The sequence below is a fragment of the Crinia signifera genome, chromosome 5, assembly GCF_055691185.1.
Source record: "Crinia signifera chromosome 5, ASM5569118v1, whole genome shotgun sequence".
Taxonomy (NCBI): Eukaryota; Metazoa; Chordata; class Amphibia; order Anura; family Myobatrachidae; genus Crinia; species Crinia signifera.
The window spans coordinates 89,984,881-90,056,969 of NC_139221.1; the positions used below are offsets into that span (position 1 = coordinate 89,984,881).

The 72,089-nt window shown below is 44.1% G+C and overlaps 1 protein-coding gene across 1 annotated transcript; it reads left to right on the forward strand.

Moving 5' to 3' along the window:
• Nucleotides 1–24,389: 24,389 nt before the first annotated feature.
• On the forward strand, nt 24,390–26,992 carry LOC146080402 (uncharacterized). Its single transcript, XM_083187663.1, has 3 exons — nt 24,390–25,357; nt 25,856–25,924; nt 26,220–26,992. The coding sequence occupies exons 1-3, from the start codon at nt 24,526–24,528 to the stop codon at nt 26,909–26,911; spliced, it is 1,593 nt and encodes a 530-aa protein (XP_083043789.1). The 5' UTR covers nt 24,390–24,525; the 3' UTR covers nt 26,912–26,992.
• Nucleotides 26,993–72,089: the final 45,097 nt, after the last annotated feature.

The window sequence follows — 72,089 nt, forward strand, 5'->3', positions numbered from 1 at the left end:
CTACACCCCTCAGGGAATTCATCTAGTGGTATAGTGTACATTTCAAACCCCCAGGGGTTTCACCAATTGTGATACAACTGGGCTGTGCAAATGAAAAATTACATTTTTTTACACAAAAATGCAGTTCTGGCTCAAAATTTTTCATTTTCAGAAGGTATGAAGGAGAAAAAGCACCCCAAAATCTGTGCCCCAATTTCTCCCGAGTATGGCAATGCCTCATATGTGACCAAAAAATACCAGTTGGGTGCATGGCAGGACTCAGAAGGGAAGGAGTGATTTTTGGATTTTGCAGCTCAGATTCTGGTGGAATGTTGGTGGGTGCTATGTGGCATTAGCAAGACCCCCGAAGCACGGTGAAATGATGAACCTAATAATCCATAGATGTGTGGTATATTTTAAAACACTCCTTTATACATAGGCCGGGTTTGTCGGGGCAAGTTTCACAGTGGAAAATAGTTTCCTTTCTTATTCCCTTTTTATAGCAAACTTTGCACCTTTTTTGTGTCCTGCCCTTTCTTGCAGTGGAGGGGATTTCGTTCGGAAAATGCTGCCCTGGTACAATACGGGGGCCAGTACTAGAAGTACTGGGGCCCTCTGCCTGCTGGTTCCCAAATACTAGGCCCTTTATGACTTCCTCTTGAAAGTGCATAAATGTCCCCCTCTGGCCGGTAGAACGGAATAGCACGTAAGCGTTATACAGTGCCATCTGGATGATATACACGGCCAGCTTCTTGTACCAGATTTTTGTTTTCCGCATGACACTGTATGGCTTCAGTACCTGATCTGAAAGATCCACTCCGCCCATGTACCTATTGTAATCCAGGATACAATTAGGTTTTGAGGTGTGGGTACTGGTACCTCGTACAGGGACGGAGGTGGTACTGTCTCCGTGAATTGTTGTCAGTATAAGGACATCCCTCTTGTCCTTATATTTGACCAACAACATATTTTCGGTGCATATTCCCCTGCTTTCACCCCTTCTCATTACTTGGGCAATGTGCGTTTTTGGGAGGCCTCTTTGGTTCTTGCGCACAGTACCGCAAGCTGCTGTACCTCTTGAACCAAGGGCCTTAAACAGGGGGATGCTAGTGTAAAAGTTATCCACATAGAGGTGATAACCTTTATCCAGGAAGGGGTGCACTAAATCCCAGACAATTTTTCCACTAACACCTACGAGGGAGGGGGGGCATTCTGGTGGTTCAATTCTTGAATCCTTCCCTTCATATACCCTAAACCTGTGAGTGTACCCTGAGGTGCTTTCACACAGCTTATACATTTTTATGCCATACCTTGCCCTCTTACTGGGAAGGTACTAGCGGAATTTAACCCTTCCTTTAAAATGTATAAGGGACTCGTCTATGCAAATGAATTTATCTGGGATGTACATCTCTTCAAATTTGGCACTGAAATGATCAATGACCGGCCTGACTTTGAATAGCCGGTCAAATGTGGGATCATCTCTGGGTGGGCACTGTGCATTATCGTTGTAATGCAAAAATTTAAGGATCGTCTCAAATCGAGCCCGGGGCATGGCCATACGGTAAAATGGGGTGCTGTACAGAACATCTGTACTCCAATATTGCCTAATTTCTGGCTTTTTTACTATGCCCATATGAAACACCAGACCCCAAAACGTCATCATCTCTACTGCATCTACAGGGGTCCACCTAGCAAATGATGACGTGGGGTTTTGAGCAATAAACTGCTGGGCATATAAATTAGTTTGGTCCACCATTAAATTTATAAAATCATCAGAGAAAAATAATTTGAAAAAGTCAATTTCTCTGAGACCTGTGGAATCAAATTGGATTCCTGGCATGGCCAAAAACTCAGGAACCTGGGGCTCAAAATTGTCTGGTGGTGGGGTCCATACGAGATCAATTATTGGGGTAGGGGTCTCAGCTGCTCTACGGGGGCGTCTTTGAGGGGGTCCCTCATCACCAGAGGAGGAAGAGGAGCTTAAGACGAATCCTTCAAATTCCCCGCTTGCCTCACTGGCTGTGTCAGAGTCAGAGGCAAGCATGGCATATGCCTCCTCCACTGAATACATTCTTCTGGATGACTGGGATGACATTTGGGATGACATTTGGGATGACATTTGGGATGCCATTTTTATTTTTGTGTTACTGGTAGTGAAATGTTTCAACACGTGTATAGTGTAGGGGGGGGTACAAACTTTATTTCAACCCGGGGGGTATGTAGTGTGTAGTGTGTATGTAGTGCAGAAAAAAAAAATACTTTATACAAAAAAAAAAAATTGAAGGGGTTAAAAAAAAAAAAAATTGAAGGGGTTAAAAAAAATAATTGAAGGGGTTAAAAAAAAAAAAAAAGGTCCTGCGCCAAAAATTGAGCACAGATGTTGGTCAGTAACGTCCGTCACTGATCAGTGCTCAAAGGCAACAGGAATTTGATCAAAAAAATAAATAAATAGATCAACCCTGTGCCGAAAAAGATGATCAGTGATGTACGTCACTGATCAGCGCACAGTGGCCACAGGACACCCACAAAATCACAGTGTGTGTAAAAAAAAAAATTAAAAAAAGACCCCACAGCACCCACAAAAAAAAAAAGGTGATCAGTGATGCGACACTGATTACCAGTGAGGGGCAGCAGGTGCACAACCTTTGGTGCAACTGACAGTGCAACTGGCAGGTATATATAAAAAAAAAAAAACCTCTGCACCCCCAAAAAGTTGCTGATCACCTCAGATATAGTGATCAGCACAAAAGGCGGGGGCAGCAGACACAAAATTTAGCACTCTCTATCACTCTCTGTCACTATCTCTCTCTATCTCTCTATCTCTCACTATCACTCTATGACACTGCAGCAGCAGCACTGACAGTTATATATATGAAAAATAACCCCTGCACCCCCAAAAAGTTGCTGGGGGTGCACAAAATGGGGGCAGCAGACACAAAATATAGCAGTCTCTATCACTCTCTGTCACTATCTCTCTCTATCTCTCTATCTCTCTATCTCTCACTATCTATCACTCTATAACACTGCAGCAGCAGCACTGACAGGTATATATATATATATATATATATATATATATATAAAAAAAACCCTGCGCCCCCAAAAAGTTGCTGATCAGTTAATTTATACTGATCAGCACAAAAGGGGGGGGGCAGCAGTCAGTTATATAAAAAATATATAGCACAATCTGTCACTATCTCTCTATCTCTCTCTATCTCTCTCTCTCTATCTCTCTCTATCTCTCTATCTATAACTCTATTACACTGCAGCAGCACAAAATATAGCACTCTCTGTCACTAGGCCTCTCTATCTCTCTCTCTCTAACTCGATGACACTGCAGCAGCACAACACAGCACAACACAGCACAGGATGTCACAAGATGAAGCAAGATCCAGGCAGTGATCAGGTAAGTATTTAGCAAGGTTCTGGTCAGTAAATGGCGGCAGCTGGGCACGGTGACCGCACTGCACGCTATTCCAGACCGGAATGGCGTCTGCAGTGCAGTCACCGTTAGTTTAAACCCCCCTCCATGGCTGTGATTGGTCCGTCGGTCCGACGAACCAATCACGGCCTTTGGGGGCGGGCGGGGTGAGGTTGGGTGACACCAGTGTCACCCTTACACCCCGCGGTGATTGGTGCTGTACTTTACAGCACCAATCACCTCCGATCGCGTGTCACCGGCGAACGTTATTCGCCGGTGACACAGAAAACGCTGTGAATGGCTGTTCACACTGAACAGCCAATCACAGCGATCGCCGACGGGGGGGCGGCATCGCAGCCCCCCCAGGGCATGCAGGGACATGTCTGCTGTCAGGGACAGCAGACATCGTCCCTCTGTCACTGCGTCTCTAGACGCAGTGACAGTTTGAAGTCATGACGTATATATACGTCATGTGTCGGGAAGTACTTCCCGGCCATGACGTATATATACGTCAAATGTCGGGAAGGGGTTAAAAGTAAATTTTTATTAAAACCACCTCTCTTTACCAGTGCGCCACACTAATGACAGCCTTCTCTTTCTCAAAAATTGGACAAACTCATGTGCACTGCAAAGGGGCAGATGTAAAAGGTGCAGATAGAATTAGATTGTCGAGGATTAGAGAGAAAAAAGAAGGATATTGTCTGAGAATGCCACAATCTTTAGTTCCCTAGAGCCTATGGATATACCTTTGAGTTGAGGTGATGAGGAAATATAGCAAAGAAGTGGTTCTAGTGCTAAATTAAAAAGCAATGGGGAGAGAGGGCATCCTTGACGGGTGCCTCTTTCAAGGTAAAAAGAGGGAGAGGTAACATTATTTACAAGCACTTGAGCCATAGGGTCAGTATAGAGGGATCTAATAAGAGCGCCAAAAGGCCCTCCAAAGAGCTGGTGTTTAATGACTCTACGCAGATGAGGCCAAGAAATTTGGTCAAAAGCCTTTTTGGCATCTAAATTGAGAAGGATATTGTCATGGGTTTGATTAAGACGAGTGAAAGTGATTGCCGCTATAGCTGCACGAATGTCCACTATGGTTTCCCTGCCCTTAACAAAACCCAGCTGGCGGGTGAGATCAAGTGAGGTAAACAAGTTTGTAGGCGATTGGCCATCAATTTAGTTAAGATTTTGAAATTCTGATTTAGGAGGGAAATAGGATGGTAGGAGCCAACCAGGGAAGGGTCCTTACCAGGTTTTTGGAAAACTATAATCTTAGCTTCGTTAAAACCAGGGGGTAATGTCTGAGAGGTCAAAATGTGGTTAAAAAGGCTGGTTAAAGTTGGAGAGAGTTCAGTGCGAAGCAGTTTATAAAATTCGGCTCCGAAGCCATCGGGACCTGGGCTTTTGCCACTAGGGATTTAATAGTGTTGCATATTTCTTCCTCAGTGATGGGACTATTGAGCATGTCGCTCTCCTCCTGTCGAAGATTAGGTAAGTTAGAGGCTTGCAAGAAAGATTCATTATCAGCTAAATGATCAGGGCCTGCAAAGTAAAGAGATTTATAAAAGGACATAAATTCAGTACAGATGGCATTGGGGTCGGTAATAAATGTTCCAGAATTATTAATCATAGCAACCCAGGTGCGAGAGTGGGGCCCTTTAATCAGGTTAGCCAGAAGTTTGCTAGACTTATTGCCAAAGCGATGTAATTTGTTACGAAAGTAATTGTGTTGAGTCTAGGCATGTTCGGTAAGGAAGGTGTCGTATATTAATTTGGAGGAAAGATATGCCTCTTTAGTGGCCGGCAAGTCGGATTGCTTGTAAAGTCTATATGTGTCTGTGAGAGTTGTGCTAAGATCTTTATGGCGTAGGATGAAATGTTTACGAGTGGAGTGGACATACGACATAATATGGCCTCTAAGAACCGCTTCAGAAGCAGTCCAAAACAGTGGAGGGTCGTCAGTATGAATTGAGTTGTCTGTTGTATAATTTTGCCAGGAATGTTTTAAGTGTAATAAAAAATCATTGGAATGAAATAGGTGAGATGGGAAGCGCCAACATTTAGAGAAAGATTGGGGGAGAGAGAGTTGTATAGATAACTGAATGGGGGAATGATCAGAAATAATAATGTTGTGGATTGAAGTATGAGTCACTTTAGAAAGGCGATGGTCTGATATGAATAAATAGTCAATGCGGGAATGTGTCGAATAAGGATGAGAATAGAAGGAATAGTCTCTTTGCAAAGGGTGAAAGATATGCCAAGGTGAGTTGAGAGCATAGAGTAGAACATAGATTAGAGAGGCCCGGAGACTTGGAAGTTCTTACCCCAGACCGGTCCACGGATGGGTCAACAATGGTGTTGAGGTCACCACCAAATATGAGGTTGGTACCTCAAAATAAGTGGATTAGTTGGAGAATAGACATTAAACATAGTGTAGGTAACATCATCAATAAGCACATCCAGTAAGATAAACCTGCCATCAGGGTCTAAAAATTTCCGAAGTATGGTGTAGTGTAAATTTTTGTTAAAGAGAACAGCTACTCCCCTAGTTTTAGTGGAAAAAGAAGGGGAAATATAATCCCCAAGACAAGGAGATCTGAACAATGGTTGTGAGCCTTTAAGCCAATGGGTTTCTTGTAGAAAAACTATGTGTGGGGACATACGGTGTAAATGTGAAAGAACATTCTGTATTTTGACAGGGGGTTTAGACCTTCCACACTCCACTATAGAATGTTAAACGAGAGAAGAGGGACATCTCTCCTAGAGGGTGTAGATAAAGGAGAATGGTCGGTCATATCAACCAACTCCTGTGGGCGGGATCAGTAAGTAATAGATGACATGGAATAAAGGGAGCCCCCCTTCGTCCCGGCGAGCAAAGGGGGGGAATCCCACAACGTAGCCAACATTAGAAAAGGGTATAGAAAGCAGTGCAAATAATGTTTATGGTAAACATAATGGCTCTAGCTAAGTGTCAAGCTAGAGGGAAAAAAAATCCCAGCAACAAACAAACAGAGATTAAGGAGAAAAATTAGGTTTCAAGTGTCCGGGATAGAAAAGTGTTTTTTTGCTTACTCCAAGTTGTAAGAAGAGCAGTTTTCCATCCATGAAAACACGAAGATGAGCCAGATATACTGCAGTAGGGAGAATTTGATGTTAGAGTCAATAAGGTGCTTACAAACAGGTGAGAATTCCTTACGTTTAGCAGCCACCAAGTTGGAAAAGTCTTGGAAGATAAGTAAACATTCACTGTTGTAAGAGAGGGATGCTGTTTTGCGATAATGATCTAAGACTCTGATTTTGTCCGCGTAGTTGAGAATTCTCATGATGACTGGATGTGGGCGTTCTGCACGATTTGGATGGTCAGGGCCAATACGATGCACCCTTTTTATGTTTAGTGGGACTCCTTTAAGGTCAAGAGCCAGCTGTTCTGAAAGCCAGGTGGATAGGAGGTGGAGTAACTCATGGTCCTTCACTGTCTCGGGGATGTCCACCACCTGTAGATTATTTCTAAGGCTCCTGTTCTCCAGGTCATCGTTTTCTCCTGGAGGGCCGCAATATCTTTGGATTGATTAGTTCTTGTGTGTTGGGCCGTATGAAGGTCATCTTCCAACGAGGAAACCCTTTGCTCCACCATGTCCAAACGTTGGGAGTGTTGAGTCAATTGGGTGAAGGTGGAATCAATGGACTCCTTGAGCCCTGCTAGTTTATCATCCAGCAGGGGGCCAAGGACAGCAGCAATATCTGCCGGCTTCATTTTGGATTTTGTAGGTTTAGGGGTAGACTTGCGTTTAATTCTAGAGGAAGATCTAATGGAGGAGTGGTCAGAGTCAGTGGAATGGCCACAGGTGGTGTCGTCAGGAGGATCAACAGCCAGGTCCGTGCAGGACATTTAAAGAGGGACTAGAAACTTTTTAATAGACTATAGTCCGTATTATTTTCTTAATTTTGATTCTAACAATAAACTTGTGAAAAAAATGCAGTAGCCTTGATTTCAATGTAGGGTACACACCAGAACAATCATGATCGTGAGATGATCGTACGATGGTCACACGATCTGTTGGAGCACACAATCTGCACAAGATCTGCATACGATCCGATAACGATCTGTACCCAGTTGAAGGAATCTTTTACAAATCCTGACTGCAGCAGGTAGGATCTTCAAAACGACCAAACAACCAATGGGGACACGCATTGGATCGGAATCAGATCTAAAACATGCCAAAACGTGCCCAATTTACATACTGTACAATTGGTCAAAATTGCATCGAAATTGACGGGATTGAGGCCACATTGTTCTGGTGTGTACCCAGCATAAGTTTGGTCTTAATTGAAGGTTTTGGTTGAAGAAGGTTGAAACTTGGAATTGATTTTGTATACATTTTTTTGCTTCAGTATAACCTCTTCTACAATGCCCTAACATACTTTAGTTTGTAGTCCATTTGAGAGTAAAAATCATCAGTTACAATTACGCCGTAATCGTAATTTTTTGTTTTTGCCCATATTATGAATTCATGGTCTATAGTGACCACTGGAAAATTGTAGATAATTATTAGCCACTACCAGTTTAATGTGATCAGATAAAATCTGCACATTGCTTGACACCAAGAATGTAATATCCAAGAAACTGATAGTTTCAAATTGAAATATGTGCAACTGAGTCTCTGAATCTGCATAGCAAATGCTACAATATGAAGGCTGTGGCCTTTTTCTATACCAAGTTCAGTAGTGCTCCATATATGGACTCAGTTGCACACAGATATACAAAGTCCACATATCAAATTAATCTGCACAGGCTCTCATGCATCCTAGTCTCATTGCATTGCAGTTATGGCAAAAGAAGATACCCAATGCTAACAGAGTTGCCCGTGACTTCTAATGGGCAGTCCAAAATAAGCCCTACCTGGAAATTAAGCCCTAGCTAAATCCCCATTTTACCCGGCCCCTGCACTACACTACAATGCTCCCAGCTCCGACCCCCGCGCATGAAATGGATATCGCTGTTTTAACAGTGGCATCCAATCACAGCTGCAGTGTCTCACTGTCTCACAGTAAGCATGCACCCCAGCCTCATTTTCTGTGAATGACTCTGGCGTGTGTGCCAGCGTCATTTACAGTAGCGCCGCAGAGGAGAGTATACAACAAGATAAAAGCAAAGACAAAAAACGGTAAGTAAATTAATGTGTTGCAAAGCATGACTGAGGGGCATGATATGATGAGAATAAAAACAGGACTGAGGGGCATGATGGGGATAAATGCAGGACTGAGGGGCATAATTGGATAAAAGCAGGACTGAGGGGCATGATGGGGATAAACGCAGGACTTAGGGGCATGATGGGGATAAATGCAGGACTGGGGGGCAAGATGGGGATAAAAGCAGGACTGAGGGAGCATTTTATTTATTATCCTGTCTGTTTTGACACCCAGGCATGAGTGCAAAAAGGAAGAGCTACTGTACACCGTTGAGTACAATAAAAAGCAAATGTGGAGGACTCACAGGGCAAGAATCTTCCAGCTTTCTGTAAATAAGAGATGATGGATCTCCAAATGGTCCAAAAATGGTGAGCAGAGTACAATAACCTCAGTCAACAGGTGGATGAGGGAAAAGCTAAGAAGCACATGTCTGGATCAGGTCGGCAACCCTTATATCCTGAATGGTGAATGGATTGCTGACAGGAGAGCAAAGGTGTTGGTTGTGAGCAGGGCTAATATTCAAGCATTTGCCCTTGCAATGGCAGCACAATTTGAAATGGTCCCAGAAGGATTCAAAGCATCTCAACACTGGTTGGAAAGTTTCCTTCAGCGATTTGAACTGTCTCAAAGAAGATCAACAATACTGTTTAAGCTGGAAGATGCTGAAGTTATAAAATGTGCACTTGTATTTAAGTCCTTTGTTGATGGGATCGACTTTTCTAAATACCAAACCTGCAATATGGATGAAACTGCAGTGTTTATGGGTCAAGCGTCTCAAACAGGGGTGCCACGTCAATCTACATTCCCACCACTGGCTACGAAAGTGCGCAAGTTACCTGTGTTTTGGCAATTCATCTGGATGGAAAGAAAGCCACATCTCTAATCATCAGAAAGGGCAAGAAAGATAGGATTGAACGTTTTTCAGGCATTTATGTTCTTGAAACAGAAAAAGCCTGGTGCACACAAGCAGTCATAAGGAAGTGGCTGGATTTAATGCTGCCACTTGTTTTGCGTGGAGACCAAAGAGGTCTGCTAGTATGGGATTTAGCCAGCACTAACCATGCTAAAGACATGAAGAACTTCCTTGCAGAGAGAAGCATAGATCAACTAATGATTCCCGCACTATCTCCAGACTCTTGATTGCAATAATCAAGCCATTCAAGAACCATTTGCACATGGAAGTCAATGACTACATTAAAGATAGAATGGAAATAAATCAGCGTGGAAATTTGTGATGCCCTGTCTGCAAGAGGTCGTGACTTGGGTGAAGAAGTCATGGGATAAAATTACTGACAGCTGTGCCACCAATGAACTACGAGTAGGCTACCTGGTCAAGACATGCTCATTTAAGGAGAGCTATATTGCTGGACATGACAGATTGGATCCACTTCTTCTGCAGGAAATGGAGGCACAAGAAATCCAGGCCGGAATTCGGGGTATGGACACTTATGATGATGTTGTTGAAGAAGATGACATGACCATTTTTGAATAAAGGTAAAAAAAAATTGTTCACACTTATCTGTTTATTGAAACTGCTGGCAATGTTAATTAAAATAAATTAAAATAAGACCTACCCCGAAAATAAGTCCTATGGTCTTTTTTGGCCCCAAAAAAACCCGTAATTTTCCATAGTTACAGCAAGCGCTGCAGCAATTAAGATTTTGAAGCCTATATAACTATTAGAAAGAGTTATTACCCATTATCCATGTACAAGTGTTGGAAACAGCTCCCTTATACAGAATGTGTTATATTTTATTTGTGTCAAATTGTATGTAATTTGTATGGCGATCATTATTTTCTACATGTCACAACCTGCCCTGAACTCATGTGCTGTTACATTGCCTTAATAATTCTATTTGATTATTCACATTATAGTATGTCATATTACTGTATGTAGCAGTATGGGCTAGCCTCATTGCTACATCCAAGGGCCAGGTACACATCTGCACAACCAGCAATTGTGATGATGGATGGGGGATTGCCGCTACAAATCACCTGATGTAATGAATGACAGAATGATCTCTCCTCTGTCCTTAATAACAAAGTACCGGGTAGCACAATATATCTTCTGATTGGCCATGCAGCAAGGCCAATCAAAAGATATCTCTGAGGGAGAGTGCAATTTACCCTTGTGATATGCACAATTAGTTGTTTTCATGCCAATATCAAGCTAGGGGTGTTGCTACCAGAAAAGAATAAAGATCTCTTGGAACTACTATTTCAACTGTAAGGTGTCTCTATGTAAATCTAGCCTCCTTTCATGTTAAACAGCTCATCTAGTCCTGCAACGCTATGGCACGACTCTGTAGTGCCAAGCATCTAATTCGCAATATTTTATAAATAACATGCAGAATCAACTTCTGCTGATTAAAATAATATGCGGCATGCTTATATTCTGTGTATGACGGCGGCTGTAAATGTTGGCTACAGTAATGATCTAGCTGCTTGTGCATTCTATTTGCCTTTGCCAAAAAAGATGCTAACTAATGGAAAAAGTTTTTTAAAAAGACACAAGCTTTACAGAGTCACATGGAGCTCAACATGAATTTTATATCATGGAAGATAGATGTACGGTATGTAGATACAGCTATACCATTTAATCCTAATTTATCTATGTTGACACCTACACACACACACATAAAATGTATTTTGGATTATAATTATTTGTTATAACCTCCCACTCTTTTTGCTTGTGTTGTTTGTTATCTGTCTACACAAATTGAATAAGGAAGTTGTGGTATTCCTCTACATTTAGGAAATTCTTTATTCCTCAGCATCACAGAATCCTGTCACGTACATTTTGCAAATTCATTTTTTTTAAAATAAGGCAAAAGACCCTGGGAATTAAAAGCTGAAGGTTTAAAAATATAACAAACAATGTTTTAAGGCAGTGGTTCCCAACCCTGGTCCTCAAGTACCCCCAACAGTGCACGCTTTCCAGCTCTCCACACAGAATCACAAGAAACATAATTAGCACCACCTGTGAGTCTTTTAAAATGTGTCTGAATAATGAGTGCACCTGCTGGATGACCTGGAAAACTGGCTGTTATATACTCACTGTAGCTGAAAATTTTAAAATGTTGTTTTATAGGGCTATAATGATAAAAAAATCTCACATATATACCCCTCACTTGTATCGCTGCACCATCTCTATCTAAAGAACTGTGTGATAGAGGGCAGAGATACCTTTTCAGCACTCATTGGGGGAAATTTACTTAGAATACGAATACAAATTAACGTATTTTCAGGATAGTAAATCCTGAAAATACAAATACACCTAAAAAATTTCATATTTTGCAATACAAATACAATTTTAGTTGTATTTGGCCTAGTAAATTTCCCCCATTATCTGCAATAAAGCTATCCCTAGAGATCAATGTGTAATCAAGTTGTAAACAAGTACAGACCCTTGCATTGCCTCAAAATATATTTAAAATATACCATAGCCTAATGCTGCCCATACATATGTGAGATATTGCATGCAATCATTCGATTTCAGCCACATCTGGCCAATAAATTGAATGATTACATGCATTTTGAAGGGGACATTTGACGCGATGCGCAGGCATGCCGTCGAATGTCGCATCGATAGATATTATGTGCTGCACATAATATTTATCGAATTGCATGAGCAATCGCATGTGGTTTTTAACCACATGTGATTGCTCAAATGCAATCAGTGTGGGGACTGGAGCGGGGACCGGAGCTGGCAGCGGGGACCGGAGTTGGCGGTGGCGGCGGAGAAGCGGGACAGGAGCGCTGGCGGGGACTGGAGCTGGCGGTGGCGGAGGAGCTGGACAGGAGCGCTGGTAGGGAGCGGGGTACATACCTGGCTGGGGACCGGAGCTGTCAGGTGGCAGGACTCAGCAGTGGCAGCATATGACTTTGAAACACTGGATGGCCCTCTGGCTGAGGCTCTGTCTCAGTGGCCTCGGCCAATTAGAGGGCCGTCCAGTGTTTCAAAGTCCTGCTGAGTCCCGTCGCCTGCCTGACAGCTCCACCGCACTTGTCCCCAGCCAGGTACATACCCCGCTCCCCGCCAGCGCTCCACACAGCCACTTCCAGCACCCGATGTCTGGCATGCGTCATCGGGTGCTGCACCGGGCACCACTTGATGCGATGTCCCATCGCATCTGATCACATAAGTGTATGGCCAGCAAAGAACCCGTATTCCTGTGAAGTATTTCTTCAGATTTATATCAGCAGCACTGACATCTCACATAGTTGCTTCATCCTTGAAGCAGTATGTCACAGTTGTTGCTATACCAGAGTTTAAGGATTGCCTATTGCATTTATGTTTAGAAACAGTCCACACTAAGCCACTTAATTTTCAATGACCTCCTGCCCTTATTTTACACCAATGCAAGAGCTGCCCAGTGAAGTATCAAGGTTATTCATTATTTTTTAGGCATTTCACATATTGCACTACTTATATTGTATAATTAATTCAAAGTAAGGCCTAAGAGTGTTGCCTTTAGCCAAGACTGAGGTATTGTGGCAATTGTGGCCTATACAATTGTTTCATTTAATCCGTTATTGATGACTTTGCACTTGAACTATTTACAGTGATGAAGCATTGCAGATTAATACATTCAAACTTCAAATTACTTTGTTGACTGCCTTGTATTGGGGATATAGGGGTTCATTGTTCCTCTGCCATGATGTGAAAGGAAGAAGATGAAGAACATCTCTCTCAGCCAGCGCCAGGGATTGCCAGAATATCCCCGCGATTGCCTGGCGGAGAGGTGCTCCATCTGACTGGGACGTGCTAGCATCTCATATGCACCTGCGTCCCAGTTTTTTGGCGGTAGGGGACTGAAACCTTGCCTGTCTTTGCTTCAGGGAGATAGGCAGGGTTAGGGGGGGGGGGTGCGGGGAGGCGGTGGTGACCGGTGGATAGCGACAGGGAGGTGGCGGGGACCGATGGGGAGCTCCATAGGAAGCGGATGCATGAGCATCTCCTGTGCACATCCCCTTCCGGCAGCTGACCCCCGCTAAACGAGAGGCGCTCCATCTGTAGAAACAGGTAAGATCCACACTGACCCACACCCACCACTAAGGGTATCACGCTGGGCGTTCCCATGGGCGCAACCCCTCACCGCCACCCCATGCAACCCACACTGCTAGGTGAAACGGGCGGGCGAATAAGCAGCTGCACATGCGCATAAATTTTATGCACAAGCGCTGTCGCTAAACATCGTTCCCCTGTGCAAACGTGCAAGAGGAGCGAAGGGACCTGAATCATGGCCAATATCTCATGACTCTGTACTGTGTACAGAAGCAAACACAGGAGTCTTGCTAGGGGGTTTCCACACACACTCACACACACTCCCAGAAAACGATCAGATACCACCCGTAAATGGTGGCTTCCTGTCAATCAACTTGTGTATGGGCAGCAATAAAAAAAATAGGACGGCGTAGCGTATGCATACTATGGGCTATACGCACGTGTAGTTTATCGATTATAGCCCGGCTTGCGAATTCACAGTAGTACTATTAAGTCTGAATTAGGCCCATTGTGTGTACATAATGACATACAGACACTGATACACAAGATGCCGACACATGGACAGTTGCTGACGCCTGGATACAATGAGGCTGACACACAGGCAGACAGATGCTGATACATAGACAGATGCTGAAACATGGATAGACGCTGATACAGTAATGCGACACAGACAGGTCTTGACACACTGATGCTGACACATGGACTGATGCTGACACTTACTATATTGTCTCCCCACACAGCCGGGTGCTGGAGATACAGCTGCCAGGTGTGAAGAGAGCAGGGGACCCCAAGACAGAAATGCTGATGAGGGATCAGGGGTGTAGTCAGCCAAAAGTGGAGTTAGGGGAGCCAGAGACACTCACAGGTTGTGCTGTCCCTGCTTATATTGTTACCTACCTGGCTGCTGCAATGACCAATGGCACCGCTGCTGGCTGCCTAGGCGCTGTGCAGCTCAGCGGGTATGTGCCCCCTGCATCTATATCCCCCAGGGTACTTCTAGCATATATTTGTTTGTGTTTGTATGTCTGTCACTGTTTAACTGTACCAAACTGGCTGTTACACAGCAATCCAAGCCAAATTCCTAATTTACGCAAGTATACACAGAGCCGGCCCTAGCCTAAATGACGCCCTAGGCAAGATTTTGGCTGGTGGCCCTAGCACCACCACTAGTTCGGCCTCTGACCCTGCTCCCCTTTCTCAGCACCATCAACCCTCATCATAGCAGTCATCATTTTGGTGCTCCTACCCACAATATTTTAAATAGAAACAGTGCACACATTTGGTGCGCAGCCCAAGCAGGGGTGTGTTCTTGCTGGGAAGGGGCATGGCCACACAATTTTACCCCCAATTCAAATTATGCCACACAGTAGTGCAACTTTATTCACATTATATCATGCGATGGTGTCCCTTATTCACGTTACAACACACAGTAGTTACCACTTTACCTTATATATATTACTCCTCACATTATTCACATTATACCCTTAGAAAAAAATCCTGAGAAAATATTGTATTTTAACCACCTCCATGGCCACACTGCAACCCAGCACAAATCAGTGTGTGCTGGGCAGAGGAGAAGAGCTGCAGCTGCTGCTGTCACTTAAGGGGAGGGGGCCTGGGCCCCCACTGGGCCCTCCCATCAGACTTTGGCCTGGGTAATTTGTACACCTACCCCTTTCTCTCGGCACCCCTGATAATACCACACAGTAATGCCCCTTACACATGACACACATTTTTAATGTCCTTATAACCATAATGCCCTTTATACATTATGCCAACCTTTATTAATGCCCTTCATACACATAATGACACACATAATGCCCCTTACACATATGTTGCACATTATTAATGCCCTTATACACATGACACACATAATGCCCATTACACATATGTTGCACATTATTAATGCCCTTATGCACATGACATACATAATGCCTGTTACACATATGTTGCACATTATTAATGCATTTATACATGACACACATAATGCCCCTTACACATATGCCGAATATGTCCTTATAACCATAATGCCCTTTATACATTATGCCAACCTTTATTAATGCCCTTCATACACATAATGACACACATAATGCCCCTTACGCATATGTTGCACATTATTAATGCCCTTATACACATGACACACATAATGCCCATTACACATATGTTGCACATTATTAATGCCCTTATGCACATGACACACATAATGCCTGTTACACATATATTACACATTGTTAATGCATTTATACATGACACACATAATGCCCCTTACACATATGCCGAACACTATTGCACAACCAACCCACCCGCAGACAGCACTCGCACAGCCGCTATTACTGTGACCTCTGCCTCTGCTTGGATACAGATGTTTCCTCATACATCTTGCCTCAATAGGCCATGCAGCTCCTAGCCAGTTCTGCTAACGTTGGGTGCCTTTTTTGCTGAAAATTCGTCTTATTTGCATTGTTATGACCAGGACACACAAGGAGCTTCCGATGATTAAAATGATATGCGGCATGCCTATATTTTGTGTGCGACTGTGGCTGTACCTGCATACGGAATGCTACGTTACAGTGATTTCAATGAATACACTATTTCATATGCAGATACAGCCTCACTCACACACAGAATATAGGCATGCTGCATATCATTTTAATCAGCAGAAGCTGCTGATGCCCATAGGCATTCCAAATGCCCTAGGCAATTGCCTAGTTTGCCTATGCCTAAGGCCGGCCCTGAGTATACATGGCCAATAAAGTTGATTCTGATTCTGATAAGTATATACAGTATATAAGGAATCCTTATCTTTCTATCAGAATATCTGAAACTTAAAAAAGGAAAATGAAGCATCTGCATGGGTACAGAGGCATGCTGCAGCAGCATTGCTGTCATCAGCTCTACATCTACTGGGGGTGGAGCTTTTCTCTCAGGACTGAGTGGTCTGCGTGAGGGCAGGGTAGGAGTCTGATGCCCCTTTCAGACTGCACTTTGCCGTTTTTTTACCGTTTTAAAATGGTAATCTGTGCGGTCTGAAAGGTGCAGGACCACTTAACCGGTTAGAAAATACCGTTTTTTCTAACCGGTTAAAATGCAGGGTCCTACCCGTTTCAGACCCGGTATTTTGTGATCAAAATCGGGTCTGAAACGGTATTTAGGACCCAGCCAATAAGCTGGGTCCTAAATTCAGTGCAGTGAATATTTAATGCGCTCATTAAATATTCATTGCGCAGGAGGCCGCCGCCGCCCCTCCCCCCCGCACGCGGGTTAACACATACAAACCCGTTAACCCCTCCGCACCCCCACCCCCGTTAACACCCCCCGCATTGTGTTTAAGAACACACCCCCCCCCCCCTGAAGCCGGTACCTCCTCACATTGACATTGCAGTTGATCGGCAGCCGCAGTACTGTACCACGGCTGGCTTCGCGTATGAAAAAAATAAGGAACTTTCTGAAAATGGCTGCCCCATAGGAAAACTCATTTAAAAAAACTGTCTTTTGTATGAAGGCAGCCATTTTCCGAAAGTCACTTTTCTTATAAGAAAAGTGACTTTCGGAAAATGGCTGCCCCCATACGAAAGACAGTTTTTTTAAATTGGGTTTCCTATGGGGCAGCCATTTTCAGAAAGTACCTTATTTTTTTCATACGCGAAGCCAGCCGTGGTACAGTACTGCGGCTGCCGATCAACTGCAACGTGAGGAGGTACCGACTTCACGGGGGGGGGGGGGGTGTTCTTAAACACAATGCGGGGAGGGGTTAACGGGGTTGGGGGTGCGGAGGGGTTAACGGGATTGTATGTGTTAACCCGCGCGGGGGGGGGGGGGGGTTCGCTGAAGACTGGCTTTGACCCTGTATTTGGAAGGTTTCCAAAAACGGGTCTGCCAGTGCAAAAAAAACGCACTTAAACGGTAATATACCGTTTAAGAGATGCGGTGTGAAAGGGGTTTTACCTGGCAGACCCGTTTTTGGAAACGTTTCCAAATACAGGGTCAAAGCCAGTTTTGCGGTCTGAAAGCAGCATAAGTAAGCCTCATCATAAAGGCTGCTGTCTTGCACCCAACAAGCCAGTCAACCTGTGCTTTATTACATGCTGGGCAGGCCCCTCCCCCTCCTCAGTTTGGGTCCCACTACGCCTTGCACCCTAACAGATCTCCTTTATGTTTGAAGCTTACCAACCAGCCGAACTTAAAGCCTGAAGTCAGCAGCTCTGGGCATTAGCCACCACCTGACACCAGCAGCCGGAAGGCAGTGAGATATCCTTCCCGCCTGTCAGGTACTGTATATGAAGAGAACGCAGAAGCAGCCCTTGTGCTGCATAATTGCACAGGCCGGGGGGCACATGGCACCCTGCCCCCATGCCCAGCCCGCCACCACATGGACTTGTTTAAACATTATGTTAGTACTATGTCATTTCTATCTTCTTTTGAGAATTTGTTTATATATTTTCACCAAATTGTCCCTTGCCTTGATTTATACAGACAGGGCAGATATCTGGAGGAGACAGCTGGGCACAGACAGAATGGGGGCCCAGAACTGTAGCTTAACAAGTATAATTTGTCATAATTTCACTTGCCGTAAAGTAACCCGCAGAAATACTAATGCTACTGATTTTCAACAACTTTCTACATCTCTGCAAAAACTGCTCTCACCCATTTCTACACTTGCCTGTCCTGAGACAGCTGTAATCCACCTGAACCAGACTCTACAAACTGCCCTTGATGAAGCTGCTCCAGCTATTCCTCACAATCCACGCAGGCTTAGATGCCAACCGTGGCACTCTAAATTAACAAGACACCAAACTATCACGTAGATTTGAACGCCAGTGGCGTAAATCTCAAAATCTAAGTAGTAGTAGTACGTTTATTTATAAGGCGCCACAAAGTGTCCGCAGGGCCGTACATAGCAAACAAAAAACAAATTACAAGGTAACGTACAGGGTGTGTTGATAAAATACAGCATAAATAGGGGTATAGCCGGTAGAACTAAAATCAGCATCAGTTCTGAAGTAGGTGTCGAAATTGTCGAGGAGACTGAAGATGAAGTAGAGGAAGGGAAGAACAGGACAGGAGGACAGGTGAGGTAATGAGGTAGGGTGAGTACGTGAGGAAGGAGGGCCCTACTCATAAGAGTTAACAGACTAAAAGGAGGTGGGTGGACGAACGAAAAACAATAGGATAAGTAGGAATGGATGGGAACGGAGGCAGCATAAGTAGGAACGGATGGGAACGGAGTCATCTAAGTGACTTTGTCACATTTAAGACTACCTACCACTCCTATCGTAATGCTCTGGACACTGCTATACAAACTTATTTTCAATCTCTCATCTCTTCTCATGCCATTAACCCAAAGCGACTTTTTAATACATTTAAATCACTTCATTACCCTCTGTCACGATCCGGGTATTAAAGCAAACCATCTTACCGGCTAAGTGCCTGCGCAGGCTCAGCTTGCGTTACAAGTTCCGATACTGCCGGCATCCTGAGCGCAGTGCGCCTCCATGTCAGTCATCTGGCAGTCCTCTCAGCGCTGCTGAGTCTGCGGCTGCGCGGTGCACCGCTCTCCTCACCCGCAGTAACAGTATCCCTTGCCCTGCAAGTTCCATGACAGACGCCATTGCTCCCGGCCATGAGCATGGTGTTTACAAACATACTTTCCCGCCTTAGCCAGACATGGTGGCTGCCATGATGTTGTCAGTCACATGTCTGGTTCATCCAATCCGGCAATGAGTTGATCTCCCAGGTTACCTGCCCGGCCAATCCAGGCCAAGCCATGGGTATAAGTATCCTGGGAGCTCTCATCTCATTGCTAGTGCTTCATTTGTCATCCTGCTATGCAAGTGTTTGTCTGCTGGTATTCTCTTCCTGCTGCAATGTTCCATCCAGGTTGCCATGTCCATCCAGGTTGCCGTGTCCATCCAGGCTCAGCATTGCGTGTGTCCATCCGGGCTCACCATTGCCTGTGTCCATCCGGGCTCACCATCGCCTGTGATATTGGGGACACCATCGCCTGTGATATCGGGGTCACCATCACCTGTGTCCAAGCCGGGTCTCCTGTCCTGTACCATCCAGGTTCCCTGTGATGTCACCTGTGATTCCACCTGCCGCAGATCCACTTACCAGCTTCAGCCTAGCTCCGATGTTCCGCCATCGATCCTGACCGATACTCCGGTTACCCTCCGCTGTCTCCATCCGTTCCATCCGGATTCCACAGCTTCCATCACCTCCGCATCCCTGGTCCGATACTCCGGATACCATACTCCATCCGATGTTCCACCATCGAATCCATATCGGTGCAAGTAGTTCCGTTTCACATTATCAGGGACTGTCATTTACCATTCCATCTGGTTATCAACTGCTTGTACCATCTTCCTTCAATAAACCTGTTGTATTTTACCTGCTTCCTCTGGGTGCACTGTCATGCTCATATGCATAAGGGTCTCCTACTGCCTGCCCGGTTCCAATACCGATCTAGACCCCCACCAGAGGTCTTTGTCTCACCGACTCAGACCCCTGGTGTGACACCCTCCTTCACCCTCCCCACCTGCCAATATCAGTGGTTCTATTCCTACCTATCTAATCACCCTTTCAGTGTTAGCTTCTCTGATTCTACCTCCTCCTCACTACCTCTGACCGTTGGAGTACCACAAGGCTCAGTCTTAGGTCCTCTACTTTTCTCAATCTATACCTCCTCACTTGGGAAACTAATCAACTCTTTTGGAATTCATTATCATCTGTACGCTGATGATACTCAAATCTATCTATCTTTCCCGGAATTGTCACCATCAGTATTGCTCCGTGTCTCTGAATGGCTTTCAGCCATTTCATCTTGGATGTCATCTCGCCACCTCAAACTCAACATTTCCAAAACAGAATTAATTATATTCCCACCAGCCAAGAGTAGATACCAATCTGATATCTCTATTACTGTTGAGAACACAACAATTAATCCTACTCCACAAGCTCAAAGTCTAGGGGTCATCCTCAATTCTGAACTGTCCTTCATTCCTCACAGTCAAACTGTCTCTAAATCATGTTACATGCATCTAAAAAACATATACAAAATTTGTCTGTACCTTACACAAGACACTGCATAAACTCTAATCCATGCACTCATTACATTACGCATTGACTATTGCAATAGCCTCCTTACCGGTCTTCCTAAGATCTTCCTGGCTAGACGTTTATCGTCTGCTGATCCGCTCTGTCAGTCCCTCCATTGGTTGCCTGTATATTACCACATTCAATATAAAATACTTCTACTTACATACAAAGCCATTACTCTGACTACACCGACTTATATCTCTTCGCTTATCTCAAAATATATCCCCACCTGACCTCTCAGCTCTGCACAAAATCTGCGTCTTTCATCCACACTCATTACTTGCTCCCACTTACACTTGCAGGATTTTTGTCAGGCAGCACCCACCCTATGGAATGCTCTTCCACGCACACTAAGACTCTCTTCTAGCCTCCAAACTTTCAAGCATTCTCTGAAAACTCACCTCTTCAGGTTAGCTTATCATATTCAGGAACCCCCACACAACCTCCAGTAGAATTTATATCTAATTGCATCCCATCAGGACTGTTTTGTAATCTGATGGGACTGCCATGCTATGGAATTCAATCCTTATGTATCCCTCCTATTATCCCTATAGATTGTAAGCTTCCAAGCAGGGCCCTCCTACCTCCATGTCGGTTTGTATCTACCCAGTTTGTTTAATCACTATTGTTTCCTATTGTAAAGTGCAATGGAATATGCTGCGCTATGTAAGAAACTGTAAATAAACAAATAAATAAATAAAGAAGAGCTTGAGTAGTGTGGACAGTACAGCGGACACCGGAGGTCTCACCAGGCATGGCGTGGGTGCAACAATGGGGCCCCTGCCTATTTTGTCACAATTTTTTTATGTCAGCCCTGTATTTAGAGGTGTCATTTGCTATATTGTTGCTAATATAAACCAAGTAGAGCACATAAGAAAGAATTTCATGTCATTAGATTGCTCCTGAGTAGGAATAAAACAAACTAGACCCAGGCTATGGCTCTTCTATTGTCGTAGTGGAAAAAAATGTGCTAACAAGGGCAAAATAATCAGGGTACTTGTGTAATAGCAGGGCGCCCGGCTACGCTATGTTTTCAGCGTAGCCCAACGGCTGCCTAGCGTACTTAATGTAGTGACTCCGCGGCAGCCCATTGGCTGCCTAGCGTAGTTAGCGTAGTGACTCCACGGCAGCCCGGGTCTGTCCCCGGCATCCATTACTCTGTCCCCGCAAGCCTAGTGAGCGCCTCTCACACAGCGCCAGTAACCACTAGGTCACCTGTGCTGGTTCATGTGGGTGGAGGGGGGATCACGCGGATGCCGGCGGAGAGGCGCTTCATCTGTCTGAGATGCAGGTGCGTCTCAGAGGCTCCTGCGTCTCAGTGTTATTGTGGCAGGGTACGGCAACCCTGCCCGTGTCCGCTTCAAGGAGAGCCTCCTTTTCAAATCCCCACTATCCACGCCAGCCCAAAGTGTGGTGAGCAGTGCCCCGCGAGTGGACGAGTTACGCGTCACCCCAACCTGTTCATACCCCCACTATCCACGTCGGTGTGGAGTTGATTTTATAAAGTGTGGCGAGTGCAGTAATACATGTATTACTTTACATGTATTCCACTGCGCTCACCTCGCTACGCTCGCCACACTTTATAAAATCAACTCCACTCTAACGTGGATAGTGGGGGTATGAACAGGTTAGGGGGACGCGTAAAGCGCCCCCCTCGCGGGGCTCGCTGCGCTCACCACACTTCAGGCTGGTGTGGATAGTGGGGGGGTTTCAGGAACACATACTGACAGGGACGTTGACTACGCTGGACGCGGGAACACTATGCTACTTCTGACAGGGACGCTGACTATGCGGGAACACTACGCTACTTCTGACTGACTACGCTGACTACACTAACTACGTAGGCCACGCAAACACTACACTGATTCTGACAGGGACGATATGCTAACTACGTAATGGGCACTGTGTTATTACACAAGTAGCATAATCAGTTCCCTAAATGTGCAGTATAGGGGGAGAGCGTTGTTAATGTCATCATGGAAAACGGAATAGGATGTCAATCAGCAGCATTGAGCTAGCTAATCAATTTTCACTTGAGGCTGAATATCTACAGGATACCACAGCAGACGTCTAACTATTACAGCCCACCAATCTTTCCCTCCATTAAGAATAGAGAGTGAAGTGAAAGTACAGTGTGGGAAGGGGTCAATGCTAACTATATGTATAAAGTAGCATAACTATTTCCTACTCTAATTAAAATTAAAAATGCATTTATATATTCCACACAAAGCAGATGAATAATTTAGCTGGTTCATATGCCGGAAACCACTATTCTGTTTTTACACAAGAAGCTGAACCCGGCTAGGCTGGTTATGTTCTGCCTGTACAGGCCGTCATTGCATTAGATGACATATGACTGTCTATTATTGAATGAAAGGTTCACATTAATCTTTATGTGTCTGACACATTGGATTTGCTGATCCTACACTACCAGCATTTCAACAAGAATGCAATCAATACTTCCGTTCATTACCTTATTCTTTTATAAACAGGGTGGTTGGTTGTACACATCATTGGGTACAATGAATAAAGGTAGCTTTTCATAGATTTTCCAGTGTTTACTGTATTGGAGGTATACAGTATTTACAGACCTTTACTAGGGTTTTACTATCAGTTTTGTGTTTCATGAGCTAAAACACACATTTACTAACAAACACTTTTTTATATTGATTTTAAATGTTATTAAGTATGTGTTTTAGCCCCTGAACAACAGCATTGATTTAAATTGACTTTATTAAAGGTCTATAAACACTGTATACCCCCAATAAAGTAATTATTGTATACCTCATATTATTATAACTTCCCCTTTATTTGTATGTGAATGTAAATGGCTTAATGCTCCTTTTAAATGATCTTATAGTTAATGGACATGTTATCCCAAACTCCCATTTTCAATCAGGAGTACAATTATTATCATAATGTGAAATGAATCAGATTGGCATGTGTCCAAAATAGCCATGTGATGGCATATGGAATCCTTGAGCAGTGCTCCAATATGTCTCCTAATTCACAGCTCCCCAAATGACATCCAACCCGGCTGCCTTCTATAGCCTGGAAAATTGTCTCTACCGAATGATTGGATTTATTAGAAGTGACTTTTATTGAGTATTCATTCTATTAACCCCTTACCGCCGCAGCCTGTTTTTGCCTTCCTGACAGAGCCCTTTTTTTCAAATCTGACATGTATCACTTTATGTGGGGATAACTTTTTATTGCTTTTACTTATCCCAGTGATTTTGAGATTGTTTTCTTGTGACACATTGTACTTTAAGTTAGTGGTAAATTTTGGTCGATACAGTCTGTTTTTTTTGTGAAAAATACCAAAATGTCGTAAAAAAATTGAAAATTTTGCAATTTGCAAAATGTTAAATTTTCTGCTTGTGAGACAAATAATCATACCACTCAAAATAGTTAATAACTAACAAAGAGCATGGGTGACATTCTATGCTATGCGCTAAATGCGCATGTTTAATTCGCACACTATATCGCCGCAAATCGCATTTTTCTAACTCGCACTTTTCAGTCCAAATTCGATTATTTAATGTGATGCGCATTTGAGGCTGAAAAGTGCGAAGAGTTGCGATTTGCGGCGAATTTTAGTCATAAAAAAGTGCGATTTTTAGTATGAAAAAAGTGCGATTTTTAGTCCGAAAAACGCGCCATTTCTTCTGCTGGTCATGTGCGAGTTTTGGACCAACCGGAGTGCGATTTACAGACCTGTCTCCGCATGACTAAGAACCCCCAAACCTATTGGCCCACCTATGTCCCCTCCATTATGCATCACACCCCCTATATAAAGGGGCATTGGCGCCATTTCACTCTTTGATAGGAAGTAAGGAGCATGGAGAGGAGCAGTGGAAGCGTTTGTGCAGGAAGAGGAGTTGGTGGCAGAGGAACCAGTGGCAGAGGGAGCACTGGCAGAGGAACCAGTGGCAGAGGGAGCACTGGCAGAGGGAGCACTGGCAGAGGGAGCACTGGCAGCAGCCAGACAAGTGGGAGAGGCAGCAGTGTGGCAGGCAGCATGGCCACAGCAAGGCCAGCCTCAGCTCAGACCCTGGCCGTCCAGCCCCAGCAGGAGGAGGTGGAGGATCCGCTGGCATCCCCATCCTACAGCCAAGCCCTAGACCATACCCCACACCAGCTGCAGGAGGGCCACATGTCAGAGGTGGAGGAAGATGCTGGTGAGGAGGAGGAAGACACTGCCATGGAGGAGGAGGAGGGTGACATGGCTGGTGCAGAAAATGAGGAGGAGGAGGAGGTGGTAGCTGGTCGCACCAAAAGTGGCCGCATGGTCAGGTTTTCCTATGAGGAAAATGTGGCACTTGTGAGGGCTATCATGCCAGTGTACGAGAGGCTGCTTGGCAAAAGCAACTACAAAACCACTGCCCAGCGCAAGCGCGCTATATGGAAGGACATCACCCAGGCGGTGAACGCTGTGAGTAATCACAAGCGCCTGGTGCGCAATGTGAAGAAGCGCTTCAATGATATAAAACGCCAGTTGAAGCATAAAATGGCCCTGGAGATGGAGGAGGCCACCAGGACTGGAGGAGGAAGCCCCACCACTGTCAGCTACAATGCATATGAGGTGAAGCTGAAGCGCATCATCCCCCCTGAGGTCCTGCCTGGGATGCATGTGGCGGATACCGACAGGGCCCAAACGCCACCGCGAGCTGGTAAGTGTGACCCCATGCAAACTGTAACATACATGCCAATGTATTATACCTGTAATGTGCACTTGTATTGTTATGCTTTGTAAAGTGCTGCTGTGGAACTACATAGCCCAGCAAGGTCATGCACAAGAAAATGGCTGCTCCTGCTTTGAAATTGCTGATAATGCTGGCCCTTGTAGTTCCACAACTAATCTGATTGATTAACAGTGCACCATTCTTTGCAGCAGACTAACATGTATGTGTACAAAAACCCTGTGGTGTAATGGAGGTTTAGCTGGCATGCCTACAAACCACCGAATATCCTATAGTTGTCATGTGTACACTAGTTTACTACTAAGTCTGAAATAAAAGATTGGCCTGAAAACTAAACAAAGGGTGGTCCAGATATAATGCTGCCCTTTTCTATTGGGTATTGTCCATTATTGTGAATTCACTGCATGTTTTCTGAAAATGCATCTCCATTGCAAGGTCCATAATGCCTGGCCATCTTTCCTTGTACAGATTGTCCGTCCCGAAGTGCTGCAGCATCTAAGAGAAGAAGGCCCGTTGCTGCAGAATCTGTGGAAGCAGGTAAATGACTAAACAACACCCCATTACACATACAGTACACACACCCATATCACATCAACAAGATCTCACACTACATTCTGCTCCTGCTGCTACATTGCAACGGACATGAGTGTAATCTGAGCTAGGCATGTGACATATTAATAGTGTCATTGTTGCATGCAGTATCGGGGTACATGTGTAAGTGCATAACACCCCTAGGTATGGGCGTCAGCCATCTATAGGCCTATGTAAAACAGTATAGAGGACAGTGTGGCCTATATATGCATGAGTACTTACCTCTTCTCTGTATCCACAGGTGCTATACAACTAGGGTCAAACCAAACAGATTCTTCAATACTGGTGCTAGACGAAATGGACATCATTCTTGATCCGGTCGACACCTTTGCGGCAGAGGAAGAAATGCCGGGCTCGTCCCAGAGTGATCTTCCCCCAAGTGGGGTGCCACCCAACCCACCCCCAACCACCCAGCAACCCCATACACCAGCTACTGCTTCCCAAGTAGCTAACTCCTTGGTGAATTTCAAGGACAAGCAGCTTGAATTCATGGCCTCCCAAAGCCTCCAAATGGGAAATATACAGGGGTACATGCGTGACACCTTCCTGCAGTTGCGCAAAATGGCCCATAGTGTAAGGGTAGCTGTAGGCACTCAAGTGCGCATTGCCAACAGTCTTGACAGCCGTTTTGCAGAACTAACTTCTGCAATACGTGAGCAGAATAGCCATATTGGGAGCCTGGCACAAAGTCTTACAGCCCTAACCCACACATGCACAGCGCAGACCAATGCCCTCCTAGCTATGCAGGCACAAATACAGCAGCAGCAGGAAGGCAATGTGGGAGGTGGCACTACCTCAACCCTCAGCAGTGTCTCCAGCACCCCAATAAGTGTCTCCCCCACTTCCCCACCCCGTCGTAGTGTGAGGACCCGTGGTGGGCTTAGTTCCGCCTCGAAAAGTGGTGTAGGGCTGCCTGATGCTGGCCGAAGGTAGCTGCTACATCAGTGTTTCTACATTAAAAAAGGCCAACTATCTGTCTACATGGCCCCACAGTTTGTATTTTGCACATGTTACATTGCAGAATGGTTTACTTCATAACAAGTAAAATTTGCAAACCGCATTCCATTGTGTTTGTGTCTTTTTCGCTATATAAATTAATGTGTTATTTATAACATATTGTAATGGTATATGACTATGGGATTGCAGTAAAGTAGTGTGGTATAACTCCTTGGCTGCCAAAGGTTATGGATGTACATTTTCCAGCAGGCTCTGACACTCATGGTTTGGACTGTAATGGTTGTAGTGTGTCAGGGCATGCTGGAACATGTAGTTCCACAACACCAGTGAGCCATGTTTCACAGAAAACTTAATTGTTACATGGACCAAGAGTACTTAGAAGGTAGATATCAGCAAGGGATAGGTCAGCACCACCATGTGCATCTGTTGTGGACTGGTGTTAGGTTAAATATGGGTGGAAAGCGGTGGTACTGGTCAATTATTTGTTAATGAGTACACTTACAACACTGGTACATTTTGGAGTACAGGCCACATGTGCTTACCAGAAAAGCTACGCCTGGTGATGTATGTCTGCAACAACTTCTTTATAGCAAGTAACAGTACAGTACAATTCTTAGACAAAGTGGCCTGTGATAGCACCAAGGCCCATGAGGTCACAGACTGAGTGGAGGCTGTGGACAAATAGTAGAGGGCACACATTCATTATTGCTGGACAGACACTACATAGTTGGCACCCACAAAATGGGCACAAGCATCTCTCACCTGCTCATATAACTCCGACAGGGTAATGGGGTTCAGCGTAACCATCCCCACAACCTGTTGGTCCGACAGGTAGTCCAGGTACAGGTGAGCACCATACATACGTGGGGTACCCAGTAGTGGGGGGGCAACCAGCATCTTTTGCCCACCTTCCTCCCTCCTGCGTTTGCCCTCCAATTGGGACACATGACAGATAACCAATTTTAAAATAGTCATACAAATCTACATGAATTAAACCCTCACAGGTGTCCTTATTAATGTTGGGGTTAAGGTAGGGGGGTTTGGGATTGATAATGAAGGCACCTGTGTTGAAATTAACCATGTGCGCACTTGACCAAAATGAGGTGTGTGCAAATGCGCCAAACAGAACCAGGTCTGAAAAAAGTGCGATAAATAGACACCGCAAAAGTGCGATTTGCAAATGCGCATAGCATTAAATAAGCGGTTTGTATAGTTTTGCATTGGAAAACATCTGGATGCGATAAAAGTGCGAATTAATCTCGCACTTTTGGTCCGCATACCTTTACGCACAAAATATGCGATTTCTGTCCCTTAACGCATCACGTTAAATTGGCGATTTCGCAGAAAAATGCGATATCGCCATTTTGTGGTCTAAATAACGCCACAAACAGAAAATCGCATAGCATAGAATGTCACCCCATATGTCTACTTTATGTTGCCATCATTATTTCAACCTCCTTTTTATTTTTTTGGACACTAGGAGGCTTAAAATATGAATAGCAAATTCTCAAATTTTCAAGAAAATTTCAAACACTGATTTTTTTAGGGACCAGTTCAGTTCTGATGTGACTTTGAGGGACTTGTATGTGAGACACCCCCATAAATGATGCCATTTCAAAAACTGCACCCCTCACAGTATTCAAAACAGCATTTTGGAAGTTTGTTAACCCTTTAGGTGTTTCACAGGAATTAAAACAAAGTGTAGGTGAAATTTCAAAATTTCATTTTTTTAGCAGATTTTCAATTTTAATACATTTTTCTAAGGAACACAGTAGATTTTACTAGAAAAATGTGACTAAAAATTGATTCCCCCAATTCTTTTGTTTTCATAAATATCCTATATGTGGCCCTAGTGTGCACGTTGACCAAACCACAGGCTTCATAATAGAAGGAGCACCTACTTGATTTTGGAGCCTCCTTTTTATGAGATTATTTTTTAGGCACCATGTAGGTTTCTAGGCACCATAAGATGCTAAAAGTTAGGAACCTCCCCCACAAGTGACCCCATTTTGCAAAATACACCCCTCAGGGAATTCATCTAGGGGTATAGTGTACATTTCAAACCCCCAGGGGTTTCACCAATTTTGGTACAACTGGGCTGTGAAAATGAAAAATTACATTTTTTACACAAAAATGCATTTCTGGCTCAAAATTTTTCATTTTCACAAGGAATGAAGGAGACAAAGCACCCCAAAATCTTTGCCGCAATTTCTCCCGAGTACGGCAATGCCTCATATGTGACCAAAAAATGGCAGGACTCAGAAGGGAAGGAGTGATATTTGGATTTTGCAGCACAGATTCTGGTGGAATGAATGGTGGGTGCTATGTCGCATTAGCAAGACCCCCGAAGCACCAATACAGTGGAACCCCCCCACAAGTGACCCCATTTTGCAAACTACACCACTCAGGGAATTCATCTAGGGGTATAGTGTACATTTCAAACCCCCAGGGGTTTCACCAATTTTGGTACAACTGGGCTGTGAAAATGAAAAATTAAATTTTTTTACACAAAAATGCAGTTCTGGCTCAAAATTTTTCATTTTCACAAGGAATGAAGGAGACAAAGCACCCCAAAATCTGTGCCGCAATTTCTCCAGAGTACGGCAATGCCTCATATGTGACCAAAAAATACCATTTGGGTGCATGGCAGGACTCCGAAGGGAAGGAGTGATATTTGGATTTTGCAGCACAGATTCTGGTGGAATGAATGGTGGGTGCTATGTCGCATTAGCAAGACCCCCGAAGCACGGTGAAATGATGAACCTAATAATCCATAGATGTGTGGTATATTTTAAAACACTCCTTCATACATAGGCCGGGTTTGTCGGGCAAGTTTCACAGTGGAAAATAGTTTGCTTTCTTATTCCCTTTTTATAGCAAACTTTGCACCTTTTTTGTGTCCTGCCCTTTTTTCCAGTGGAGGGGATTTCGTTAGGAAAATGCTGCCCTGATACAATACGGGGGCCAGTACTAGAAGTACTGGGGCCAGTACTAGAAGTACTGGGGCCCTCTGCCTGCTGGTTCCCAAATATAAGGCCCTTTATGACTTCCTCTTGAAAGTGCATAAATGTCCCCGTCTGGCTGGTAGAACGGAATAGTACGTAAGCGTTATACAGTGCCATCTGGATGATATACATGGCCAGCTTCTTATACCATATTTTTTTTTTCCGCAGGGCACTGTACGGCTTCAGTACCTGATCTGAAAGATCCACTCCGCCCATGTACTTATTGTAATCTAGGATACAAATAGGTTTTGAGGTGTGGGTACTGGTACCTCGTACAGGGACGGAGGTGGTACTGTCTCCGTGAATTGTTGTCAGTATAAGGACATCCCTCTTGTCCTTATATTTGACCAACAACATATTTTCGGTGGATTGTGCCCTGCTTTCACCCTTTCTCAGTAATTGGGCAACGTGCGTTTTTGGGAGACCTCTTTGGTTCTTGCGCACAGTACCGCAAGCTGCTGTACCTCTTGAACCAAGGGCCTTAAACAGGGGGATGCTGGTGTAAAAGTTATCCACATAGAGGTGATAACCCTTATCCAGGAAGGGGTGCACTAAATCCCAGACAATCTTTCCACTAACACCTACGAGGGAGGGGGGGCATTCTGGCGGTTCAATTCTTGTGTCCTTCCCTTCATATACCCTAAACCTGTGGGTGTACCCTGAGGTACTTTCGCACAGCTTATACATTTTTATGCCATACCTTGCCCTCTTATTGGGAAGGTACTGGCGGAATTTAACCCTTCCTTTAAAATGTATAAGTGACTCGTCTACACAAATGATTTTTTCGGGCATGTACATCTCAGCAAATTTGGCGCTGAAATGATCAATGACCGGCCTAACTTTGAATAGCCGGTCAAAGGTGGGATCATCTCTGGGTGGGCACTGTGCATTATCGTTGTAATGCAAAAATTTAAGGATCGTCTCAAAACGAGTCCGGGTCATGGCCATACGATGAAGTGGGGTGCTGTACAGAACATCTGTACTCCAATATTGCCTAATTTCTGGCTTTTTAACTATGCCCATATGTAACACCAGACCCCAAAACGTCATCATCTCTACTGCATCTACAGGGGTCCACCTAGAAAATGATGACGTGGGGTTTTGGGCAATAAACTGCTGGGCATATAAATTACTTTGGTCCACCATTAAATTTATAAAATCATCAGAGAAAAAGACTTTGAAAAAGTCAATTTCTTTGAGGCCTGTAGTATCAAATTGGATTCCTGGGTTGGCCAAAAACTCAGGAACCTGGGGCTCAAAATTGTCTGGTGGTGGGGTCCATACGGGATCAATCATTTGGGGGGGGGGGGGTCTCAGCTGCTCTACGGGGGCGTCTTTGAGGGGGTCCCTCATCACTAGAGGAGGAAGAGGAGCTTAAGACGAATGCAAATTCATCGCTTACTTCACTGGCTGTGTCAGTGTCAGAGGCAATAAGGGCATATGCCTCCTCCGCTGAAAACAGTCTTTGGGATGATTGGGACATTTTTATTATTTTTGTGTTTGTGTAAGTGTAGTGTTTCAACACGTGTATAGTGTAGGGGGGGTACAAACTTTATTTCAACACGGGGGGTATGTAGTGTGTATGTAGTGCTTTAACACGTGTAAGTGCACTTAAGGGGCAGCAGCTTCAAGGCAACTTTTGGTACAACCTTGAAGGGTTTAAAAGAAAAAAAAAAAGCTCCTGCGCCAAAAATTGAGCACAGATGTTGGTCAGTAACGTCCGTCACTGATCAGCGCTCAGCGGCCACAGGACACCCACAAAATCACCGTGGGTGTAAAAAAAATAAAAAAAAGACCCCACAGCACCCTCCAAAAAAAATAAATTAAAAAAAACTGCTGATGAGTCAAAGGCAACAGGAATTTGATCCAAAAAAAAAAATTAGATCAACCCTGTGCCAAAAATGCTGATCAGTGATGTACGTCACTGATCAGCGCTCAGCGGCCACAGGACACCCACAAAATCACCGTGGGTGTAAAAATTTTAAAAAAAGACCCCACAGCACCCTCCAAAAAAAAAAAATTCAAAAAAAATGCTGATGAGTAAAAGGCAACAGGAATTTGATCCCCCCCCAAAAAATTAGATCAACCCTGTGCCAAAAATGCTGATCAGTGATGTACGTCACTGATCAGCGCTCAGCGGCCACAGGACACCCACAAACAGGGGCGTAGCTAGTGCAAGGCAGCCCCCGCACCCGCTTGGGGGAGCAGGGGCTGCGTGGGCGCCGGCACTTACCCGGCGCACTTACTCACTTTACCCCCCCGCACTAGCAGCATACTGTAACCGTAGCGCCCGCCGCCCAAGCCCCTGCAGGGAGTTCACTTCATACAACAGCAGCAGCACAAGGTCTGCTCTGTGAGGGCTTCCAGAAGGCATGATAGATCTTCCTAAGGTGAGCTGCCGTCCTGCTGGCTAGCAGTGCAATAGCCAGCAGGACGGCAGCTCACCTTAGGAAGATCAATCACGCTGGCGGTGCAGACGGTGCAGAACTAGTTGATGGGGCCGGCTGCCGTCCGCACCGCATACCGCTGTTTCCATCCGTTTTTTTTTTTTAAACAAAGTTTGGCAGAGGGGGCACGCGCGAAAGGACAGAACCGCGGCACTGTGTAACTTCCAGCTCCTGTCACTGCCTCCGGAGCTTCAGATTCTTCAGTGCGGGCTGTGACGTCTGAGTTGTGTGATCCAGATGGTAACCGCAGCAGCCTGCTGTCACCGGCGACGGCGGCCCGGCCACCTATCCCTGCAAGTGAGAGCCTGGAGACCGTCACCGAGAACAAGAGGATCCTGCAGGAGGTAAGATGCCAGGCAGGGGGGTTTCAGGTAAATGAGGGCTCCTTGATTCCTTGGGGGATCGGATTTCCTACTTTGTCTCTCTGCTCCCCTCCCACCCCGGCCTGACCTGGGTCCTGCACACCCACTGCATGCAGCCCTCCCAAATCCCGGTGCCCCGGCCAAGCAGCTTCCTCACTTCCATTGCCAGTATTTTCTGTGTGTATTTTCAGGTTTATAATGCTGGCTGCTGTGCTTTACCTGGTCAGCACAGTGCTGTGTGTACTGTAGGCTCCGGACTGCACTTTGCCAGCGGACACCCACAGTTGTGCCCCTTCCATGCTACTGCTGTATGAGGGCACTGCCAGCTGCAGCAGTGCCCCTTCCATACTGCCGCTGTATGAGGGTAGTGCCACTTTCATTCTGCCAATGTATAAGAGAAACTGCCACCCACAGTACTGCCACTTCCATTCTGTTGCTGTGGCACTGACAGCCACAGTATTGCCAGTTCCATGTTGCCACTGCATGAGGGCACTGACAATCACAGTAGTGCCTCCTCCATGTTGCCACTGTATGAGGGCACTGCCAGGCACAATGGTGCCACTTTCATGCTGCTGCTGTATGGGACAGTGGTGCTGTGGCCATACGTTCTACACTGTCACCCACCACATCTGCCCTGTAGACAAGACTCACAAACCACATCTGCTTAACACAATGTGTGCGTGTATATATATATATATATATATGTGTATGTATATATATATATATATATATATACACACACACGCGGGGGGGGGGGGGCGCCACAACCTTTTTTGGCTGGGGGAGCAAAATTTATAGTTACGCCACTGCCCACAAAATCACTGTGGGTGTAAAAAAAATAAAAAAAAAAAGACCCCACAGCACCCTCCAAAAAAAATAAATAAAAAAAAACTGCTGATGAGTCAAAGGCAACAGGAATTTGATCCAAAAAAAAAAAATTAGATCAACCCTGTGCCAAAAATGCTGATCAGTGATGTACGTCACTGATCAGCGCTCAGCGGCCACAGGACACCCACAAAATCACTGTGGGTGTAAAAAAAAATAAAAAAAAACCCCCACAGCACCCTCAAAAAAAAAAATAACTGCTGATCAGTGATGCAACACTGATTAGCAGTGAGGGGCAGCAGGCACACAACTTTTGGTGCAACCTGACGGGGTATATATATAAAAAAAAAAACCTGCACCCCAAAAAAGTTGCTGATCAGTTAATTTATACTGATCAGCACAAAAGGGGGGCAGCAGGGGGCAGCAGAGACAAAATTATATTACACAATATTATATTATATGACACAATGACGCCGCAGCAGCAGCACAAGCAGGAAGCACCAACAACCAGGAAGCACCAGCAGCAGGCAGCACGGATGCCACCACACCACAACGCTGATCAGGTCAGTATAAGAGGACAGATGGGCACGGAGACCGCTCTGCACGCTGTTCCTGACCGGAATGGCGGCTGCAGGGCTGTCTCCGTTATTTCCTCTGAGGTGTAATGGCTGTGATTGGTCGGTCCGACGGACCAATCACAGCCTTGGGGGCAGGTGGGGTGAGGTGGGGTGACCACCAGTGACCCCTTTACACCCGGTGGTGATTGGTGCTGTACTTTACAGCACCAATCACCACCGATCCCTGTGTTACCGAGCGCCGTTATTCGCCGGTACACAGAAAACGCTGCAATTGGCTGTTCACATTTGAACAGCCAATCACAGCGATCGCCAATGGGGGGGGGCATCGCTGCCCCCCCTGGGCCACGAGGGAAGATGTCTGCTGTCAGGGACAGCAGCCATCGTCCCTCTGTCACAGCGTCTATAGACGCGGTGACACTTTAAAGTCATGACGTACATTTATGCCATGCGTCGGGAAGTACATCCCGACCATGACGTAAATGTACGTCAAATGTCGGGAAGGGGTTAATTACATGCTATTTCTGTTTCTATTTGCTACTCTATTCGATATACCATTGTTATGTATTTATGTAGCAATATCTGCTTTGTCTATATTCTAATGAAAATAAAAACTTGAAAATAAAAATTCAGAATAACACGCAAAAGAATGATAAAAAAGGAACCCTTGGAGTAGACACATTTACCATTACATATTTATTTATTGACAGTTTCTTATATAGCGCACACATATTCCGCAGGGCTTTACAGAGAATATTTGAACATTCACATCAGTCCCTGCCCCAGTGGAGCTTACAATCTATATTCCCTACCACATGTACATGCACACACAGACATTTTAGGGTATATTTTGTTGGCAGCCAATTAACCTACCAGTATATTTTTGGACTGTGGGAGGAAACTGGAGTACCCGGAGTAAACCCATGCAAGCACGGGGAGAATATACAAACTCCGCACAGTTGGGCCATGGTGTAATTTCACTAGGTTGCAGATGGGTCTTTTTTTTCCTTCCATCAGGCGTAAGAACATTCCTCCTCTGGCTTCTGTAGTGAATATGTAACAATAGGTGTCCTCCTTCCCCTCTGCGCTTTACAGCATTTTCTCTATTATCTGGGGAGGAATGGAAACTTAAAGTGACCGTGGAAAATTTTGGAGAAATGGCCCAACATGGGCAGCACCATGTGGAATGAATGGGGACAATGCAGTGTAATGAGTGTGGAAGGCTGTCTGCCATCTGAGACCACATGTCACCAAACAAAAGAGGCCTCTGAGGAATGTGGCACACTGGGAATCTTTCCTGTGAACTCTATGATGAATCTGCCCCTGCCAAAAATGGTGTTAACCACCAGGCCCAAGCTCTGGAATTTATTGCATTCTGAGATTTAACAATGAGTGATCTTATTGTTATCACTCACACAACCAATATTTAATGGTGTTCCAGCCAATCAGCCACAAACAGTCATGTGCCCAGCTCACTCCTCTCCATCGTGTGACAGAATTGATGACCACCTCAGAGTTGGTAACCTATATCTGATATGTATTGTTCTTTTACTATTAACTTCCTTACTATACAAAGAGGAAAATCTTATAGTATTTAAACTTGCTGTTTACAATGTAGACAATCAGTGGTATATTTGCTACTAGTCATGTGAGGCACATGCTGAGGGATGACAATTACTGGGTAGGGAAAGGACACATCAAGTTCACTTCCATAAGTGTCCTGCTAGGGGGCAATGCGCAGTAAATTGTGGTGGTGGAGAGGAAGTGAGGTTGGTGCTGCTTTAGCAGTCAGGAGGCCCCAACATGAAGGGCATAGTGACATGATGGGAAGGGGGTGAGCACTAATATTGTGGCTATGTGTAGCCTGATCCCTAAATTTGTCCCCGCACATCATGCTGTTGAATACATCATTTTTTAGCTAAGCTGAAAATATTTGCTCACTCAATACCGAATACAACATAAAAAATCTTAAAACTAAAGTGCTACAACTGTTTAAAATTTCAGTAGTCCAGAAAAATCAATAAAATAATTTATAAAAAAATAATGACCCACTTTGAAACTATGATTTCCTTGCACAATCTTAATGAGGAAATCAAATGTTACAGTTAATAATGTAATGGTCTGTCCTCCATTGTCTTTTCCATGGGTCTTTCCACAGATGAAAAACACTTTGATTTCTGAAAAGCACCTTGAGTCCTGTTGGAGAAAGTGCGCTATATAAATAAAACTTACTTACTAGAGGCCCATACACACCGGGCGATTGTAAGCTGAAAGCAGCTCACTTTTACCATTTGAGCTGCATTTAGCTCAAAAGCAGCCCAGTGCGTATGGCCCAGCGATAAGTCATATTACCTGCAGATGAGCGGCGGTGTGGACGGCTTTCCAGAGCATCCTGCTATGGAAAGCCATCCACCCCAGGAAAATCGATTGGATGGGCGAAAATCACTTGGTGTGTATGCACCTTTAGTAAGTACATTATATGAGAAAGATTTAGCAAGCAGTTGTTAGAAAAAAGGCCATTATTCAGATCGGATTGCAGTTCAAATTTGTTTGGAAAATGGGCAAAACCATGTGCACTGCAGGTGGGGCAGATGTAACATGTGCAGAGAGAGTTAAATTTGGGTGGGGTGTGTTGAAACTGAAATCTAAATTGCAGTGTAAAAATAATGCAGCCAGTATTTACCCTGAACAGAAACAATATAAAGCACACAAATTTAACTCATGTTACATCTGCCCCACCTGCAGTGCACATGGTTTTGCCCATTTTCCCAAAAATTTGTACTGCGATCAGATCTGAATAAAGGCCAAAGTGACTCGGGTAACATTCATGAGAAACTTTAACAAAAAATGTACAGTTGTTAATTAACAATTAAACAATAAGAATATTATACTAAAACAAATCAGCCACATGCCACAACAACAAATTATTCCATCGTTATTCAAGCATTGAAGTGAATTAGTACACTACTGTAAAAGAAGAGTAACAGAGTACCACTATATTTACTTGATAACTTATTAACGTTCCTGACTGATGTCCCTAAATAACATAACTAATCAGACTGCAGATGCTGGGGGATTTCTATAACACTGTCTGGTACAGTATGAATCCTATGACACGTTTCAGAGACTTTTCCATACAATTTGCTGTATAGTTCTCTCAATTTGTCACACATTGAACTACTGTATTATTTTATATTTCCTAAATAATCATTAGCCACACAGATGTTCAGCGATTTATAGTTGCTGCTGCTCAAGTGTGGGAATTGCCACAGCAATTTGGATGTGCCTTTTCCTGCATGAAATCTAATTAACCTTCACTTTGCCATTTGCAACCATCCCCACACCATTAGTATGGGAGCAATGCTGGTAGCATAAGCATGTGCATGGGGGGCGCTCACATTAACAGAAGTCGCAGCAGTAGCAGTTCTATAATTCTATTGAGGGGAATTGCCAGTCCTAGCTACTTCTGGGCAATGGGGATTAACAACAATAGAATGTCATACTATGGGGGCCTTTTGAACACACCGCACTCACCACGACTCATCCTCTATTAACCCCTCCAGGAGGACATGCCCTACCACCACCCTGCATTACCCACAAATTAGCACTGTCTGGCCACCTGCTGGAGAGACCTGGCACTCCCTTTTCCTTCTGCCCATGGAAGTAAGTGAGCTGCATCCTCCCTCCATCTCTACAGCAGCCACCCTGTCCCTCTCCTCCTTGTGCAACAGTGATGGAACCCCATGTTCACAGTGCCCTTGCTATGTTGGCTATGAACTCCTACTGTATTCGCTGTGTGCCCCTGCTGTGGGGACTCAGTATGTTTGCTGTGTTGGCTGTGTGCCCCTGCTATGTGAGCTGTCCCCATTCAGCCAGCTATCTTGCACCTTCATTTAGAACCTCCTATTCCCCAGTACTGCGGCAGGGTGAGATTAGTGGATGAATTCTTGTGCCATCTTATATCCTGTTTCCTGCAGATATGTCATAGGTGGAAATATGGTACTCATGCCATATTATGCCTGAGAAATTCACAGTATGATTTATGCAGGGAATGTGCCACTAATGTGTAATGTATGCAATCAGAGTCCGCCCTTTGTAAACAGTATAATAAGCTCATATGCCTGTAAGGGGTACTACTGTGTGGGCATAACATGTGTAATGGGCTCTACAATCATCTATTGATGGCACGACTATCACCTCTAGCTCCCAAGTACGCTGTCTTGGAGCAATCCTTGACTCCTCTCTCTCCTTCAAACCACATATTCAGCACTTCTCACAAACCAGCCATTTTCATCTCAAAAATATTTCCAGAATTAGACCTTTTCTCACTCAGGATGCCACTAAGACCATTATCCACTCACTGATCATATCCAGGCTGGACTACTGCAATCTCCTCCTAACTGGTATCCCTGACAAATGCCTGTCTCCTCTCCAATCTATCCTCAATGCTGCAGCCCGGCTCATCTTCCTCAAGAAACAAACTACCTCCACCTCCCCTCTTCTACAAGCCCTTCACTGGCTTCCCTTCCCTTTCAGAATTCAATTCAAACTTCTCACACTCACTTACAAAGCCGTCACCCACTCCTCTCCCATTTACATCTCTGACCTTATATACCTTTACACTCCCACTCGTCCCCTTCGCTCGGCTAACACCCATCGGCTCTCCTGCCGACTTATTACCTCCTCCCACTCCTACCTCCAAGATTTTTCACGTGCTGCTCCCTTACTCTGGAATTCTCTACCTCTCCCCCTCAGACTCTCCACTTCTATACAGAACTTCAAACGGGCTCTTAAGACCCACTTCTTCATCAAACCCAGCAAACTGTCCTCCTAATCTTCTGTTTCTTGCCCTGTCTACCCCTCCGGTGTCACCCCTGTCTGTCTACCTCTCCTCTTTAGAATGTAAGCTGCAATGTGTGGCATAACTTGAATAAGGGACAATACTTTGTAGTGTAATGTGTTACTTTTGTGTGACTACACACTTCCCCTTTTCTGTGGGGAACACAGTGTCCCTATTTAAAATATGTGGATGAGGGTGGAGGTGGCCACCAAAGCTCTTTCTGGCACTATCTGATAGGATGTAATGAACGTGAGAAGAGAAAATAGGCCTAAGTCAGAAGAAAATCAGACCACTCTTTATGTACTATAAGCCACTCTATCCTATTGGTCGTGAGGCAACTCATATCTCCCTTCAAGAGCACAACACCACCTCTCCAAACCTTCATTCGTCCTTCTGTGAAACACTTTAAATTGAGTCACCTGAGAAATCCAAGTTCCCCAGAGAAAGGTCTTTATTAGTTTTCTAGGATCCACATTTATCCGAGCAGCGGCTCTGGTCTTTCCGTTAGACTTAAATTCCAAATGAGGCAAAACGTAATTCCCCAGATGATGAATTCTCTTGGTTTTTGGATTCTATAGAAGGACTAAATTTAACTCTTTTCTCAATCATGCTGCTGTGTGCTGTGCTGTGCTCTGCTGGTTTAAGTGGCTGATTCGGTGTCCAGACTCCATAGAAGTGACTGTGCTTCCACACTCCAGTCATGTGGTTGTGCTATGTCCTTACAAGTGGCAGTGCTGTGTCCAGACTCCTAATAAGTGGCTGTACTGTGTACAAACTCCAGAGACAAGTGGCTGTGCCAATATAAGTAGCTGTGCTGTGTCCAGTCCTGAAGCGGGAATTGTACAGTATGTGCTTTGATTGATTGATTGAATGATTGATTGATCTATTGATTGATATATCCTTTTGGAGTGACTGGTCTTGGGTTGCTCGGTGAGCATTTTATTTGCTCAAAATGCACAGTTATTGCATAAAAAAATGAATGAAGCGACAAGACTACTCTGATGGTTTACATGGATCAATATACAGTATGACATTTGTACATCGGTGTGCGCTGTTTTCTAAGATTTGCTGCTTAAATGAGAACATGCAGCATCAGGGGGGCATCACGAATATCGGTTGCGCCATCATACCCTATAGAACCCTGTGGATGCTCAGAATATCTGCTTCAACTAAGTTGCCATGGATATTGAAACTGTGTCCCAAGACCATTTGTTGGGTGTGACACACCCCCAGAATGGACATGATACTCCTGCAAATTAATCTCCACTCCCGGTCACCTCCCACAAATGGTTGAAGTCTGCCAAAATTCTATCATGCTGCATCTAAAAACAACACTGCGACCTCCATTGCAAAGCCATCATAAGCACAGACCACAAAACATTGGCCATTTGCCAAATTGATGAAAGCCAGACCATTGGTAAAGTTCTGAACACTTTTTACATTTCTATAAATTTCCTTGTTTTTTCCTTTATGCTATAGCACAGAGACGGAATCTTGTTTGTATCAGCAAGGCATAAATAATTTAAACTACTTAATTTGCTTCTTCTTTTAACATTTCCTGTTCAAAATCTATAAATCTTTAAATAATAAATTACTGTTTAGTAAACCATGATGTTGGGGGTTAATGTCCGTCATCTTTGTATAGTATATAGTATTGAACAAATATTTAGCAATCGCTGCTTGTACTGAGTTATATTTAAGGTCTTACAAGCTGTAAGATTTGAAATTTGATAGCTAAGTATCCTTTATATTATTATATTACTGTCATTCTGGCAAACTGATGCTAGATGACATTTTAACTATTTTGCCGTTGCTAGGCTGATGCTCCCTTTATGCGTATAAAGACAAGTAATGTGTGACCACATCAACAAGAGTAAAATAAAAATGGTATGTGGGCAAAATGCACTAATAAAACACAGAATTAAGTTAGTGTTTGTAATTAAAGGATAAAATAAAAAATATATATTTGCGGTTGCCTTTGTATGTTAATAAATTAAGAAGACTTCAAATTGTGCATGCTAAACTAGACCCCCCGAGATTATGTTATAGAGTACCTCTAAATACAGATCTGGGGCTCATTGGCCGGCAACCATTCCACTCAAAACCTTCATAGCACCAGCTACCACACTTAAGGCCCCCATACATCAGAACAACCTGCATACTGCCTGGTCGTATGAAGGTCGAACGAGGGATCATATGCGCTTTAAAAGCACATATGATCCGCTTACAACTGCATTGAGAGCCAACGGATCAGACGGCAACACATCTAATCAGAAGGCCAACCTCTCGACCCGCAGGAACAAGCATTGTGCGATCAGTGCACACAATGTGCACATGATGTGAACACGATCCGTCGCAAGACTCGTCGAAATTGTGTGGATCATGTGCACATCACACAGGTGTATGGCCAGCTTTACCAAGCTAGCACATGCCTACACAGTAGCTGGATTTTGCTACCTAGTTTTGACATCGATTACAAAATCAGATTATTGTGATGCAGCTGTGGCTCTAGTCTCAGTGTCAGGGAAGCCATAACCTGTCATTCAGTTTCGGGGACAAGGAGGGTGGCCATTTCAGAAAACAGGATCTTATATCCCGCATTCTCTTGGTGTGTTATGGCCAGTGTCTGCATCTTCGGATACAGCTTTACTAGCCTTGGCTGTGGAGTTCAGGAAACCATTCTGAGTAAGGCTTACTCAGATGGCTGGTGGCCCATTGGCAAGTTATTGTGTCCTGCCCCCTGCCATCATTGGTCATTGGCAAGTGTGTATGGGGCTTAAGCTAAGAGGTAATATTTCTGTCCACATTAAAACCTTTTTCTTATCTCTTATGCAACAAACACATACTGTATAATAATACATTTACAACTTGTCCTTCTATTATAGGATATCCAAAGATATTAATATACATAATGATAAAAGACATATTTATAATAAATAAAAGAGGAGAAAAGGATTCCATATTACAAGTCACAGAAAATACATGTTTTTTTTTTAAATGTATAGTATTTCTAGCATTATTATTATTATTATTATTATTATTATTATTATTATTATTAATCATAATAATAATAATTATTATAATAATAATTTTTAACACTAGACCAGAATAAATACAGAGGGAAAAGACAATGCTAACCACTCACAAATAGTGCCTGCCCATAGAGGTATCAATATTAAATTAGTGGTAGATTTAAAGTCTTATGATACTGTACCGCCATTAAAATATGACACGCTGTCTTATAAAACTACATCATGAAATACAAAAACAATGGTTGATCAACACAACACACCTCGTAAGAATATCACAAGTAAGACAGCAACACATTGCTGATTTTCTTCAATGTCACACAATACAGTACATCTTATTTATTCCATTTGGCACTAAAGACTTTTACTGGAAGATCCAGAATACTTCTCTTCTGAATAACATACAGTATGTCATCAATTTCCACCTCTATAAGCTCCTTTTACTTGTTAAATAGCTAATACTGACAAATTAATATTTCTCCTTACTTGGCATATAGAGGAACATGTATTTTACTTATTTCTGGGCATTCCATTGATGTTCCAAAAACTGCACATTCAAAAATCTTATAGCATGTCCCACATATAGCATGGCGCATTTACATTAAATACATTGAAACATGTACATAAACATACAGTACAGTTTAGAAAACCTTCATAAAACATCTATATTTTGATATATAAGAGACAAAGTCAACAGCTTTCCATTCCATTCCAGTAGCTGCATGCCTGAAACATATTTTGCCCCTGTTATTTATTTCAAATCTCCATTCCACTCCTCTTTTTTCTTAGGTTGACACCGGAAGGTCAACAGGCAGAAGGTCAACAGGGTCCTTAGGTCGACCGGTGGAAGGTCAACAATGCAGAATGTCGACACATTTTTTTCCCCCATTGTAGTTCCAGAACAGGCGGTAGTTCATGCCCCTAGTGTGCCAAGTGTAGCGAGGCACTGTGCCTGAAGCATTGCGAGAGAAGTGAGTGATGCGAGGGGCTGCCATACACTTAGACAGTGTTCAAAACTAGACGTCTAGATCTAGACGCGGCACTGTGCCCGAAGCATTGCGAGAGAAGTGAGTGATGCCAGGGGCTGCCATACACTTCAAAACTAGACGTCTAGATCTAGACGCTTAAAAAAATACATGTCGACCTTCTGCATTGTCGACCTTCCACGGGTCAACCTAAAGACCTTGTTGTCCTTCAGTCCCTGTCATCCTTCTGCCTGTCGACTTTACGGTGTCGACCTAAGAGTGTCGACCTTTTTTGGGTCGACCTAACGATCCATACCCCTATTCTATTATCTTACACGCAAAATAGGTTACTTATTCTTATGACATACAGTACCTGGTGTTGTGTATTCATAATCCATTCAGGATAACACTGGTATAAAAAAAGAGATGAAGCCTATTTATTAAAAGACTCTTTTGTGTTTTATTTGCTTTTAAGCCAAAGGCATTGGCCCTTTGAGACATTATTGCATTTTGGAATACTATTGCTTCCATATCTGAGATAATTGTTTGCAGTTAACCTTCTAGTATAAGTTGCAGTCAGAAGGCTACCATCTTATATATAGATAAATAATGTGACTAATGTAAACTTTAAACTATAATAATAAATTAATATCCCTTTCCCAAAGCCTAAATATGTTGTTAATATAGCTGCAATAGAGAACCAGATAAATTTAAATGTATCTGCCACATATATATTCCCATTTAAAATTCCTGGCAAAACTTGGAATACATCTGGTTTCCATTGCAGTACCTAATTGAGAATTAAATAAAAAATAATTGCAGTTAAATATAAATCTAACAGAAGTCACATGATGCCCAAGATGAGAATTATGCTTTATGATTAAACATTCCATTGCTGAAACACCTGCTATATTTTATATATGTGAATAAAAGACACTCTACATCATGTAATGGAAATTTTCACAAAACAGAGAATCATTATTTACCAAAAATGTGAAATGATCTTAATTTAGGATCATAAATGTGTCAAAGGACTCTGAACAGTCCACATGAAAAAGATTGTTAGCCACGAACGGTATACCAGAAGCAATAGTTCTACGATTTGGGCATCATGGATAAATGATAATAAACCGATACCACAGTGTAAAATTGTACTATTGGCATCTACCTTACAACTCTGTGAGCAATGGGTTTGTTGTGCAATGTACAGTTAAATGTTTGATTTGCTAATGACCTACATTCTCAACTAACAATCAAAAGTAAAAGGTGAAGCTCCCATATCCAAAATTCAAAAATATGTAATATTTGAAAATTATAAATTTTTTGAGTTTGACTGAGATAATGACACCCAGAGCTGTTTTTACCGGTGGGGGAACAGTGCGATCACACGGAGAACCTGCAGTGTGCATCCGCAACAAACTAGCCATCCACATATCATACGACGTAAATGTCGCATCCAAAATTGCCATAGAGGAAACAGAGCTCAAGAGGTCCTAATGAAAGAGGCGCCACCAGGTTGTACTAGGTGGCACTATTGCTCCTACCCAGCAGTCCTTAAAGCCTCCTGCAAGCTAAGGCTTCACCTATAACAGCTACTTTTCTCCGGCGGATTAGGTAAGTAAGTAAGTTTAATTTATTTAGCACACTTTCTCCAACATGGATTCAAGGCGCTTTACAGACATTAAAAAACAATGCACATAATACAGAGGATGTTGGTGGTACAGTAACAGACAAGTCACAGACAAAAGAAACCATTGAGCACACAGTAAGCATAATGCAGGAGTGGTGCAGCATTTTGGATAATAACTGCCATGTTATTTTGGATAATAACTTCCATGGGTTGTGTACACCACCCTGACAAGGTACCAGGTGCGGCAGCCATTTTAAGCGCTCTGCGTAGGATTACCCTGGGTGGAATAGATTACCCCTAAAAGAAATTACCCAAAATGGATGATTTCAATGTATACTCATGTCTATGTATTTTTCATCCCATCCACAAGTGCACCAGAGGCAGCCTTGGTGGGCGCACTACGAAGGTTACACTCTAGGAGACAAGCCATACACTGACCCAATGCATATATTGGAAAGCAAATACTTGTGTAGTAGTATGATAAACCCTGCACAGGAACATCTACGTGATCCACATCCTGCCCACTGAGATACCATCTGAGGCAATCAGCTTGGTGCACTGCATAGTTCATAGTTCAGAGCTAGCAGGGTGTGCAATCTGTGGAGGTACACATTACAGGAAAAGGTCCACCAGGTCTTAAGGTGGACAAGGCTGCTACAGGAGGCTAGAAAAGACAAGTACAGAACTGGAGTCAGACTGGGACACAAAAGGAAGGACCAGACAAACAAGACAAATAATAACTTTAGCACACTACTGTGTGCGAATAGCACGGGACCACTGTGTGCGAACAGCATGGGACCACTGTGTCAAACACTGGTTACTGAACCGCAATGGCCATGGTGTTAGTGCTGCAGTCTCGGGTAGTGTCTAAATATAATAAAGTATGGGCAGACAAGGGACAGGACTGGATTGCAAGCAACACCAGTACCAACAAATTGATTTACTGGACCAGACTGTGGAGTAGAGCCGGCACAGGTGGGCAGAGATACAGAAAGGCAGAAAGGCAGGACCAGTATATGGAAGAGTGACACAGATGGTACATAGATATTTACATAGTGGAATAGATGCTTCTAGCAACACAGATATACAACAGGACCAGACTGAGGGGCAGTTCTGATTACAGACTGATGGGTGCAAACACAGGTATATAAATAAAAGTTCTTAACAGAGCCAATATAGGCTGGAAAACCCAGAATCAGAGTAGAACAGGCTGGACAGGATCAGTAGTAAGGGTTGTCCAGGATCAGGATACATGCAGAGTAGTTCAGGGTCAAGATACATGCAGAGTCAGGGTTTGGACTGTGTAATATAGGACACGATATCCAATCAGAACATCTAGAATGGACAAGCCCCCTTATTGAGAAAAGTCACTGCAGCTGAACAGCCTAACACACAAGGCAGAGTGCTAGTGGCCTAATTATGTGACAGGTGACACTGCTCACAGAACACATACAAGAGACACGCTGCAGTAACACAGGCCCACCAAAGGTGGCTTGTAACAGTACCCCCCTGTTGATTGGGGGTCAGAGGACCCCCAATATCCAGGTTTTGCTCAACAAGGGATATATTAGAAAACCTGGCATGCTGGTGCAAACAAAAACAAGACAAAACTGGAACAAGTTGAGGCAGCAGCTTGTAACAGTGTCCCCCCTCCCTTGAGGGTGTCCACTAGACACAACAAGACCAGAGAAAAAATGTTTACAAGCAAGACAAGGCAAAATTCAGCGCTTATTATTTTTCTTCCTATGTGGACATCTGGAGACCTTAGGAAAGTTCGGAATCTTCTGTTTGGAGAAAACTTCCTTTGCAAAAATACTGTAGGACCTGCAATACAAGGTATCTCACTTATTTCATTAGACCCTGAATTTGGGTTAATTCCTAAGATGGGTTTCCTTCCCAGGAGCAGAAAATTCAGGAGAATTGTTGTAAGAAGACAAGAAAGCACATCCTGCTGCCAAGACTATTGACTGAGATCTTTGAGTTCACTCTGTATTAATCAGTAGATTCTCAGCAGGAAAGAACGGCAACTTAGAAAAATTCAGAGGATCTTCTCTGGGACCAAATTCTTTGATTATGGCATCAAAGAATTCCCTGAAATTTGGAGGTATCGGATCTTCAGAATTGATTAGCCCACAAGCCCATTCCAAAGGCGTCCCCCTGAAAGAATAGGTAAGATAGAGCACTATATTGTCTGAAGTGATACCCAAAAGATGGTCTTGACTCCATAATGGTGACAAAATGTTTTGCCAAGGCAACAAATTGGCCTAAGTCAAAGATTTTTGAAGTAGACAGATCATCTAAAGAGTCAGAGACAGAATCAGAAGCAAACTTCACAAGAGACTGAGTAGATTCAACCAGGGATACTTCCACGCAGTCAGAATCTACTTTATTACCTTCTGACTGGCTGGAGTGCTTCGCTGGAACAAAGTCACTGGAAACCTTGTGACTTTCAGGACCCCCTTTGGGTTATGGCCTTTGGGTCCCTTCCTGGGGTTATGGCCTTCAGACCCCTCATGGGGTTATGGCCTACTCCTGGGGCTGTGGTCTTCAGGACCCTTTCTGAGGTTGTGCATCTCGTGTTTGCTGCTTTTAGGCTGGTTACAATGTTGGGGGGGCATCAGGTGGTACTAGGTGGCACTGTTGCTCTAAATACAATACAGTACAGACGAGGCCATCACCAGATGTCAGCTTTGTAAATAAAACTTTGAGGACTTTATTGGGATCGAGAAAATAAAAAAACAGAGAAAGCTACAACGGACCAACCACATAAAGGAAGTATTATTATTACTTGTATCTACTTTTCCACTGGGTGTCCACACGGGGGAGCGCCAAACGAAGTGTACCACCTCTTCTTTTTCACATTTCTGTTTTAGTCTTGAAGGTTAGACTTCTAGGTACATCCGTGAGCAGCCCCTTTAGGAGCGCACAAGAAATTCCCCATACCCAAAAATTATAGACCAGATGTCAGCTGCCCGCCATGTTCCCCTCTAGAACACAAGCACACCGTGTCTTCATTTTGTGTGTACCTTCCACATTATTCAATGGACGTCGACCATCGAATGATGTGGGTTTGGCCCCATAGGCTGTGAATGGATGTTTATGTAAACATCCATTCACAAACATGCAGGGATACCTGCGTGCGAGGGGGGGTGGACAATTCTGCGGGCGGTGGGCTGGATTTAAAAGATACGCAGCGCTGTGAAGTACGCATCGCTGCGTGTCAACCAAAATCACCACCATTATCCACCCAAAAAAAGGATCTTACAAATCCTTCACGATGGCATGATAAAAACTGAACCAGAAGTAATTGCTACATTAGGTTTGTCTATAATGTATAGATCCATTTCTTACTTAATAACCACCAAAGACCAATGCACACATTTGTGGCCAGTTAATTTTTAAATGTATTCTTTATTATACTAAAAAAATATGAGTTTGTCCCCAATAAGGTAAATTTAAATAAAAACAACATTAAAATTAAATAAAAGTCATCTGTAGTATTTATTTAAACCTTTGTGACAATATCTTGAGAACTGTCTATTTCCCAGCATTTTATCACAAAGAGAATCATTTCCAGCAAATTGTCTAAGGAAATAAAGAAAAAGTTATGAAAGTGCCAGATATTTGTTTACTATGACTGCTGAGTGGTTCTGGTCAGAATTATTTGAAATGAAATAATCCTGTAAATGAGAACTGAGTCATGTAAAAGCCTAAGAGTGTATGTCTGAAAGTCAGGCTGTTATGGGAAAATATTTAAGGGTCAGTAGCCAAACACTTCAAATTTCCTGTAGTGCGTCATGGACAACATACGTGATCTATGTGATACTTGAGTTCAATCCAAGAATCGGTCATAAATAGGACATCGCTCAATCAATATGGAAATTAAATTTTAGAAGAGAAGTGTCATGAAAAATGGTAATATATTGTGAAAATTTGAAATAAAAAATTACCGTTTTGGTGGATAATGCCTTTCTGTAAACCTCTATAATTATTCCTTCATAAAATGTCAGTTATATGGCAAAAATATACATTTTGGAATTAGTTTCAAAACAATAGTTTCAAAACACATTTGGGTGCTAATTTGTGCGTTGAACGTCAGTGCTACATTGCTGGATAAGAGTGACAGAATAGGCAATTTTCAGTTATTACATTAATCTGACTGATTACAGTGTGCTCATTCATTCCGATGGAAATGACCAGCTTTATGTTTGTCATTAATGAAGGGGTCCTTTAAGAATAAATTGTGCAGAGTAAAAACTCCTTTGGACCTGATCTCTATATTTGGGGGCATAGACCTTCTAGGAGGGAACCAGAGAAAGCTAACCCCAGCGTCAGAGACGGATTAAGGGGGGGCACAAGGGGTCAGTACCCCTGGGTTCCCCTCTATCTAGAGCCCCCTGTGGTCGGCATGTAATTTTGCCAAAAATGTTTTGTGCATGGCAGTAGGGTAGTGCTGCAGCTTCGCCAATCTGCCAATGTGACAATTATTAATAGTGCTGAGCATTGGGAGCCAAGGCACACTGAGTGCACAAGTGTGCAGTGCATTACTGGGAGTTGACTAAGTCCCATGAGACTAGGAGGTCAGATGCTGAGAGATGTGCTGAGCTCTTATTGGTGGATTACCCATGGAGGACAGCAGCAGCGGCGGCCTCATCATGGGAGGGTTTTTAATCAGAGGCAGCACTGAGCCCATGAGGTCTCCTACAGACTAAGGTACAGAGGGACAATCAGGATTTTCATGTGCTGTATATGTGTGTGTGTGTGTGTGTGTGTGTATGTATGTATGTAATATATATCCCCCTGCAGTTACCCATTGACCAAGTTTATACTGCCTTCACTCAGTGTAATATTCTCCCGTGCACTTTGTGGCCAGTAACGACAAGTGGGAGGGGACCCCCTGTCTAAAATTCCCTGGGTTCCCCGAAGGCTTAATCCAGCACTGCCCAGCATGGGTATCAGAGTGACGAGAAATCAATAGTGATTCCCTCTGTGTTACCATGAACAAGCATTTTTATGCAATGAAATTTTAAATTGATGAAATTTCTATTATGGAACCTTGCAACATTTCTATTCCTTTAATTTGAATTATTTAATATGTTTTATATTGCTGATGGATTTTTGAGCACCTCTTTTGTTTGCCCTAAATCCTGGAGCCCAGATGGACAACACAATAAATAGGTAACATGTTTTGCTATAGTTTGCTATAATTACTTTTATTACAAAAGCAAAAATACCTTAATTCACATATTTTGAGCAATAATAAAATTTGAGAGCCCACAAATAAATATACAAAATAGAATCGTAAACCCAACATAAATAGTTCTACGACCCTCGGTGGAAGATTCACTTGTCTCGACTAACAAAGAATTAAGACATAAATCACAATTGCTATAAAAGTTAGTGATTCTTTACCCACAATAATCCATATAAAATGAATCTTAAACTAATTTCTCTTCACAGCAATGTTCCTTTAAATGTAATGTCTTTATTTTACTTTATTATAGTTGTTGAACATTGAAAAAAAAAAACTAAAATTGAAAACACTTTCCGATTTGACCTTGTTAACTGTACATTGCATAAAGCCTTTTAGAAGTGTTAAATATTTCCATTGCATTCACACAGAAATCAGTACAATTGTGCTATTAAATGTTTCGCTGCAAACACATAAGGATTTCCATTGATCATTAGGGGGTTTCACTGTCAGAAGGTTAAACTATAAAACATTCCTGTTATTACTGTCAATGACCTTTGAGTGATGTTAATGGACACCGCCTGGTTCTGATAACCACTTTCCAAAACCTCAGCATCATGACAAATACAGATGTAGAGCTTACAAGTGCATTAGTGGGAAGTCAGCAGAAAGAGTACCAATGTATCACATCTACCTGTGGAAACCATTACCAAACATTGGAGCTCTCACCACATGCTAATGCAAAACTAATGAAATTTGATTCACCTTGTCGGGGCACGTAATGCACTTCCTTCTATACAATCACATCATCTTGAGTTTTGGATTCGAAAAAAACAAACTGATATGTTGTAAATAGAATGTGGTTTTGCATGGGTAAGCACATTTTAGTTGAAATTGCACAGACACTGCACTTTTATATAGTTGAAGAAAAGTATTTAATTCTTTGGGTGTTTTGAGACCCAAATCAACAGCATTAATGGAGTCATTGGCATTGGATAAATGTTACAAATCGTGGCTCTACAAATATTCATGGCTGATGACTTCAGCATCTTTACCAACAACAGCAATTGTGGTATGAACATCACATCCAAGCCCTCAAATACCATCATGAAAATGACAAGGTAATGGGTGTGTAATGCGCAAATATTAGCGGCTCACAATGTACACCACTATTTAAGTCACAGATGTGACATCCACCTTTTCTCAAATTTTTTTTATATTGTGTTTTATATTATCATCAGTTATATTAATATTGAGTTTTACTTGTGTCTTTATTTTAGTTAATAAATATTATTTTCTACCATCATGAAAATGACCTCTTGCTTCCATGTATTGAGGTGCCAGGACAGAGTCTCCGATAAAGCTCCATCTTTGCAAATGGCCAGCACTGCTTTGGTTCTAGGTTCGGATCACACACACAAGTACTGTACATCATCAGTGGGTGCAAAAGGGGAGATGTCAGGAAGATACCTCTATAGTAAAATCTGCAATGGAGTAGTCCATAGGATGGAGAAGCATCATCTGCAGTACCTATATTGGGTGCAAGCGATGGGGCCTATTTCTAAACCTTGAAAGAGATAAGAAGATGGAGATAAAGTACTAACCAACCAGCTTTAAACTGTTATATTTCAAACCCAGCATATACAATTGCAGTTAACTGATTGGCTGGTAGTATTTCTCCATCCAATTTCTATCCCTCTACCAGGCTTAGTACAGAGACTCCAGTATGTGTGAAGCAGGCATAGTTATGCTGTATTCATCCCAATAGCCCCTGCTCCACAGAAACACCCTTACTGTACTTTGTGTATGTGGGAAAGCCCAAGTACACCACAGATAAGTGCACTTCAGCGTGCAATGCACAATTCTGAGAAACACTGTGTTTTGTGCACCATAAGTCAAGCTTCTGTATTATCAAATCAATGCTCTTACAATTCAATAAAACAGAAATAAAATTTCTACAATAAAGTTCCTTTCCTTCTTGCTGGGAACAAAATATTCTATTACAAACAAGGGGGGTGATTCAGAGATTTTATTGTCATAGCCGCTACTGCAAAATGATGGTAATGCTGTGGCAGATGGTCTGTCTACAGAGACCCGCTCCAGTTGCGGCTCTAATTGGCCATGGTGCGCACAAAAGGCACACCATTGATTGGACATCAGTTGCACCATCGGATGTACTGGCTGATGCAATTCCTGATGATCTCTATACAGTTCTGACCTGCATACGCTGGTTGTGACCATTGGGACACCGGAGTAATTCATCTTAGAAATATGGGCATAAGTTAAAGCCAATTATTTACTTGCACCCACCTTTGAATCAGTGAGCATTTGTATTTTAAGTGATACTTACGCAAGCACAAATGTATGTAAAGGAAGAAAAAGCATACTCTTATAATATTAGAATGCGCAAATTTAATATGAGCCGCAATTAGTATGGCAAACCCCTTTTTCTTGTATTGAGGATCGCAAGCATGGAAAACATTCAGGTAGCGTCTACTTCTGAGTTCTGGATGGTGAGTCCCCGAGAAGTGTGTCTCCTGTAAACATACAATATCCCCTCTTATGCGGACTATTCAGACCTCTCACATTTAGAGACACTAGATTGAGTACCATGGTATCTTATTGGTTGGAAATAGCAATGACAAAAATACAATTGACAAAGTTGTAGCATAGTTCTGTAAAAGTAAAACGATAACTCCCGGGCAAGGGATTCTGTTGCAAGTCTCAAAAAAGTACATACACAAACAAACAAAAAAAAAGACAAAAAAAAGTGGTGGGGGGAGAGGGTAGGGGGAACAGAATTTAAGTCTGTTCCACATATCGGACCCAGGGGAATAAGAGGCTGAAAAGATTAATTTGTCTGATGCCGGTCCTAATGACTGGATGTGGGTTGGCCTTAGGAGTGCTCAAGTCAGCTTAGGACTTGAGACCCAGTAGTATTGGGACCAAATATTTTAAAGATCCCAGGAGCGTTACTTAGTCTACTATATATATCTGGTTTATATATAAATAACATTTATTTAAATATATACTTGACCTGAAAAGGGGTACATAACCCCTAATTTAATTTAGACATCTGAAACAATTCAAATAGGAACTTAAATCCATTTGAAATTAGACAGAAACAACTAAGAATTATGCAATGTTTCATCCTGAATAATAACTCTATTTGCTGATAAAGTCATACATCAAAAATTGCCTATAAACTCTCGTCTTTAAATCCATGAAATTCCAACAGAACGTGGACTCAATAGTGACCATTTGGGAGTTGCGGAAGTAGAAGTGCACAATGAAAAAGATGCCTGACATATAAATACTATACTGCAAATAAAATATTTACAAGCGCGTCTTCCACTTTTGTAACACCCGTATGTATTTTATTAGAACTTCAGACTAGAGATCTGGACGATGAGCCCACCGTCTGCCACTCTTATCTCGGGGGGGATTTCCTCTTGTATTAATGCTTCCCCAGAAAAGCCGACCTCCAGAGGCCTCCGCCCACCCAGTAATTAATTTCACCTGCTCAATATGGATTGCAAAAGGAATAATATTTGCCGCAGATGTCCTCCAAGGAGGAATGTGTATGAGTCTAGGTGATCTGCAAGTAAAATATTATTTTCCGGAATTGAACGCTTTCACATACCTTCAAATTAAGCACTTTGCAGATTCCCTAAACTTCCCCACCCAATCTCACTTAAGATCTCCATTGGAGCGTTTCTGTTTGGATGAACCTCTCATGAAGGGAATGATCTCTTCTTTATATAATCTAATATTACATTCATCAGATCCCCCGGCTCCCAAATTTGAGCGTCAATGGGAGATAGATTTGGGAGATCCCCGGAGGAAAATTCATGGTCCCTTATACATTAGAGATTATCAAAAAATTAAATCTCTACACTGGTTAAAGAAAATGCCTATAAAAAGGTTGGGATCATTTGGTCTATTGCATTATGGTCGAAAGTCATTAGGTCGAATCCATTAGGTCGACATGCTAAAAGGTCGACATGACTCTAGGTCGACATGGGAAAAGGTCGACATGATTCTAGGTCGAAAGGTCATTAGTTCGACAGGTCATTAGTTCGACAAGGTCATTAGTTCGACATTGTCTATGTCGACATTCACAAGGTCGATATGGGGTTTTTCACAGTTTTTTTACCTGAATGTGAACACAGTCGACATGGACACAGTTTAAAGTGCACTGCATCCCCTCGCATCGCTCGCTGCGCTCGCTATGCGTCGGGCACGGTGCCTCGCTACGCTCGGCACACTATTTTATTCTCCCACCACGCCCTAGTGGATGGTAGGGCATGAAATACCGCCTGTCGGCACATGTTGGCTCAAAAAACAGTGAAAAACTGCATGTCGACCTTGTGAATGTCGACATAGACAATGTCGAACTAATGACCTTGTCGAACTAATGACCTGTCGAACTAATGACCTTTCGAACTAGAATCATGTCGACCTTTTCCCATGTCGACCTAGAGTCATGTCGACCTTTTAGCATGTCGACCTAATGGATTCGACCTAATGACTGTCGACCATAATGCAGTAGACCAAATGACCGCATCCCCTATAAAATGTATTATCGCTGGTACTTGGTGCCTGTTAGACTAAACAGAATATACAGTTCTGCTTCACCCCTATGCTGGAGAGGTTGTGGAGAGTCCGGCAGCTTTTTACACATTTGGTGGACTTGCCTTAAAATTGTAGATTATTGGGAAGAAGTGGCAAATTTGTTGGGTAAAGTGTTACTTACTAAAATTGATAGGGAACAATGGTCCTTTGTTTTGGGACATCCAATTGCTTTTCTAGACCCACCATTAGAAAAATTAGCATCCCAGATACTTAGCGCTGCAAGGTGTCTAGTTGCCTCACACTGGAAAAATCTGGACGCCCCCCCCCCCCTCCCCTCAAACATTAATAAATAAGATATGGTTTGTAGCTTCAATGGAGAAGATAACAGCATTTATACAGAACAAATCCATAAAATGTATTAAAATATGGAATCCTTGGTTTGATTATACCCAATCTCTGTGTGGCAGAAAAACCACTGACCATCCTGAAAGTTATGTAATCTAATTCTAAATTGAGACCTCTCCCGTGGTAATTCTTTAAAATTCCTTTCAAAACTTCGTTCTTCCTTTCAAATACTCCCGGGCAAACCCATTAACTTATTAAATTCATTAAACTTTTTTTTTTTTTTTTTCTTCTATATTATTCACCTTTATAATTTAAACTATTAAGTAAGAATTAAGATGGGTACTTATGTATTATCTGGGCTCCCATGTTAAATGCACCCCATTTTTTCATACCCCTACTATCCAACTACGCATGGAGTTGATTTTATATAGTGTGGTGAGCGTAGCGAGCCACCGTGCCCGAAGCGTAGCGAGCGCAGCGAGCCCCGCGAGGGGACGCGGTCTCATAAGAAAAATGGGAGCCCAGATATTACATAAGTACCTTAAGATGTTTGTAATGCAGTTTACAATTTAAAGAACATGTATTTAAAGCATAGTTTATAGCAACACGTGTCATTTTATTATTTTTTTGTTTTAAAAAATAAGTTATTTTTTATTATTATTTTATTATTTTTTTGGGCGCAATGTACTTTCTATATTTTGAACAGTCACAGTGTACAATGTAAAATTTTTAACAACATTTTCCATTTTTAATGTATGTATTTCTTGAATTTATTGTATATTGTAAATTGTAAAGCAAAAGATCATTTGAATAAAATATATTGATTATAGAAAAAGCATACTCTGTAATTTGTGAATGTGGCACAAACACAAGTTCACCCAATCAGCTTATTGTGTTTAATCAAGGCAGAGCTGTCACTATGCTGGTCAATTGGCAATCATCCAATAAAACCCAATGAGATGCACACCTAATTTCAAGCTTATATCTTCTAATTTGCCTGTGTATACAGTATACTGTACATGCCAGTGTTGGTGGTCAGACTTCAGAGGGGAGCCGTGGCAGAGACCGGAAACGGGCATGGCTAGCTGCTGGCGGAGCAACACGGGAGGAGGGGGCAGGGCTATAAGGGAGCAAGGGTCAAAACTGACTGGTGGAAAAAGAAACAGGAGAATGAGCTGCCACCAGACTGAACCAGGTGAGTAACATGTAAGTGTACTGCAACTGGTGTGGGAATATGTACAGGAAGCACTACTACTGTCAGCAACTGGTGCCAGCAAATGTACAGGCAGCCACGCTACTAGTGTCAGCAACTGGTGTCGGCATATGTACAGGCAGCCGCTCTACTACCGTCAGCAACTGGAGTCTGCAAATGTACAGGCAGCCGCGCTACTACCGTCAGCAACTGGTGTGGGCATTATATATAGGCAGCACTACTACTGTCAGCAACTGGTGTCAGCATATGTACAGTGTATCAAAGAGTTTTTTGGTAGGATCCTGCACTGGATTATCCACTAAGACGTTGCCAAATTTACATCACTTTTGAAATTTAGATAATTAAATAATAACCAGGTCCTAAAGTAAATTGATGTTATTAGTACTCTTCCTCGTGAAGCCACTCTTCTATATTTTGGCGCACGCCTTCGGTGTGCACTCTCCCTATTTTGACTGTTGTGGTGGGGCAGTCACCTGGTACAGGGTGCCAAAATGGCTAGTTACGCCACTGGTTCTGTCGTGCTACTGTGTGGTGACATTTGGAATGGATATACTATCATGTGGCCATGCCCATTCCTTTTGAGACCACATGTCATTCTTTCAGTGTGTGCTGTCCCTTTGTAAAGTTTGGTCAGGGCACAAATTTATAGTTTGCAGGAGGGCACCAAACACCCTATAGCACCGGCCCTGGACATACTGCAGATATACACAGTGTGCGCGATGCCTAGTAAGCACAGGCAAGTCAGCCGCAGCACGGGCGCGGCCATGACTTTCACTGTCACAGTCACTATCAGTTAAAAAAAATCCCTTACTTGAGTGGCGGGTTGGCGGTCGAATGGGAGGAAGGGAGGGCAGGCAGGGGAGCGTCCTGAGACGGAGTGTCAGAGACAGGGGAAGCAGCAGTGTCTGCTGGTCTCTGCCTCAGCGTCAGCCTTGTCCAATGCGTGTAAAGTCATCACGTCACGTGCTGGAGAGGCCAGAGGAGCCGGATAGGCGGGAAGCCAACAGGGAGGGAGCTCAGAGAGCAGCAGAGGCAAACAGTGTCCCAGTCCCAGATTCCCACCCAGACCAGTCCTCATACATTCATATATATAGTCCACTCAGAGATTTGAAGCAAAGTGAATTTATTCAATCATAAACTGGAACAAGCCGACAATTGTTTTGAGCCTGGTGTGATGTCACCTGTGGCGCACCTCAATGAGGGTGTCGCCTAGCAACGCTCCACAACACTTTCACTCTGCTCAGCCACTGGATGCAGGGTAGAGACCGATCTGCACCGGCTAGATATATAAATAAATAAAGTGCAGTACATGTTTTTGTCTTACCAAAATGCCATGTGTGTGTGTGTGTGTGGGGGGGGGGGGCACAACAATTTTTTTTGGCAGGGTGGAGCAAAAATTTTTGGCAGGGTGGCGCAAAATTTATAGTTATGCTACTGGTACATGCCCTTACATTAAAGCTATTGAGAACTCCAGTTACCTTCTTTCCAGTCCTTATGATTGGCATTACTTTGGTGTAATGACTTAAACACTCTTAACAAATATAATAGTGGTGTAAATATTTGTGCATTTTTAGCTGCACCTCTTGAAAAGAAGTCACCAGTTCCACCTTCCAAAAACCTAAAATATAATATACACAATCAGGGCTGCCTCTAGATATTGTGGGGCCCGGGACAGCCCAGATAGACCAACCCCCCCCCCCCCCCTAAAAAAGTCCATATACATTGGTGGGTGGGCGGCACTCAAACAGACTCCTTGCCATATAATAAAAAGCCTTTAATTCCGACTGCGTTTAGGGGTAAACAACCCCCGTTTTCAAGGACAGACATTGAATTACAAACAGCGTGAACATAAATACATCAAGCAATTAACAAACCCGCCCACACCCACCCCCTTCCTGAACCCGGTCACCGTTATAGAGCAGGCACTCCCTCACCTCACCTGTGTTGTAATGTTGTCTGCCGCAGGAGTAGCGCTGGCTCTCCTGTGTGGCTCCGCTGGGTATCCTGGGTATCCCTGGTCTCTATAATGGGGACGGGTGTCCTCTGGTTGTTGGGTGCAGTGGCGTAACTATCGTCCCGCAGCCCCCGCGGTGGCTAGATAGTTGCCTTCTGCCGCCGTACCGTGCACCACCGGGTCCCAGCTCTCCCGAGTCCCGGCAGCCGCAGCGCTGTTCTAGTACAAAAAGGTGACACTTGGAAAATGGCTGCCCCCATACCGCAGACAGTTTTTCGTCTGCAGTATGGGGGCAGCCATTTTCCAAGTGTCACTTTTACATTAGCAGCAGTAACTGGAGAGCCGCCCGGGACCCGGCGCAGACGGATGCGGCCAGCCGGCCAGAGGTAACGCACACACGCGCACACACACAAACACACACACAAACACGTTACACATACATACAAACACACACACAGAAACACAACCCCCCCTCCCGACCGCCGTACCACGGCTCCCCTCCGCTCCGTTTTTTTTTTACAGGGGGGCGCCTCCTGACTTGTCGGCAGGGGGGCGCCGAAAAACTAGTTACGCCGCTGGTTTGGTGCATGGCGTGTCGCAATGGTGGGGGCTCCTGGCTGTCCTGCTGCCCACCGCACTGCCTGGTTTAACATCTGAGGCAGGCAGGGGGCTTGGAACTGGGCTCCGACCAGGGGGCTGATGTGCTGTGTGGCAGGCTGCAGACAAAACGCAGCTTGCCTATGTGATGGGGAGTGGAGGCCATCGGCCAGAGGGTAGGGCCCAGCTGCAGACAGCGGCTATGTAAGCGAAGAGGCAGGGGGGTGCTGTGGGCCCTGCCCTCCTGTCAGAGAGGCCGGGCCCAGGACACTTGTCCCCATAGATCCCCCCTGTCGGCGGCCCTGGACACAATGTGGTAGCTTTCGTATAAATTATCACATATATTATCTATTTGTTCCCAAATATGGATGTTAATATGTAAATATACCATATTTAAATTGTTATACCCTATAATAAAAGTTGTGAACACTGATCTCACACAAACAACACATTTTGGCATATATTCAATGCCGTGGGCGAGCGGTGACTGCGAGCAGGACTTTTTGCTCGCAGTCACCGCTCACCCTGTCAGTATTCAACTGACCCCCCTCATTCGCAAATTCCCCCTCGCTCCGTTTTTTGAGCGAGGGGGAATTTGCGAATGTGCCTCCAAAAGCTGCGAGAGCCGAGGCTAATTACAGCGAGTTTGCTGCACTAGCCGCGGCTCTCGCAGTTTAGGGGAATCCTCGCCGTTCTGTGACTGCGAGGATTCCCCCGGAACGTTGCATAGTGCGAGCTGCCAGCGCGGGGGTTAAACTGCGAGGATCACTGGTTTTCTGTGATCCTCGCAGTTTAACCCCCTCGCCGGCCGCTCGCACCGGCATTGAATACTGCACATTGTCTTTGTTGACTTCATCAGGGTTAGTGTAATGATGGGTACAGTAAATACTGTACTTCCAAACAAAATAACAATACACAATTACATTCCACAACATACTGTATGACTGGATTATGAGTTTCTTATGACAAAGGGGGTTATTTTGGTTTGCTCGGTCCCCCCGCGTGTTCGCACAGGGGACCAATGTATTCATTATGTGCATGTGCAAATGCTGGGTGCGAACAGGCACAACGAACTGCTATTTCACCATCCCGTTCGCACCCACCAGTGTGGGAGGAAGGGGCGTGGAGCGGCACCAAGGAGATGTGCCCAAGGGAATGCCCAGCCTTTCATGGATGTTCTCATGAAAATGCAGGGTGTTCCCATGCAAATTTGGCGGTAAGGGGCTACCGGGGGCAGGTAGCTGACATCACCATACAGGAAACACACAAAGCTATGGCACCTGAGAGTGCCTTGGTTTTGCGTGTACGTTCCAAATCATTCGATGGTCGGCAACCATCGAATGATTTGCTCCCCACACCCAAGGCTGTGAATGGATGTTTATGCAAAACATACATTCGCAGCCGTGCGGGGAACTTGACGAGTGAGGGGTGCAGGCGCCTGTAAGAGAGTCGGGCTGCGTTAAAACCACACGTACCGCTGTAAAATTCACAGCGCTGTGTGTGAACTAGAAAAAGTGTATACCAAGCTTTTTAAAACAGAGTAAGAATACATATGTAAAGCAACACAATACATTTTTCAGCATTGGATTCCATCTAGCAGATAAAGTGGCACTAGACCTCCAGAAATGTAGTGCAAAGAACAAAGAGAGAGTGACTGTATACTTCATTGAGAGATTTGTTTTATGAAATTGTTTTGAATTTTTTTTATATTTTACTCTTATATTTTACTCTTTACTGTTATTTGATGTTATTATTGGGTATAAAATGCATAATATATATTATGTATTAACATAATTGGGAACAAATAGATTATATACTATATGTGTCTATAATAGCGGCCTCTTGAATACAATAATTGTTTAAGCATGTATACGTGTAAAACCTTTGGGCATGCACTTTGCGTATTCATGCCAAATATGGATAAGCCCCACTGGGCCTGATTGTGACGCCGACCATCGAATGATTTTATCCCCGTTTGCAAATAAAACTCAGTCTAGACTGACTATAAATTGCTTCAGAAATGGCCGCAAACAGGGCGGGAGCTGACGTCATGTGATGTCAGGCGTCTGCCCTATGCAGACTTCGCCACGCCTGCATTCGCATGGGGACGACCAGCATTTTTCTTGGCGCACCCACTGTTTATGTGGTCACACCCGGGAAACGCAATAGTCGCCAAAGGCGTTTGCACATCGGATCTGCATATGCGTATATTCGCCGATACCGGTGCGCAGACCCGCATCATCGGTCACTGCAGAGAATTAGGGTCTGAATTAGAAAGGAAAAATAAGGAACCATAATCAGTAATCAGCCAAAGTTTTCATCGTATTGCTGTTGTTTGCTTCCTGCAAGTACATCTCACTATTCTATTTTAGATCTGCTCATAGGAATGAAAATTGGTAATACTATGCTAAGTAAGCTTGTTCTGTTACCCGTGCATAATTTATGTTTCTATGCAATACATAAGTGTTTTGCAGTTTTACTACATTATGTATGTTTACTTCCCAGTCAAAGTTGTTTATTAGCCACTTATTGCAGTGCTTGCACTTTTCATCAAATGTTTCAGCTCCAGAGGATTGAGTATTGCTCTTAATTTGAAGAGCTGTGGAGAACAAATTATATTTGCATAGGACTGTATGGGGCTGATAGAGAGTTGCGAGCAGTTCAATGTATGGACAGATCTTATGATTCTTCATCTACAAATGCATCTCCATGAGGAACTAGGGGCCTTATTTGAGTTCACTCTTTCTGACAAAATCCTTCTTAAATGGACAAAACCATGGCCTTTATTCTGATCTGTGCGGAAATTCCCGCATTCTTACGGAGCGGTCAGCACGCCACGGTGTTTTGCCGCATGCGGCCATCGTCCGTAGAAACGCCCACGTGTCCTCCGCATTCGGACGGACTCACTCTTTAAGAACAGGGCGTGTTTACGGACGACATACAAAGCATGCGTGTGCGGGAGAAACACTCCGATTCGGCACGGTATTACAGAGTATTACAGAGTATGCTCGGGAATACCGCATCCGAACGGGAGCCAAGCGGTGCTACCGCACGTAAGCGGAGTATTTACGCCAAACAACCCACTATGAAGTATCTTCTGCAATACATCACATGACCCACTTATTCAATTACCTATCCTCATAAAAAACTGCTTATTTGGACTTGGAATCAATTAGATTCCAATATATCCTTACAAGCATGCCTAACACATGCATTGCACACATTAACCCTTACAGCAATGTAAGTGCAATGGTTTGTATTACACCCTGTGTAAAAGATTATAACCAATCTACACATATACTATTTAAAGTGCAAATAAAACCAACAACTGTGAACTTGCATAAAGAATTTATTGAACCAGACAATTAACATAAATAAAAAAATATAAAATTATAAATTAAATAAGCAGGTCTTTGAGGTCCTGCAGGTCTGCTTGAGCGAGCCGCAGATGGTGCTCCACTCGCAGGAGGGCCCCACGCACCCCCTCATCTGCCGGTGTGGTGTCATCTGTGGGCATGTCAAAGGGGCAACAATTAGTCATGTTATTCTTGCATACATTTCACATACTGCGACATAAATTGCACAAATGCTAGGTGACATGTGTGTATATATATATATATATATCTATGTAGAGCATGGGTCCTCAAACTGCGGCCCTCCAGATGTTGTGAAACTACAAATCCCAGCATGCCTTGCCACAGTTTTGCTATAAGGAAGTGTTAAAACTGTGGCAAGGCATGGCGGGATTTGTAGTTTCACAACATCTGGAGGGCCGCAGTTTGAGGACCCATGATGTAGAGAGATAGAGACACACATAGATAAATAGATATGACACATACATATATACATACATGCTAACTTATTTACTACATACTGTATTTTTTGGCCTATACCCTTTACTCTGCAGAAGACATAACAGTCATATTGTTTCTTCTCAGTCACAACCCACCCATGACTAACCAATGACAAGCAGGTCATGGCCTCCGTCAATAAGAACTTGTCACAATCTGCTCAGTCTAAGTTCAGTGATGGTTCGTGGCATGGGAGTTATGCAAATGTCAGGAATGCACAGTACACATCCTCAAAATCATAATTCTGTCTAAACCAACCTACAATTCTGTGAGGGCCAAAAAAAAATCTGAAGTACAGGGGGTGTTTAGGTAGAGGAGGCTCCTGGGACACTGGCAACTTCTGACTCCATTCCAAGGTAGGCCGGGCCATACTCCATTTATAGCATACATCCTAGAGTTTATAAATAACATTCACCAACAATATAGATTCCACTATTTGATGGGTCATAATCAACGCTTGCAGCAGGTGAATTTAATCCACAAATGATCCACTCATCCCTTTACTCCAGGATCCTGTTTAACTACAACGGTTATGTGGCAGTCAAAATGGAGCTCCAACCCATCCCACAAACCGGTGTAATTCAGAGGTGTCCTGGATGAAAGGGATGCCTTGGACACCCCATCTAACCCGTACCTGTATCTGTAGCTACCCACTTTGGGGTCTATATGAATAGTATGGGACAAAATTTTTTTATCAACAGTGCTACATAACAAATACCAGTACAACTACTTCATGAATGATGCATTATGTTAACATACCGATCTGCTGATATTCCGGGGCCTGGCACGCCTCCTCCCCATCGTCATCCGACTCCTCCGGGGCAACCGTGGCCTCCTCAGACCCCTCCTCCGCCAGCTCCTCTGCACCAACAACCTCCTCCTCCAACTCCTCCTCCTCCTCCTCCTCCTCCTCCTCCTCCTCCTCCACCACCACCACCTCCTCCTCCACCTCCTCCTCCGCCACCAACACCTCCTCCTCCGCAACCAACTCCGCTTCCACATCCTCCTCCACCACCTCCTCACGCACCTCCTCCTCCTCCACCACCATCTCCTCCTCCTCCACTTCCTCCTCCTCCACCATTGCCGGCACCTCCTCCTCCGGGTCTTGGGCCTCCTCCTGTGCCAGGGCTGCCTCCGCCTCTTCACGGGCCTGTTGTGCTTGGGCTCGTGCTGTGTGTTAGAAAAAAACATCATGGTCAATGTGGGGTCATTGGGGCACATGTATTAATCCATAACAAGACATACATGGAAGGGTGATAATGATGGCAAACGATGGAGGAAAGTAGCTCCTTACTGTTAATGGATTCCAAATAGTGACATTTAAATTAGTATGTGATTGGTAGTAATTTGTTCACACATTACAACCCAGGCATTTATCAATGTGTAACACATATTAGATCTGGCACATTGTATGCATCATAATCCTCAATGCTATGGCATTACATATAAAAGCCACATGACTGCATGTTAACCAGGAAGAAGCACACATAACAGTCTATGGACTTTTAAACCCATGGACACCCACTTATCATGAGACACATTTTATTGTTTATATATGCTATGTTGTAAGTGCGAAATTTCATAGCTAAAATACTCACAATCAGCAATTTCGCCCCTGAGTTGCTGAAGCAGCTGGGGCTGGCGCCTGCGGAGGTCCGACCACCGCCTCTCCAGCTGCCCGAGGGACCTCCGCACCCGAGTGCGGGCGTAAATTCGGCGCCCTGCCGCAGCATAGGCCCTCCGCTTATGCCGGTTCGTTATAAAGGGCCCTGCACGGCCCAGCCTTGTCTCCATGACGGAGACAAGAACCCTCAGCTCCGCATGTGTGAAGGGTTCTGCCCTTCGTGTCTCCGCCATGTTGACAATGGCATCTATCAACCAATCAGCTGGTGGCATTGGTTGATCACAGTTATTTGTGTTAATAACTTTATTGTTCATCTTTACATGAACAGCGTCTCTGCGCCAACACAAATGGTGACAAATTCGCTTGCCTTCCAAACAGTAGTGTTGATGTATGGCAATGAACAAATCTGATATATATAAAACACAGTGTGTATGCACTTAGCAAATCCAATGACGCCTCGCTCCGCCAAGCAACGCGTGCTATAGCTTAGCAACGCATAGCTGTACTTAGCATTATTTACTCTATGCATCTATGTGTATGCGTACATTTATGTGTAAAAGACACATACACACACTTGCAGGTATCCTGAGACCACCATTATACAACAGCCCTGCCTGCCTGCCTGCCTGCCTGCCTGCCTGCCTGGCTGCCTGCTCCTTGAAATGTAGAAACATGTGAATAAATTCTAATATCATATATATATATATATATATATATATATATATATATATATATATATATATATATATATGCAAACAAATCAGACATCAACACATGAAAAAATCCCAAACACATTACAGAATAAATCAATGTACTCACCAGTCATCAGGGATAGTATCAACTACAATAATGAAGATATAACAAACACATAAGATCCCTTGAACAAGGTATAATAATTCGCACCAATATTTAACTTCCCCCAAAACTAAGCACATATGATAAATATCTCCTATTTCTTTGCCATTAGGAGGGCAGGCTGGCTAATTTTCGTGTTGTAACACTGACAACTAACACACTGTACTTATTTGAAGGGGTGATTTGTACAATAATTGGTGTGTTCTGTGAACTCGATAACATGTACCTGAAGTATCTTTGCGCCACAGAGTCCCGCAGCTGGTATCCCCTCCGGCATTCAGGGGCGCGGGATGGGCGCATGGGCGGATCTTGCGGCTCAGATGGTACCTCCCACTCATCAAAGGGTATCTCACGCCGCACAGCAATGTTGTGGAAAAATATACACAGGCCCACGATCCTCGACACCATTTCAGGCGCATATTGTAAGTCACCACCAGTGCGGTGGAGCACTCTAAATCGACCTTTTAAAAGGCCAATTGAGCGCTCCACCACTTGCCTGGTGGCAACATGCGCCCGATTGAATGCCTCCTGTGGGCCCGGTGCTGGGTAGCTGTACGGCGTAAGTAGCCAGGGCGTACATGGGTAACCGGAGTCACCCAGAACCCACGCATCACGGCCTTCCAGCTCTTGTAGTCTTTGCCATATCCCGGTTTGTCGGATGACATGAGAGTCATGGGCACTTCCGGGAAACTTCGAGTTGAAGGCGACAATCTCCATGGATGGGCCACATACCACCATCACGTTCAGTGAGTGGAACAATTTGCGGTTCCTATATATCTTCTCACTTCGAGATGGAGGCACAAATGGTACATGGGTGCCATCCACAGCCCCTATCACATTAGGGAAGCCAGCAATTTGATGGAAGGCCTGCTGGCTTCTGCGCAGGGTCTCGGTGGCAAATGTCATGGCCATGAAGTGCCCCTTGCGCCTGAACATGGCCGACGTCACACGCCTCAGGATTCGGCAGAAGGCCGGCTGAGATATTCCAGCAAGTACTGCCACTACTTGTTGGAATGATCCTGAGGCGCAGAAATGCAACACCGCCAGCAGCTGTGTGTGAGGCGGAATTGCTGTCGTGATCCCGTGTAGAGGTTCCAAATCACTCTGAATTAGGGTGAGCAGATCCAGAATTACATGTGGGGGTAACCGGTACCTAGTAAGTACCTCATCATCGGGCATAGCAAACAGAGTCACCCGTGTGCGATAGATTCTAGCACGTCCTGGCCTCCTTGGGCGACGAGTGGGGAGAGCCGCAAGTGCCCTTAGCCTCCTCTCCATGTAGCGCAGAATAGCTTCTGCAACCTATAAAGAAATGAACATAAATACTGATGCACCTATGCACATAATGGCCATATCCCACTACAAATTGATTTGTAGCCTTCAATACGTACAATAGATGGCCGCCCCGTGTAATCCCGCAGATCCATTTGACTCTCTAATGATGACACAATAATATGAACTCAATACACACCGTCCAAAACACACATATAAAGGTGTCAGCATTTTTTGCCGACATCATGTACTATGAGACATTTCATCTATTGCTGGGACATGTTGTCCTGCAATAGATGAACCCACACATGTTTAAGACCTGTGAGTGAAATAGTGAACATGTGACATGTTGCAATAATGATACACGCACTTTGCTGGCCCAACAATCTGTAGTCAGTGAGGCAATGGTGCATACATTCATACACTTACATTGTTAATGGATATCATATCTACAAGGAGCATGGAAGAGCTTACCTTAGACCCTGACAAGTCCAGATCTGGAGACAAATGATTCTAGCAGCAACTCACTATTTATAGGGCTCTCACATGTGTGGTCTATAACAGTAGAGATGAGTATTGCATGATTTGTGGCCTGGATTATCTAAGGGATTGGGCTACTTTTAGCTTGCAATAAAACGCCACAATACCACAGTAGTCATAATTCAAATGTCATGTCATGCTAGCAAATAGCATGTGTATTGTGCAATAGTCACAGGTTTATCAGAAGATTCTATGCAATGTTAGCATTGGTGACCAGTATTTCATGTAGAACTTTCGCCAGGTTTTACACAATGGAATTTCCGCCACCGTATGCGGCGCGAAAAAACAGCGACGTACGCTCACGCACGGAACGCAGCTGCCGCTGATGTCCGCCAAACAGGATACACAAACAGTATATAAAGGTCTATTAGAAGCTGACAATGTTGTTGCTAACATGTCTGGATCCCAACCAGAGCTGGACCCAGAGCTGCAGCAACTTTTTCACCAGATGGACTCCAGCACCACCTATGTGCCACTGCACATGCAGGCAGTGGGTAATGAGGAGGCTGCTGGCCCTTCTACAGCAGGGCAAGCTGCACCTGACCATTCTACAGCAGGGCAACCTACACCTGGCCCTTCTGCAGCAGCCCAACCTGCAGCTGGCTCATATGCACCATCAGCAGAATTGTTTGGAACACAACCGGGGACTTCACAAGGTAGTAGCATGGCCAGCACTTCAAGTGCAGCGACTGGTGCCAGGGGGCGTGGCCAGGGACGTGGCAAGGGGCGAGCCAGTGCAACAGCGGAACCACCCAAAAAAAATAAGGCATATGAAGCACAGGAGCTGGCCATCCTGGTTCCCCGAGCACGTGATTGGATAGAGTGTCCATCCGAGAAGCTGACACACACACGCAGATGGAAGATTTGGGAACAGATAACGGCAGAGATTAATGAAGTAGCGCCACAAGTTCGTGAGGCCGACCATGTGAAGAAGAGGCAAGTTGTTTTGTGATACATGTGGCCAGTAATAGACAAGTAATGATTGAATTGATGCTTAGATGCATTTAGCAAATGGCCCGTGAGGTTGTTACGATACACATACATTATTGCCATGTTATTTTGTTGAGAGTTAGAGTAGGGTGATTGTGAATGTGTATTGTAACGGTTGATATCATAGTTGCATGTAATATTATATATGGGACATTAATCACATGTTGTAATATGTAGCACAGAGCAATGGCTGCAACAGCTAACATTGGGAGTGACATGTATTAATATGTCAACTTACATTGCAGGTGGCAGGACTTCAAAACCAACCTGAAGAGGAAGATGACCAAGCGGTGGGAACACAGCCAGACATCTGGGGCCGGGCCCATGCCATCAGGGCTAGAGCTCACCCCCCTGGAGGTGATGGCCGAGAGCTGTATAGCAGTTGAGGAGATCAGGGGGGTGAGCACGATGGATAGCGAGGCCCCAGCTGAAGTGTTTGCGTCTTTTCTGGAAGGTAAATATTGGTCATGCCATAAACTTGTGCAAGTAATTATCGTAGAATGTCTCCTAATTGTGTTTATCTTTTCCCACAGACACCCCACCGCTTGGTGAGGACTCTGCTCAGGAGGTGGAGGAGTCCGTGCCACCTGGCCCCAGAGGTAGGCCTGTGCAGCAGCAGGCATCGGCCCAAGCCGATTTGGCCGCCTTGGCCCAGGTGCTTGGGGACATCAACCAGCAGGGAGACTTGGCATCAGAACGGGTGCGTAGGACCGAGGAGATCCTGGCGAGCTTGGTCAGCACCCAGCAGTCCATGGCTGCGAGCATGCAGGCCATGGCTGCAAGTGCTCAGGTGCTGGCCGAGCAAGCCACCCGCCAAAATGATCTCCTCCTCCACCATAATGAGCTTATGGTGGAGCTGATTACCAGCAACAGGGTCCTAATGTCATCCGTTTCTGGTGCATTACCACCGGAAACACTCCCTGCTGGCAGGAGGGGTAGACCAGCCAACCCCTCCACATCATCTGCTCCACCTGCCCCAGCATCTGGCCGTCCCCGAAGAGCTGCTGCACAGGCCAAGGAGCCTACCAAGGCCAAACGTGGTCGGAAATGAACTTGTGGCTGCATTAATCTCCGCCGTTATGTGTTCCCAAATCTTCCATTGTGCTGTGTGTGTCAGCTTCTTGTGTCCAATCACGTGCTCAGGGTAACCAGATGAGCCCTTGCTTCATATGTCCTTAGTGGTTCCCCTGTTGCCCTCTTTTGCCTGCCATTACTGTCAGCTGTACTTGAAGTGATGGCCATGGTACTATCTTGTGAAGTCCCCGGTTGTGTTCCAAATGATTCTGCTGATGGTGCATATGAGCCAGCTGCAGGTTGGCCTGCTGCAGAAGGGCCAGGTGTAGGGTGCCCTGCTGTTGAATGGTCAGGTGCAGCTTGCCCTGCTGTAGAAGGGCCAGCAGCCTCCTCATTTCCCACTGGCTGCATGTGCAGTGGCACATAGGAGGTGCTGGAGTCCATCTGTGTGCAATTATATATGTTTTGTATTATTATTTATTTTGCAGCATTCCTGCCATGTTGTTTATTGTTTGTATGTATTATTTTATGGTCTTTGCATCACACTGGCATTGAGTGTGACATGAATATAAATAAATGTGTTTACTTTACCCAAAATGTGTGGTTTCATGAGTACATGTCGAATACACATGTGTATTGATAGTATTAATATTCTGTCATGTCCATTGTTAGCAGTTTGAAAGGTCTGACAAGTACAGCATATGTGGGGGACTAGTAAGGTTTCCTTGAAGCAGCAATGGTTTCAATTAAAGCACTGACAAGCGGCCTATTAGTGAGTAATGAGTAAAGGAGTAGATTCTATTGGGTTCAGGTGTTAATGGTTGTAGTCATTAGGCGTACGTTCGCCTACCGCATGAACGAGTGGTGTCCGCAAAGCAATAGTACACTTGTGGACACCGCACATTTCTGCCCTTTTTGATCGCGTGCATTCGGAGTGGTTTCCGAATGTACGCCCCCCAACATAAGTGTACTCCCCCGTGTCCGCCCATGTTTCCGCCCCGTTTTGCCCACTTTGAAACTACGCCCATGTGTCATTCCGCATGACGCCCATAATACGCCCCTATTTCCCGAATAATAGCGGTGAACAGTTCTGGACGGGATTTGGCCGAACTGGTACCGAGTCAATGCGTGGCACATGCGCGTGGCGTTCTCCACGCATGTGCAGACGCCGTAAAGACGCGATCCGAAAGTATGCGGTAAAGTCCGCGTCAATCAGAATAAGGGCCCATGTGCACTGCAGGAGGGCAGATGTAAAATGTGCAGAGAGAATTAGATTTGGGTGAGTTATTTTGTTTCTGTGCAGGGTAAATACTGGCTGCTTTATTTTTACACTGCAATATAGATCTCACTTTAAAGTAAAACCCCATTCAAATCTGACTCTCTCTGCACAAGTTACATCTGCCCCACCTGCAGTGCACATGGTTTTGCCCATCTAAGAAGGAATTTGTCAGAAAGAGTGAACTAGAATAACCCCCTATGGGTGTTGTATGAGGGCCCGATTCAGACATGATTTGCAGCATGGGCGATTATCGAACAACCGCACATGAGAACAGTACTCTGTGATTGACACCCTGTGGCTGTTTGGGGGCAGTCTCCCAGAAAAGGCAGACATCTGACGTCATCAGTGTCCTCCTCCCCATGGCCAATGAGGCGCCGAATAAGTCCTGGCTTAGTGGCTGCAAGCATGGAACTGCGGTAGGATACCCCCTTTACAATAAGAGAAATCAGGAAATTCCATCCCTGCTGGATATTCCACAGTCAGCAGTAAGTGATATTATTAGAACGTGGAAGAGTTTAGAAAAAACAGGCCACATAAACTCACAGAGCAGGGTCAACAACTGCTAAAGCACATGGTGCCTAAAAGTTACCAGCGCTCTGCTGATGACATAGCTGAACAGTTCCCAAATTTCACTGGCATTAATGTAAGAACAAATACTGTGTGGCAGAAGCTTAATGGAATGGGTTTCCATGGCCAAGCAGCTGCATGCCAGCCTCAAATCACCAAGTCCAATCCCAAGCACTGGATGGAGCGGTGTAAAGCACACTGACACTACACTGAGGAGTGATGGAAATGTGTCCTGTGGATTGACGAATCACACTTCTCTGTTTGTTAGTCAAATGTTTTTAGGAAATTGTTACCTGCCTGATTACATTATGCCAGATGTGAAGTTTGGTGGAGGAGGGATAATGGTATCTCCAGCGAAGGGCAATCTTAATGCTTCAGCATGCCAAGAACTTATGAACAATGCTCTGCTTTGTGACAACATTTTGGGAAGGCTCTTTTCTATTCCAACATAACTATAAAGACCTGGTTTGTTGAGTTCGGTATGGAAGAACTCGACTGGCCCAAACTCATCCCGATTGAGCACCTTTGGGATGAACTAGATCAGAGATTGTGAGCCAGGCATTCTAGTTCAGCAGCAGTGCATAATAACACTCCCACAGAAACACACATCTTGTGGCTCTGTAGCTGCAAAAGGGAGAACCAACCCCATAGTATTTGTATTTGAATATAAAGTAATTATAGTCCCTGTTAGTGTAATGGTCAGGCATCTGATTATTCTTGTAAGGTCAAACGGTCAACATGTAAAAGGGCAACAGTAGTTACGGTCGACTGGTATAGAAAGTCAATATGGTTAAGCCGTCAACATATCAATGGTTAACACAAAAATGGATGACCCATGTTTGTTTGTTTTTTTTGGTGGCCATTTCTTGTTTCTTTTTATATTCTGTGACCATCATTAGTACAACCATGGATCCTTGTGGGCTTGCTTGCCAGGCTTGAAGCAAGGCAGTTGCTGCGCTCACTGACCCCAAAAGTAAAACAAGTGGATAATAAGTCAAGCAAATGTTGTGAAAACATGCAATTTGTGTATTGACCATTGTCATGTTAACTTTTAAATCCTGTTGGCTTAATACATTTGGTATTGATGTATTGACTGATAAACTAGACAAGTGTAGCTCTATCATCTAGATACCGTCTCTAACTATAAAAGACAGGAGGAACCAGGGCCAGTGCGACGCATCGCAGCGCCCCAGGCGAGGAGTGGTCCCCACCCAACTTACCTGCTTGATGTGGGCGCTGCCACTGACTCCGGGGGAGGGGGGGTGGGAGCTTGATGCGGCTGCTGAGTCCGGGGTGGAGGGGGTGATGTAGCCGCAAGTCCGGGAGGGGGGCATGCGGCCGCCGCTGAGTAGAACCTCGGTTGGGGCGGGGGCGGGGGTGGGGGGACATCGCGGGGCTCCCAAATGCAGCCCTGCAGTGGCCGGCTCCCCAGGCAAATGCCTAAAGCTGCCTAGTGGTGGCACCGGCCCTAGGAGGAACCCTGTGAAAATGTTACTGTGCTCATTCAAATCTTATCTTGGAAACTGTGCCCAGTTTATACACCAGTTCCTGTATTCAAGAACTATGAGACTTGGCTTGTTATACTAAAAGTCAACATTACTATTGGAAG

What these genes read in the sequence shown, in the direction of transcription:
- LOC146080402 (XM_083187663.1), top strand. Translation starts at nt 24,526, where the DNA reads ATGGAGAGGAGCAGTGGAAGCGTTTGTGCAGGAAGAGGAGTTGGTGGC. An exon ending in CCAAACGCCACCGCGAGCTG is followed by an intron (nt 25,358 to 25,855) that starts GTAAGTGTGACC and finishes TTCCTTGTACAG; the next exon opens with ATTGTCCGTCCCGAAGTGCT. An exon ending in TGCAGAATCTGTGGAAGCAG is followed by an intron (nt 25,925 to 26,219) that starts GTAAATGACTAA and finishes CTGTATCCACAG; the next exon opens with GTGCTATACAACTAGGGTCA.